The sequence below is a fragment of the Rhipicephalus microplus genome, chromosome 10 (genome assembly GCF_043290135.1).
Source record: "Rhipicephalus microplus isolate Deutch F79 chromosome 10, USDA_Rmic, whole genome shotgun sequence".
NCBI lineage: Eukaryota > Metazoa > Arthropoda > Arachnida > Ixodida > Ixodidae > Rhipicephalus > Rhipicephalus microplus.
In genome coordinates, this window is record NC_134709.1 from 95,769,333 (window position 1) to 95,841,421 (window position 72,089).

At 48.4% G+C, this 72,089-nt stretch overlaps 1 protein-coding gene across 1 annotated transcript; it reads left to right on the top strand.

The window, feature by feature from the left end:
- The first annotated feature begins 1,564 nt into the window (after positions 1-1,564).
- LOC142774334 (uncharacterized) lies at positions 1,565-48,003 on the top strand. The gene is made up of 5 exons (XM_075874728.1): positions 1,565-1,583; positions 1,632-1,775; positions 19,536-19,699; positions 46,281-46,399; positions 47,710-48,003. Exons 1-4 carry the CDS (start codon positions 1,565-1,567, stop codon positions 46,293-46,295), a joined length of 342 nt encoding a protein of 113 aa, XP_075730843.1. The 3' UTR covers positions 46,296-46,399; positions 47,710-48,003.
- The last annotated feature ends 24,086 nt before the right edge of the window (positions 48,004-72,089 follow it).

A 72,089-nucleotide genomic window follows, 5' to 3' on the forward strand; every position in this document is an offset into this window, starting at 1 on the left:
TCTCCCGTCGGATTCATGCCTGATCTCAGCCCAATGTTATCGCACCGTACAATCGCAGACAATAAAGACGAATTCACGCCGCTATCAAAGTCTCAAAAACACGTAGACGTATACTGCTTTAGAAAAGGTACCGTTGTAAATAACTAGTACACGTGTTTCTTTGAAGCAGTAAGTGATGTGTGGCCATCCTAAAGCTGGGGTGAAGCTACGTAGCTCTACCACTTTTGGCCTGAGTGGTAACTCTTTTAATTTTCATGTTACTCTATGACTCAACTACCCACCGTCCTCGACAAATGCGCTATAAGTAAGCGAGGAAGGCGCTATTGGCGAACGTGATGGGCACTGAAATAACTACATTTCTCAGCAAAGTGCAAATGAGCTCACCAAATAGTATATAACGCGACTGGAAAATCCTAGAAACGACTCAGCGAAAAATGAAGCCCGAATTTGCTGATTACAAGTGCAACTTGAATCTCTAGTCTGAAGCCTCGTTGCTGACCACGTTATAAGCAAGTGCTTCCAAGAAGGCGGAATCCTTACTTGCCTCATCAATAGTGAGGAGTGACCGTAGGCGGCGTCAACATGGCCGAAGCAAGAAGTATTTTACCGTGTGATGACGGGGCAACATCTTGACGTCACGATATCCTTTTAGAAGCGTGACATCGCAAGCCACCAGAATGTGAGACGACACAAGATGGCTTTCTGGCTTGGTCAGGGGTAGGGCGGTCCCAAAGACGCTTTAGAGCCTCATCAATTGCAGAAAGGTTATCATGAGTCTGATGCCGGAGGCAGTGCTGAATGAGTAGTCGCCTTGAGGAGGCGGATGAAGAGGGTACACACAAATCAACCCGGCAGAAGAAAATAGTTTTCAAAGAGTATGGATTTCGAAGAATTTCGAAAGGAATATGGATTTCGCTTTCAAGCGTTGGACTGAACAGCAAGCGTGCGATGCGGCTGAGACCTGGCGGTCCCGATGCGGGTGTCACCCATTTACTGCGTGCTAAGGCGTGTTTCGCACGACCTCATAAAGGTTTCTTCAAACAATCAAAACAGTCACCTGCTTGCATGCAAAAGTGGCCGCATGGTTTTAGATCGTAAAATGAAATTCGACCAGATTCATTGCTAATTTGCCGGAAAGTTGTTTTTTTCATATTTCACGTTTTCTACACTTTTCACGTCGGCTGTACGCCCGGGAACGGCACCGGATTATTCGTTTGAAGGGATGCATAATGCGTCGTTTCGACGAAGTGCCGCATTTTCCCTCTACTTCGCTTCGGTGTTCTAAGATGCGGCGCTCATCGTAACAAGTATGGCCGTGCGCCTCCGGTGTTCTGAAACATGACTGCACAAGTATGCAGTTTTATTGAGCTGCTAACCAACTCGAAGAACGTCGCAGAAAGTGGGCGTGATTTCGCGGGTGATAGTTTTGCAACCGACGAACTCGTGATATCGTCGAGATCGTGACCGTTATCGAAACGCTGATGTCACTCGAATCCAGAAACGCAAGCCACCGGAGACAAAGGACCGGCATTTCCGCGTTGCTGGCAGTAGCGTCACAGTCGAGATGGATCACTGTGGCGCAGGTGCGTGATACTGGAGAACTTGCCGTTTTTGTTCGTTTGTTTTTTAAGAACACCGCGAAGTAACGCCGAAAGGGAAACGTCTGCTTACCGTTCTTCTGCTGCTCTGCCCGACGCGAAGCCGCTTTATTTCGACCATCGGCATCGACGTGCATACAGGACTGAACCTATCATCCAACGTCGAGAAATCCACAGGTGAGCGGGGCGCAGATTGCCTTTTCTACCTCTATAAGTATGATGGAAACATTGAATGATTTGTGCATTGAACGTGACGGCGGGAGGGCTGCTTGCAGAACAGTGGGCCCGAAGGGTACTGTGATGAAGGGTTAATACGATTGACTGAAAAGAAATATTCAAGTAACTGTGCTTGGTGGACACTGATGAAACTGGTAAGCTAGTGGCTTAGTCTTCGCCAACTATATCAGCTGGTTCAATACTATGGGATTCCGATGAAGTGAGATGAATGACGTGGGAAGAGTGCCTGGGGCAGTTGCGGGCGTACTGGTGAATTGGCAGAGTAGCGAATAGTGGGCGTAGTGGCACGTTTCTGATGTGGGATATACCTAAGTTTGGTGGCACATATCCGCCCATGAACTGTGACGGCCCCCGGACATGAAAGGCTCGACTAAGAACGCCTTCGCCGTTGAAAGGCAGAGCCTACCTTTCCCCTTCGAGTCGCGTTAGGTGAATGCGTAATGGCGCTTTCCGAAGTTCGTAGCGCCATCGCTCGGGCTCCTTGCGAAGCAGGACATTATCGGGAAGTGGATAATACCGGTGTTCGCTCACCTAAAGTATTCTTGCACCATGAGCCAGGCTATATCAGACGCCCGACGTTGTTCGCGGCGGTGGAGAGACGCGCCATAGACGCCACCGGGAGCGGCCGCATTTCGCAAGCACTCCGACAAAACACCTGTTTCTGATTATTTAGGTCATTCAATGGCAACTTGAACAAATGTGAAGCTTTCTACGGAATCTACCGCATCATCTGAAGTGATTTCAAGTGAGTGCTTTGCAGTTCGCATCCACAAAATTGACTTTTTGGCAGCGTTCGACTACCTCGGTGGGCCTACCGGCTAGGCCTACCGGCTAGGCCTACCAACATGATCATCTACGAAACAGAGGGAGAGGAGCTTCCCTCCGCCGAAGCTCCCAACGATGATGAAGGCAGCTGGCGTCAAGTCTATGCCAGGGCCAGGAATCACGCTTCATTTCTGAAGAAATCGACGCCTGCCATCAACACTTCGCAAGAAGAGTCACAGAAAGTTCTCCCATCGACTCGTCGCAGTGCCCTAGACCTCCTGTACTTCCAGCCGACGACTACAAAATAGTCCTGCGAATACGTGGAGGCCTCAGCTGTGCTGACACTCCACTTCCGAAGCTCATACATTCCGTCCTAAAAGCGGCAGCACTCACAAGCTCCCTACATTACCGATACCACATCAACTCTGTAAGCAACATTCTGCTCATAAGCACACCGGGCTTGGCACGCACCGAAGCATACCACCGTATCAAATCCATCAAGATGGACGAGCGCAGCTTTGAAGTGGTCCCCCACATTGATTGATTGATTGATTTGTGGGGTTTAACGTCCCAAAACCACTATATGATTATGAGAGACGCCATAGTGGAGGGCTCCGGAAATTTTGACCACCTGGGGTTCTTTAACGTGCGCCCAAATCTGAGCACACGGGCCTACAACATTTCCGCCTCCATCGGAAATGCAGCCGCCACAGCCGGGAATCGAACCCGCGACCTGCGGGTCAGCAGCCGAGTACCCCCACATTACCAATCCATCGAATACCTGCCGAGGGGTCATTCGTAATATTCCTTTGGAACACACATCTGAAATCATCTTGTCAAGTCTATCAGAATATGACAGACTAGGCCTCATCCTGATCGGACGTCGCATGGGTTCCACAACGTCCATCTTGCTCACCTTCAGAGGTACGCGCGTGCCTTTCTACATAAGTTATCAGGGTGGCATCACCAGATGCGTACCCTATCGTCATAAGACGGAAGCCTGTAATCTCTGCCGCAAGCTTGGCCACAGACCAGACGTATGCCTAGGCGCCCCTCAGCCTTTATGTCCAATGTGTGGCATTTCGAACCTACTCCTTGATCACGAATGTGAACCTAGTGTGTGGTGTGCAACAGTGACCACCCCACCGGCTCGCCCCAGTGCCCACAGCTCTACAAGCCCAAACCAAAGCACGCACCCTCAACTTTCCAGGAAGATGCAGCTCCATTCCTCTACCCATGCCCATTTTTCAAGAACGCCCCTAGAGGACGCTCACCCAGTATTACAAGACAGCAAAGCCTAAAAAGTCGCAGCCGCAGCCGAAGCCGCAACAAATGCATTCATCAAGACCCCAGCCCTCGGACTGGCCCTGGACACGAGGTGAGCTGGGCTCATGTAGCCTCCCCTGAAAGCTCCATTCAAAAGCAGCTCAATCTATTGCAGAATGAGATGGCTAAATTGAGGGCAGAAAATGCGAAACTACACCTAGAGCTTCATTCCTTCAAACAACCATCTACCTCCACACACCTCCCCACCTCATCTTTCACCCCTACACCTATCTCACCAGCTCCTCTCTCAACCATCCCTATATCTATGCATCCCGCTCAACCACCTGCGCAGAAACAAAAAGTCTCGACTCCCACATTGTCATTCGATGAGCGAGTAGAACAAGTCGAAGCGAAACTAGAGAAGGTTGACAAAGAGAAAGAAAAAGTAACCAACCTTGAGGAAAAACTAGACAATTTTATTACCTTCTCCACAGCTTCCTTGCAGAAGCTACATGAGTTTGTGGCCTCGATACAAGCCATGTTACCGATGCAACAAATCCTAGATAGAGTCACGCAGTGGATCGACACGGTCCACGCTAACCATCCAGAGCTTGCCCAATCTAAGCCAAATCAACCTAGCGAAAATGGCTGCTCGTAACCGCACTGAACTTTGCGTATGGCAATGGAACTGCAGGGGGTTTCGCTGAAAAAAGGCAAACCTCCTGCAGTACATCAAATCACAAACTACCCCTCCCCCAACCATTGCGTTACAAGAAACAAATGGTGTAGTGCAGCTGCCAAGTTATAGAACGCATCAAAACCCGGCTGATACTAAACCAAACACTGTTGTCTTAACTCAGAAGCACCTTGCAGTTACCTATTCAAAATTTGCTGACAACATTGAGCACGACTTTCTCCAAATACTACCTGATAAACTTAACTTACCATTCTTATACATTCTCAACGTATATAGTAGACCGCAAGAGCAAAGGCACCGCTTCGATTCCCCATTTTCCCGAGCTACATCCTCGGCAGGCAAACACACCCTCCTTATAGTGGGGTATTTCAACGCCTCCCACCCAGCGTGGGGTTACACCGCATCTACACCGAAAGGTAGAGCCCTCTGGTCCCTTATTCAGGCACATCGTTTTACACTGCACAACGACCCGGAGGAGCCTACTCATTTGGGGAACAGTGCGAACAAAGATACATCGCCCGATCTTACCCTCACTCACAATGCCCCCAGAATGGTTTGGAAAAACACCCAAACTAATCTTGGCAGTGATCATTACACTATTAGCATTACTTTACAACTAAAACACAGACCCATTGCACCTAAACCACTGATGCTCACAGAATGGAGCAAAGTTAGAGAGGCCCGCAACAGCACCGCTCCTTCACGTATTGCAGACCTTACCGAGTGGACTCAACAGCTTCAAAAAGATGTTGAAATTGACACGAAAACTCTACTCCCCGACACCCCTATAACTACTCTAGACTTCAAGCTTCTCTATATGTGGGAAGCAAAACAGTCACTTCTGCGACGATGGAAACACCAGCGCCACAACAGGAAACTCCGCTTTAGGATAGCGAAGCTAGATCAACAAATCGAGCAATACACGACTCAATTGGCGGCACAACAATGGGGTCAGCTTTGTGAAGGAATGCATGGCCACCTCAGTAATAAACGAACGTAGCAACTTCTTAGACGTCTGCTAGACCCCTGCACTTCTCGCGCACGACACTCTCACGCTATCACTAAACTGTTACACAAGCACAGTGACCATGCATTTAGGACAGCTCTTCGATAACCTCCGCACGTTGCATTTACCTCAATTACGTAAGGATTCTATACCATCTTACACAGGGAAACCTAATGAGTCTTTAGATGCGCCGATAACGGAAGCGGAAGTTAGGCACGCCCTCGCAACACTCCGTACCACATCGGCTTCAGGTCCCGACCGCGTTAACAACACATTACTTAGAAATCTTGACCCTATATCTAATAAAGCTTTGACTGAGTGTTTTAACGACTGTTTTGACACGGGCATCCTTCCACCTTCACGGAAAGATGCCAGAGTCATATTTATTCCTAAACCGAACAAAGCTCCCTTAGTAGAAAATCTGAGGCCCATTTCCTTAAGATCGTATGTCGGAAAGACTATGCAGCATGTTGTGCTTGCACGTCTACAGAGACTCGTGGAGGATAATGGACTACTCCCTCCAGAAATGATTGGTTTTAGGCCCTCACTTTCCGCGCAAGATGTGATGCTTCGCCTTCAACACGACATCATAACTCCTAACCAGAGCGAGGATACTCAGGCAATTCTTGGTGTGGACATACATGGAGCATTCAATAATTTAGCCCACTCAGCTATATATGCTGGCCTCAACTGCATTTATGGCGCTAAAATCTACTTTTACATCAAAAGCTTCCTCACAGACCGCACAGCTACATTAACATTAGGACCAGAACATTCCTCACCCTATACACTAGGCAGCTTCGGAACACCTCAAGGGTCATTGCTCGCTCCAATTCTTTTTAACCTGGTGTGATGGTTAAGGACGTTCGTCACTATATTTGTAGATAGTGGACGAGAAAGGATTAACATGGACTTTTTATTTCATGGCATGGGTGGAACGGCTGACGGCGCACGGATACGCTACCGTGTGCAGCGCCGTTGAGTCGGACGTCGTGGCCACCCCAGCAGTCAGGGTCGCAACTCCGGAGGTCCAGGATGAGGCCACGGCTCGCGAGGACCACACCCGGTAGGCCTCGCCCACGAACCTGCTCCCGGTCACTGCACCCAGGCAGGAGCCGTTCGGCAGGTCTCGGCCTTGGACCTTGAACAGACACACCGGAGCTCGACCTGGCCGACACGTACGGGTCTCACGTCTGGCTCAGGATTGCTGCCACGAACTCGTCCTCTCGAGCGGCGCACCGCTTCCTCTGCCTTCGTGGCCTCACCCCTCGAACTCTCTTTTCCGCACGTTCCTTCTTCTTGGCCAGGGCACCGTCAGGTACCCACCCTCGGGTGCACACTGCAGCTCATGAGCTTGCGGCCCACGTCCGAGTCTGGTGCGTCGCTCGGTACGTCGGCACCGCTCGGAGATCCTCGATTCAGCCAGAACTCCCCTGGCACCTGGATCCTCGGCCACCCTGAACCTCGCCCGGCTCCGTGGTCCTCCGTACACACGCCCGCGTCTCGCCCGGCAGAACGTCTCGCTCGTCCCTTGCCGATGTGCGACGCTCTGGTGACACCGGCGCTTGATGGCATGGGTGCGACTACTGAGCAGTGAACCCGCATCGGAGACGCGATGCTCCATTCGGGGAATGGCCAGCCCGTCCAGCGAAGAGCGTGCGCCGAGACGCGATGCTCGACGCAACCGTGACCATTAGCCAGGCCACGTTCATCGCTGTGTCGAACGGCTGACCGTGGAGACGCCTCGCCGAGATCCGCGATGCCCTCGGCAAGGAAGAAAACAGCAGGCCAGGCCGCGCCCCGAGATGCAGTACTCGTGCCGGCAATTCCGCCCCAGCTGGTGGTTGGACGGCAGCAGCGTGGACGGCCGCGTTCTCTGGCCGGAACCTAGATCGCCTGCGTCCGACGCTTCGGCCCGCTGTCTTCCGTCTGCCGCTGCTCCGGCTCGTCCCCAGCCACAAAGCCCACTGCCACGTGGTGGTCGCCCGTGGCCCAATCGTGGCATGCCACCTCTATGGGCCACCACAGGTCATCAGCTGATTCGCTGATACTCACGCGCACATTACACGCGCCTTGCCCCGCACTTCCGTCGTTGTCGTTTTCTTCACTCATCACAATAACCTCCCGCACAAGAAAGTTGTTTCAGTCAAACAAGTTTTCTCACAATACACAGTGATGAGGAAGAACACTCCCGTAGCCTCACGACTCTCAAGCAGTGGTGGCGGAGATACCTGGACCCGCGCGACCTCGGACCTCGTTTCCAAGCTCTTGATCACCGCCCGGGCGTAGCGGTTCCACGTGCGGGTTCTGGCCAGCACAGCACCGTCTGTGCCGTGCTGAAATGCAGCTCGCTACAGCTGCGGAGCGGCAGCTCACTCACCGGCGTTCCTCGCCTTGGCCAAGGCACAGCCAGGTACCCTCGGGTGCACAGCTCGTGAGCTGGCGGCCCACTTCCGAGGCTGGCGCGTCGCTCGGTACGGCTCGGTACGGCTCGGCACCGCTCGGCGATCCTCGATTCAGCCAGCAACTCCCCTGGCATTTCAATCCTCGGCCACCCTGAATCCTTGCCCGGCTCCATGGTCATCCGTACACACGCCCGCGTCTCGCCCGGCAGAACATCTCGCTTGTCCCTTGCCGAAGTGCGACGCTCTGGTGGCACCGGAGCTTGATGGCGGGGGTGCGGCCACGGAGCAGTCAACCCGCATCGGAGACGCGATGCTCCATGCGGGGCATGGCCAGCCCGTCCAGCGAAGAGCGTGCGCCGAGACGCGATGCTCGACGCAACCGTGACCATTAGCCAGGCCACGTTCATCGCTGTGTCGAACGGCTGACCGTGGAGACGCGTCTCCGAGATCCGCGATGCCCTCGGCAAGGAAGAGAACAGCAGGCCAGGCCGTGCCCCGAGATGCAGTACTCGTGCCGGCAATGCCACCCCAGCTGGTGGTTGGACGGCAGCAGCGTGGACGGCCGCGTTCCCTGGCCGGAACCTGGATCGCCAGCGTCCGACGCTTCGGCCCGCTGTTTCCCGTCTGCCTCTGCTCCGGCTCGTCCCCAGCCACAAAGCCCACAGCCACGTGATGGTCGCCCGTGGCCCAATCGTGGCACGCCACCTCTACGAGCCACCACATGTCATCAGCTGATTCGCTGATACTCACGCGCACATTACACGCGCCTCGCCCCGCACTTCCGTGGTTGTCGTTTTCTTCACTCATCACACCTGGCTATGCTACCTACACCCAACGCTCTTCAACGTATCCCTGACTTGAACTTCTCCATCTATGCCGATGATATCACCTTATGGGTGAAAGGAGGCTCAGATAGACACATTCAAGACACCCTACAAACAGCTGTAGATACAATAGTAGCACTAACATCTCAGATGAATCTCTATTGTACCCCAACTAAATCAGAGTTACTTCTTCTACCAACTCATCGTCGGAACAAACACGTTCCAATGATCGAAGTTCACATAAATGGGTGCCTCATTCCTAGAGTATCACGCATTCGTGTGCTAGGTTTATTTATCCAAAACAACCGACTTAATACGTACACACTCTAAGCTTCGCGCAATACCATTGAAAACACTCTAAGAATGATAGAAAGAATATCAGGGAAAAATAGAGGGCTCCGAGAGTCAGAGTTACTTCGTGTAATACAAGCTTTTGTGATTAGTAAAATCACATATACCCTTCCTTACCTTCACCTAAATTAGCAGAGGAGGAATTGGTCAACACCCTCCTCCGCAGAGTTTACAAATACGCGCTAGGCATTTCAATCAATACCTTTAATGCACTACTCCACCAGACAGGAGTCATAAATACCCTTAGTGAAATCCGTGAAGCCCATTTATAAGCTCAATACGCAAGGCTCGCGACCACTAGCGCAGGTCGCCACATTTTATCGTCTTCCCGAATTAACTTCACCTCACTCACCAATGCTAAATACAACATTCCCCAAAACATACAATAACAATTACTCATACCGCCCCTTCCTAAAAACATGCATCCATCATATCATACTAAGCGCTGAATCCAAAGAGCAAAAGATCTTCAGAAAAATTGCATGGGGCCAATGACGTGCTCTATGTCGATGCGGCAGAATACCCATCCCCCTTAACCTATGTCCTCTCTGCTGTCGACTATAACGGCAAGGCGCTCACAACGGCATCCGTCACTGCCAACTCTTCGGAGAAGGCAGAGGAGGCTGTTATCGCTTTAGGTCTACCCATCCCCAATATCACTATGATTGTCACTTCAAAACTGCCATACGCAACTTCAGCGCAGGTGGCATCTCATCAACTGCCCTTTCAATTCTTAAGAAATATCCTCCCACGCAAGACGTTGCTCTCATATGGCTGCCCGCGCATGCGGGGTTGAGTGGCAATGAGGTGGCTCATACCTTTGCTCGAGGAATGACGGGCCGAGCGCAGGCCTCTGATGGCGCCTTAGACCACGCGGCCTTTTTAAGCGCGAGAGATCGTCTTTTGACCTTCCACGATATAACAAATCACTACCGCCTACAGCAAACTATATACCCCCCCCCCTTACATCATGGAGCTTCGCGCTACCATGAAATACTATGGCGCCAGTTACAGACCCTGTACGTTTCCTACCCTATCTTTTCGCCGTCTTATAGACCCTGCGATATACCCGTCCCATTTGTGCATTTTCTGTCAAGAAAGAGCTAACCTAGACCGTCAAACGAAGGTCGAGGACGGAATGAATCACTTCGATGCCAGCAATGACGGGCAATATGTCCTGCACCTCCGCAGTGAAAGCATAGTGGACGTCTGTTCACTGTGTGCCATGCATCTGATTTTCGGGTCGGTAGACGCGTCGATGCCCATGGGGTGGCTGTGGACGGCTGGTTGTATGGCTGTAGCGTGAGTGGTTGATGCAGTGTCTGCTGTTGCGGCGGATATGAAGGGGCCATCGGCACCTGGTGGTACAGCGTCGGCATAGCGGGCGGTGGACGTCGGAGAGTGGCAGCGTAGCTCATAGAACGCTGCTGAGCATCAGGACTAGCCGTAGACAACGCTTGGTAGATTTCGTCGCGTACGACTTCAGCGATCGACGCGATGGGATTTTCAGCAACCGGATTCCGCAACTTCTGCAGTTTCTTGTGAACTATCCCCCTAATCAAGTCTCGCCAGCAGCTCTGACTCTCAGACGTCATGGCGATAGCATTGATTGGGACATTGCAGGACATGCGGTCATATTGCCTGCAGCGTTGATGAAGGGCCTGCTCGATAGTCGTAGCCTCCTTAATGAAGTCAACCGCGGTACTTGGAGGGTTGCGCAGTAGCCCGGCAAAAAGCTGTTCTTTGACACCGCGCATGAGGTAACTCAACTTTTTATGTTCCGTCATGTGCGGGTTAGCTCGTTGAAAGAGATGAGTCATGTCCTCGGCAAACATTGCAACGTTTCGTTAGGTTTTTGAACCCGTAGCTATAATAACTGCTGCGCACGGTCTCTTCTGTCGATATTGGCGAAGGTATCGACGAGCTTCTGTCGAAAGTCGGGCCAACCTGACAGATTGCCTTCTCTATGCTCATACCAAGTACGAGCACCGTCGTCAAGGTAGAAATAGGCGCGTGAAAGCTTCTCCTGTTCCGACCACTGATTTACCTTGGCAACACGCTCGTAGTGGTCAAGCCAGTCGTAACGTCTTCGTGGGCACCGCCACTAAAGCGATCGGGAACGAGGGGTTGAAAGAAGGTTACCTGAGATGGTTGCGTCGGAAAGCTGCCTTGGGGCACCTGTTGCGGGCTTGCGTTGGCCATTGGTTGAGGTGTGCGGTGCCTAGCAGGTTCCGACGAGTGAGTCAGCTCTGGCGCGAGGCCTCGCAACCATCGACTGGAGCGATGCACCGGTGTTTCTACAGGTGACAATGCGTCTGGACTCGATGAGTGGCTCCCAGTGGGCGTCTAGAGCATCAGACAGGGTAGCGGCCCAGCACTTCCACCAGTGTCGCGGTACAACGCGAATAAAACATAGATACACCTTGGGACGACGAAATCAGCGTTTCCTCAAAAGCTGAGCCACAAGATTGTCTCTTTCGGCCTCGAGAGAAGCGAGTTGCCCACTACCGCGTGCCCACTAAATGCCCCATTATTGTATCGTCCACATGTATACACGCGTCAATATCATGTGGGGGTGTACTCGAAACCCACCACCCAATTCTCTACACATTAATAGTAAGGAGCAGTGGGAGGCTGCTATGTGCAGCTCGGCACCCGAGGTCCAGGATGAGATCTTGGATTGGGCCAAGAGGGTAGCGGAGACCTACGCTGGGTAGGCTCCTCTGACACTCCACCACCGCACCTTTCCCTCTTGGGATGAATAAAGTTTTTCTCCTCCTCTCCTCCTCGCGGCGGTGTCCGCGCGCCAGCAGGTGTTATCTCTACGCTCTCGCTTCTCGAATAGCAACAGCTGCGAACGCGCACGCTTGACCTCGCCGCTAGCAAATGGAGCACGTGGTGTGAGAGAGCGTAGGAGAGGTTAAGTGCAAATGTTAGCCGCTCCTTCTCTCAATGTTCACTCTCTTCTTCCTGCGCCCCACTCTCGACCATTCGCTGGCTGGACGCCTCTCAAGAACATCGGGAAATGTGTGTTCGACACGCCGCTGTGAAACGACAACGCTAACGCCGAACCGAGAAAGCTCGCTCTTCACTCTGGAGTGGGAGGATATACGGGATAGGCAAAACAGCTCCTTGCAGCCCATTCCAAGTGTCTTAAAACTATTAAGACAACAGAAGACACCCCCACCGTCGATAAGTACCTGCTCCACCTTTGGGACTCCCGCAGAAGCTTAACTAAACGATGGCCGGGAAAAACAAATTCAACAGCAAGCTTAAACTTAAAATAGCCAAGTAAGCAAGCGGAGGAATGTGCTGCACAACTGAACGAATCCAGTTGGATAGAACGGTGAATTGTTGTAGCTAAAGAAGTGAATACAAGGAAAGCATAGCGACTTTTTCGAACTCTCATGGACCCCGCCCAAACCAGAGGAGACGCGCAAAAGCACCTGCGTCGAGCCCCGCACAGTTTTCAGGGAACCAACTCCCAGCTGGCTGATGATTTGTGTGCTAGATACCTATGTCGCACCACGGATCCTGACAGGAACGCATGTGAATACGCAGGTAGAGAAAACAGTCAGCTCGATGCCCCTTTTGAAATGTGCGATCTGAAAGTAGCACTGAAAAAAATTCGCAGGGGCACTGCCCCGGGCCGAGACCTGATCACGGTAAAACTGTTAGCAAATCTATCAGACGATTCTTATCGGCATCTATTGCAGTACATTAACGCGATCTGGGATGGCCACCACTGCCAACTGAATGGAAAACAGCAGTTGTCACATTCATCCCCAAACCAGGCAAACAAATCAGCACAGACAACCTCAGACCTATATCATTACCTTCATGTGCCGGCAAATTAATAGAAACAATGGTTAGAGACCGTCTCGCCACGTACCTCGAGAGTAAGGGGCATTTCGCAGATTTCATGTTTGGCTTTAAGACACACCTGTCTGCGCAAGATATCCTCTTGCAACTAAAACGAGACATAATCCAACCCATTCCCTCGATGCACAACGACAGAGCAATCCTTGCACTCGACCTTAAAGGCGCATTCGACAACGTTAAACATGAAAGCATCCTGAAGAACTTGAGTAGTGTGCATTGCAGTAAGAAAATATTTGCCTACATCAGAGACTTACTCTCTGAGAGACTGGCGTTCATTCGCATAGATAACGAGGAACATGGACCATTCAAAGTGGAGATGCAAGGAACCCCGCAAGGAGCTGTCCTGTCTCCGCTGCTATTCAACATTGCCATGAAGAAGCTGCCGCAAGCATTGGCAGTAGTGGAAGGAATATATCATGCAGTTTACGCCGATGATATAACAATCTGGACGAATCGGGGCAGTTTAGAAGAAATTGAAGACCGCCTGCAGCAGGCCGCCTCCATTGTGGAGGACTATGTGGCCCATTGTCGGTTGCAGTGCGCTCGAACCAAATCTGAATTCCTGCATATCCGAGAAATTATTAAAGATAGGACGACCCTAAACTTGATGGTATCAGAATCAACCATACGAGAGGTTTCAGAACTACGAATCATTGGCCTTCTGATTCACAACAGAACAAAAAACAGCACCACGCTAGACAAGCTACGCAAAATTAGAGAACAGGTAGGGCACATGATCCGCCGAGTGTCAAACAAGCACGGGGGGCTACGAGGAAGGGATGCGATTCGGCTCACCAATGCTTTTGTAACTAGCAGGATTCTATAGTCAATACCGTACTTACGAATGACTAAACACGACGAGAACAGAGTCGATGCTATTCTTAGGAAAATAATTAAGCGTGCACTTGATTTCCCCAGCAGCACTTCAAATCAGAAACTCTCTGCATTGGGAGTCTTTAGCTGTATACAAGAGCTCCAAGAAGCCCACCTCACAAATCAATATACGCGTCTTACGCAGACGCCGCCCGGGCGGCGCCTACTGGACCGTCTCTTGATCCGGTACGAATGCGAAATCGAAAACGCGGAGCGTATTACTGAACTTCGGAGAATAAAACTCTGGGTGTTCCCGCTTCCCCGCAGTATGACATGGGAGGCGCACCAGAGTAGAAGGCAAGCGCGCGCTGAGGCACTTGAACAACGGCTTGGATCCCGTAATGGGGTTTATTACGTCGATTTGGCCGGGCCGTCACCTAGGGGATACTACATGGTGGCGGTAATACATCAAGGTACGCAGGTGGACGGCCTCACTTTCAAAGCCACAAGCTCAAGTAAGACGGAGGAGGTGGCTATTGCACTGGCAGTATTCCATCCAAACTCAAAACAAATAGTTACAGACTCTCGAAGAGCCTGCGAGAGCTATCTCGAAGGAGAAATCTCTCCATTGGCTAATAGACTCTTAAAATTCAGCATCAGGGACCGCGATCCTACCCCAAAACGTCTTATATGGACTCCGGGACATCAGGGTCTACAGGGTAACAAGGCTGCACATGGAGCGGCCCGCGTGCTTACTTCCCGGGAAACTCCCCGTTCCCCTGATAGACCTGAACGTCCCACACCTTTAACACGGTTTCGAGGAATCAAAGAATACTACATTGAGCAACGCCGCTTGTATCCCGCACCAGCGAAGGGACTCCGAAAACGGAGGAGCGCGTCCTGCGGCGCCTACAGACAAATACGCTGCTTTGTTCAGCCATACTCAAATATTACGACCCGAAAATAAGTGGGCAGTGTCAGTACTGTGGGGAAGTGGCCAACACTTACCATATGGTCTTGGCCTGCCAAATGAACCCAAAATGAACCCCCTTTCCCAACCCCACCAAAGAGGACAGGGAGACGACCCTACTCAATAGCTCCACACTAGAGGATTAGCGAACTCTAGTCCAGTGACCTCGTGTGGCGGCCTCGAATAATGACGTCCCGGACTAAGGATGTCAACCAGTCCGGTGGGGATAAGGGCTATCTGGCACAGCCAGCATCAATAAAGGTTTTTTCCTCCTCCTTCACTCAGGACCGCTCGCTGGCTGGGCGCCTCTCAAGGGGATGGCTGAACTCGGTGAAGGCGAATGTCTGACGGCAACGGTACCCTCTTTCGGCGCAAGAAATGCCTTTGCATTTCCTCACGATTCCCTTCGGGGAGATGGGGGCATTTTGCTTAACCTCCTTGAGCCCATCCACCCCTTGTTATAGACGGCTGGAGAACGCTTGTTGTGGTAAAGTCCCGGCCTTTAAGATGCACTTAAATGAAATAACAAAGACTTTACAATAAGGACTCGTGCTTCTTGCAAAAAAAAAAACAGCGTAGTCATTTGTCAAGGTCGACAGCAATCCGAGACTGGATGCATACTCTGAGAAAAACGTTTATTTAGGAAAATTGCGCCACATTTATTGCCGGGATAGATGATGTGTGCCTTGGCACTCCCCACACTTTGGGTTCATCTACAGTTGTTCTTACAGTGGCGTGGTTTCGTTTGGACGTGTTGAAGCCCACTCTAGGGATTTATCCCGAGTAAAACTAGTATTGCACTGGTGAACGTGTGAATGTTCTTGTCGGGAACTTGTTCACTGCGTTATTTTTCATAACAGCGCCGCATCGAGTGTAATACTCCTGTCACACGTGGCAACTTAAGTGCACTTTGAACGAGTGTATTTACGCTCACGAAGTGTCATTTTGGTGGTTCGCTGCTACACGAGAAATTGAAGTGTACTTTGGAAGGAATGACTGTGGCAATCGTTGGGTTTGTAGCGCAATATATATTTGTTACTTTTGCGCCCGTGTCTAATCGTCGGAGCACGTTGTCTTCGTGGAAGTAGCACCAGTGGCACACGCCATCGTAAACGACTAGAGAACGACTCGCCTACACATGTGAAAGTGTGCCTGCGAGTAAACAACGCGACGGACGTGGCCATTGCACAGCATGTGCGCCGCATCCCCGTTGCGGACGTGGTTGCAAACTGCCCGACGATGAGAGCAGCGAGAATATTTGTTCAATTATGGCTTGTTTTAGTACATAGCAAAATCCCTTGTAACAAAAACAGTAGTTTAACAATACCAAGAGCGCCACTTTAGGTAACAGCATATTTCTGTGCAAGCCACTGGTACCCAGGTTACACACTTGGTCGCAACGAAGTGAGGTTGGAGAACGCACTTTCCGGCAAGTGTACTTTGCAGCGAGTGGCACGAAAGTTGCTCGTGTGACAGCGCGCAAATGACGCTCTCGGCTAAGTGTACTCACTCGAAGTGCACTTAAGTTCACGCGTGACAGGGGTATAAGGCCCTTTATGCTCCCCCATAAAAGTGTATAGTACTCTAAATGGTTACCCAAAACATACTCGTAGCTCCCCGGCTGAGATTGCTGAGTCGCCGTGTGATGAATGTTGCCATGTCTTCTGTTAGGCACGATGAACAGAGTCCGCCCACGCCTTTTGCATTGTGCGCCACGCGAGTTAGCATTTAACTCCGATTAAGTCCTAGTATGCTAGCTGTGTTTTCAAGGGCCATGAACAAAAAAAATAGGTATTTGCGGGCCACAACCACGCAGCGGTGGCCTAGTGGCTAAGGTACTGGGCTGCTGACCCGCAGGCCGCGGATTCGAATCATGACTACAATTCCGATGGAGGCGGAAATGCTTTAGGCCCGTGTGCTCAGTCTTGAACGCACGTTAAAGAATCCCAGGTGGTCGAAATTTACGGAGCCCTCCACTATGGCGTCGCTAATACTCATATGGTGGTTTTGGGACGTTAAACCCCACATATCTATAAATCAATCAGCGGGATCGAATGACGGCTGCATTTTCGATGGAGGGGAAAATGCTGTAGACCAGTGTGCTCAGATTTGGGCGCATGTTAAAGAACCCCAGGTTGTCGAAATTTCCAGACCCCTCCACTACGACGTCCCTCATGATCATATGGTGGTATTAGGACGTTAAACCCCACATATCAATTTATTAATGAATTGCGGGTCACCATCACAACGTTTGGATGCTCGTGTTATCAGTCGAAAAATGTTTGCTGGCGTAGGCGTGAGCACAGTGGTTTATAAGGGGTGGAAGGCGGGGTCGCTCTAGTTTTATAAGGTAGCAACAAATAAAGTCCCTGGATGTTCTTAGGGAAGTACCACCATTATTTTAACCAAGCCGCCGGGCACCGTTCTCTCGGGCCGCCATGGGCATCACGTGCGTTATCTGCGTGGCATAGCATTCTTGATAGTAGAGTGACGCGAGCCGGGTGATAGGGCCAGCGCCCACACGGTGGCCGATCGGGAGAGGATATAAAGAAGGTATGGGCACTTGGTAGAGGAGAGTTGGGCACTTTAAAGAGGATATGGAGGAGAGTATCGGTACTTTCTTTATATTAGGAGACTTTAGCAACAACTACACGAACGCACCCAGACTCTCGAGGGGTGCAAGGAGCAGCGCTAGCATAGGATACGCTCCGTTCACTCCCGTGCACCTAGCGAGCACTTGCAAACAGAGCTCACTGTTTCCTAGAACCAGTTTTAGTAACATTTGAGGCGTGAGATGCCCAGGTGATATTACACTACAGGAACACTAACATAAACGAGGCTGGAGCATGTTACCCGTTGCAATCAAACGAGTGCACTTCTGAAGCAGTTTTCCTTAACAGCTGTCTAGCCGAGTGTTTATTTTTTCGTTCTCTTCATCTTTTGGAATTCATCATAACATGAAGTAGGTGCGATGTTTGGTTGAGCCAACCGAATGTATTCTAGTTCGAAAAAGAATGTTATTAAGTGGGGTTTAAACTCCCAGAACCATGGTCCAATTGAGAGATGTCGCAGTGGAGGGCGCCAGGCATTTCGACCGTTTGGTGTTCTTTAACGTGCACTGAATTCGCACAGTATACGGGCCTCTGGCATTTCGCGACCATCTAAATGGGACCACCGTGGCCATAATTGAACCCGCGACCAAAACTGAACTGTTACGCTTTCGGCATTACCAAACCATCGAAAAATGCATGATGGAACTCTGAGATTAGTGAGAATAGTACCCTGGTTTAATCAATTCAGCGTGGTTACCACTTTTGAAGTAATACTTAAAAATCAAAAAGACAACCATCAGTGGCGTCAGCATCAACGCCAACTAAGAAAGAATTGAGTTGGTGATAACGTCGCCTCACGATGTCATCGTGACTATAAAGGTCCCCACAAATTGTGACGTTATCATGAGGCCACACGAGGAGGTCATCACGCGACATGTTCGCTGGGTCAAAGGGGGCATATCTCGGAGGCAATGCAAAACTGCGTAGATTGCCTAAAGCTTTTAGGTGATGGCGGCGGTTTTTGATCAATGCACTAGACTACAAAGTTCGGCTTTCGTATTCGAGTCAATTTGGGCAAATTCAAGTTTAACGACAATTTCAGTGAGAACAACGTGCAACACTCACAGTCTACAGCACACCTTTTGCCAAAATGAAGGCATTCAGAGTTTTTCTTTATTCTTCGATTCGGAACAGTGTACCTGAGTTCGTTTACGAACCAGACAGTTCTGACGAATTCCTTGAGTAGCATTCATCGTATTTAACATTGAATAATTGACCGTGGTGTAATACTAGTTTCGCGAGTGTTGTTGTAAACTGTTAGAGCTGTTTTCATTGCTTTGTTAAAAGTCGTACTCGCGACACTGTCGTATTGCTTGTGGTGCCGGTGTTATCAGTTATTTCTGCACTGTTCTTCTTTTTCTGTAACTCTCCTTTCGCTGCAACTCTACAACACTGCTGAGTATTCAGGCCTGCAGTGTTTTGAAATAAGTAAATGCATCAGGGATCATAGTAATACTTAGAGCTGATCTTTAAGGCACCCGTTCCTGTGCTGAGTGGCGTAGAGGTGTGCCGGCGTAATCGATAGAGCGAACACAGACTAAAGAAAGTGAACGCAGTCTGTCGACATCACAAGCCACTGGCCTCCAACCTTGCCTTCTTCCTCTGACAGGCGTGCTGGCCCTTCCGATGGAGCTCGGGTGCACATAAAGCCGGGCTGCCGCGTGCCCTAAGGCTGGCCTTGCTTGTCGTAACAGCGATGTCGGCGTTTCGTTCGATTCGCGACGCCTTCAATGCACCGAGTGCTGTGCCAATCATTTCAGCGCTGGCGGTTTTTGTGACAATAGGTAACGAATTTTAAAATGCTATAATGGTGCCTATAGCCAAAATTTTATATACGGTTTGCGTTGCCCCAGTACGAGGCCGCAATCCCAGTTGGCAGCAAGAAGTGTCATGATCGTCGGCGGTTTCAATTTTGTTTCATGATAAAAATATGAATCACCGTTTAGACACAAGACCCAGAAAATATAAGACACAGCACTGTGTGTACAACTTCCCGCCATCGTGCTTTGTCTCAACGCTCTTTTATATTTTTATCATGAAACGTCACCAACTCACCCAATCTTCTTGCCTGTTCCTGTTGAAGTAATGATACTATGTTGTTTCTCGCAGACATTGCCGACATGATCGCGTCTAGAGAGGAAAATGCCAATGAAGAAATACCGTCGTCGGCCACTGGGGGTGCGGAAGGCGTTTCTGGCGTAAAGGCATCGGTCACAACCAGGACTGAGTCTCGCATGAAGAAGTCCACGGTTGTCACGGTGGTGCATTCCAACGTGAGTTATCCTCCACCCGTTGTCGAATGCCTGTGAGTGACTGTGGTGTTTAAACGTACTTTAGCTGAGCTCGCATCAACACTTCCAGGACATGCACTTCGTTGAGTGACTGGTGGTCACGGTGATGACACCGCCGTACGCCGCAACCACCGTTCACTCAACCAAGTGGTAGCTGCTGTGTAGCATTTTTATACTTTCATATAAGTGAGAGCCATTCATCTGTGTCTGAAATCAGCATTAAAACTGTGCAAAACATAAAAAATGAACCAAATCTCCGTAGAGAACCCAGGTGGAATGGGAAGCAGCGGCGATGTGCAGAGCGTTGACCCGGTTAAAACTGGCGTCGACGCGGGTGCTTGAAGAACGGTTTGAAGCGAAACTTGTAGCGTTTACTCGAGTAAACGTTTGTTTGAAACGAAAATACACGGGAGGAAGGTTTGGTTTCCTGCAAGCTTCACCGCACAGATCAACGAGCCGAAGGAGCAGACAGATTTAGGCACGCGTCCGCAGCAGCCGCACGCAGCCTGCTAGCCATTTGCAATGGCAGGCTGCGTCCGTACGGGTGGGGGTGGGGGGGGGGGAAGTGGTTATGTTGTAAGAAGGAAAAGAAAAGAAAAGTGAGCCCCGTAACTATCTGCTTCATGGAGCGACACCTCAGCAGTAGCTCACAAGGGATGAGGTCAGGGGGGATTAAAAGGATAGGAATTAAGGTGTAGAGAGAGAGAGAGAAAGAGAGATGAGGTAAGCGTGGGAGCGACGACATATCGAGGGGATAGGAGAGATAGGAAAGATGGAAACATGGTCACAGAAGTCCGAGGACGGGGCACCACTTGCAAGAGCTCTTATCGGCGTCAGGAGATGGCCTAGAGCAAGTCCAGTCAGTCAGAGCTACACTGTTGTCGGAGATCGCGAGGGCACAACCGGTCGGCACGGAATCCAGCGAGCGAGTCGTGGTGCGTACGGCTGCTGTGGACGCGCAACTAAATATCTGTCTAGTGTTTTCACTCGACGTGTGGTCGAGCATTTCGGGCGGAGGAGAGGGTAAAGTGAGAGAGAAGTCTGTTGCAAGCGGGTGGAGAAGACAGCAGCTGCTGCGGGTGAGAGAGAGAGTGACGTCAACACGCAGCTGTGACTTGACCTACTTCGCCCTGATCCAACACCGGCGGAGAGGGGGTTGGTGTGGACACAAGGGACATATATATTCGACCTAGTCAAAGAGCTGCTTCGCATCTCAAACAAAAGATTTCGCTCAAGTGCGGGGCAATCAGTTAGAGAGCCACAAATTGTAAAGTACACAGTAAGGCTAAGAGCCAACCTTTTTGGATGAGAACTCGCTTAACAAAACAAAACGCTTGATGAAAAAATTAAGGTCACTTTAGGGACGAAAGCAGTTTCCGTGCTCTGGTTTCTCTGAATGCAAAATGAGCTTTGAAAGCACAACAAGGTTTACAAGCCGTCTTCTGATGCCTGTAGAAAATGGGCCCTCCGATCAACGAAGCGTCTCATTGATGTCATGATGTATCATCCTTCGTGTTAGGACACCTTTTGGGCCAAAAAGGTCACTTTTCAAAAGTCACTTTTTAAGGTAAAAAAAAAGCCAGGCTAGCCCGGAACACGCTGCATACTCGCAGCAAAAGCTGGAAGAGCGGCCTTTCACAGCATTTTCTATATACTATTTGGGTAACTGCTACAAGCACACTTGCGGGGTACACACTACGTCATGAATCACAAGTCTTGTGCAGGTATTCACTATGGCATTCTTCGTTATACTTCGGTGAAGTACACGCCTGCTACACGCTTGCCAGGAATTTCGTGCAATTTTTTATGGTGTGGCTGATGACGACGAAGAATTATGCATCGCGCTATTGTAATGGGCTGTACCATTCGACGACCTACTCATTACCTAATTCGTATTGTGTGACGCCTGGTTGTACCTTCACTGCTGTAAATCTTCCATTGCACCCATTAATGTGATTTCTTTCCCGATATGAAGGCTGTCCAGCGTCAGTGTGCCATGAAGTTCTAAGGACAGGTGTAGCTCAGTTGGAGATTACGGGGCTGGCGCGCAGAGGACTCGGGTTTGAATCCCGTTGTGCCTTTGCGTTGCTTAGTTATTTCTTCTCCCTCGCTTTGTGCGACAGTGGTTACTGACACTGGCGGCGGCGGACAACTACGGCCCACGCAACACGCGTTCTGATGTTATAATTGATTTCGCTCTAAAAGTCACTGAGAAGACACATTTTACGCTTGATGAGTCACGTAAGCTTTATACCATAATTTTAAAAATTCGGGGCACTGACTCGAACATGGCCGTTTAGATAGTCTTGGATACTCTCTAGAAATGCCTTATCTTTATTATAGCATTGTTTTATCTTTTGTCTACAGTGCCTCTGTTACAAATGCTCTGAAGTTCTCCCATCCTTTTCTCGCGGTTGAAAATACCATTTTACCGACTTTGCGCACGAGTGGGCGCTTTTGCATGCACACCACACTTCGGCTAAACTTTCCGCCTCCTGCATACGCAGTAACCCTGCCTCGAAGTTGTGGTTACAGCCAGATATTAGCACATTAGCATTTAGCAGCTGGTTACACCGAAATTTCTGTGTTGATGTAAGCTTAGTTGTGAACGAATGGTCAGCGATGTCCGTGATGTAAAAATCCGATTGCTTCTTGCTTCAAAAAAAAAAAAAATGGCAGGCCTGTGCGGAAGACGCTGCACAGTCAAAGCGAAAGCTAGACGAGCGGCTTTTCAGAGCCTTTTCTAAACACTCATTGGGTAACTACTGCAAGCACACTTGCTTGATACCCACTACGGCATTAATATTAAAAATTTTTGAGCAGTAGGCCGGCATCAGCTATGCTATTTTTGTAATTCTTTTTGAGAAGCGTGGTATCTGCTAAAGATTTGCAAGCAATTTTGTGCCAATTGTTTATGCAGTGGCTGATAACGATGAGGAATTCTGGCTTAAGTGGGTATGCGCCCCAGTTATTAGGGGAACAAGAACAATTTTTCGTTATGGGGGTGACAATTGAACGGCCGACTCATTCCGCTATTCGCATTGTGCGATGACTGGCTGTTCTGTCACTGTTTTAAAAACGCTTTTAAGTTGCTTTAGAAGACATTGCACCTGCCTAAGGCAAGTTTGCCAACAAGTCACAAGCACCAGCGTAGCTCAGTTGCAGAATACTGGGCTGGAACCCAGTGTACCCGGGTTTCGAGCCCTATCGTGTCTTAGGCGCTACGTTAATTTTTTTTTCTATTTCGGGCAATGTTGTTACAGACACAGCAAACTGCATTTGCTATGGGTACAGGACACCACAGATGATATTTGAACGAATTTTTTGTTAATGCCTTGTCATTGTATTATTGTGTTTGCCCCTCTTGCATGGGCCAGCATATTGGCTTGCAGTATCGATAAATCAATGAATAATAAAAATAAATAGCGGGATCTTTAGCCGCAGTATCCCTGAGTGGGCCACCATCCCAGATTTGCCAGATACGGCTCACGTGAAAGCGCTAAGGCTCCGAAATGCTTTTGCATTGGGGAATAGGTCATTTGAATAAATGCAAAATTTCGATCATTTTAGGTATTGCTGGAATAAACTGTTGTGTGTATCTCACCAGTTAGAAGTTACTTGTACCAGACTGCGCTCTACAGTTCCACAACTAAATAATTACCATAACAAAGCTCGACCCAGGGCATCCCCGCTGTGCATTTTCGCAACGAAATCGAAACAATTCAGCTTTTTTTTTATTCTGTCGTCGTTACTCTTATCAGAAAAAAATTATTTTTAGAAGCCCCATTACAGAAGCTAGGAATTCAAGTAAATGTACCAGTACTTTTATCACTTGGCGGCACTTCATTTGGTTACTGCCACAGAGATATATGCTGCACTGTGTCTGATTACATCAACGCAACTAAAATATTACCGTGCTAGTGAACCCTTACCTTTTCACATGTTTAGTTTATAATTCGTAGCGATGTCTGCCAAAAACAAGAGATGGTTTCACCACTTGCTCAGCAAACATTTTTGTTTATTGGTGGTATTATCTCTAAACTAATTTTTACGATTGGCTTTAATTTCATTTTAGCTTCATTTAGGTATCCTGCCGCCCGGTTCTTGGCCCATCCCCCTCAGTGGGTGAGCGTCATCCATCTGAGGTCATCAGCATCATCAGCAGTATCCGACCCTGGTAATAGGGGGACAAGAACAATTGCTTTGTTATGGGTTGGAGCATTAGACAGCTGACTCGTTCCGCTATTCGCATTGTGCGATGACTGGTTGTTCTGTCACTGTTTTAAAACGCTTTATATAAGTTGCTTTAGAAGACATTGCGCCTGCCTAAGGCAAAATTGTCAACAAGTCACAAGCACCAGCAGTGGTCGAATACTGGGCTGGCCTCCAGCGGACCCGGGTTTCGAGCCCCATTGCGTCTTAGGTGCTAGGTTTTTTTCTCTATTTCGGGCAATGTGGTTACGGACATCGGCGGGGGCAGACAACTGCGTGTTACCCGAGTTGTGATCTCATAACAGCTTTGCTGTAAAAACCGTCTGACCGTGTGAGAATCGAAGTCAGGCCGTCTGCATGGCAAGCAGGTGTTATGCCACGCGGACGCGATGTTGCTTGAAACTTTTTCAGAGTAGCGAAACAACTATATGAATGTCATGTAGTGGAAGGAAGAAGTGTCCTTAACTCATTACATGCGTGGCAGGCGCGTATATTCATGCCACACGCTGAATCATGAGACTCAGCGACGAGTACTTGTTCTAAAGCATCTCCCGTTAGAAAGCACTCAGGCATATTTTAATCATCAGCTGCGAAAGCATCATGAAAATGAACAGCAGTACAGCTTCGAATATTGCCATAAGAATGCATCGTGAGCCCTTCGCTGATTTACAAAAAAATATGGCGTGATAACATTTCAATTGTATTTTATAGGGTAGGGCCAAACGGCCGATGTTTGGAGCACAGTCACTCATTTCCTTGCGGCATGTTTGAAGCAGGAACTGAAATATTTGACGAGACTATTCACTGCTGCGCACGAGGCCATCTACATTCTAATCTTGAAGGCGAAGCTTTGAAATCCTCCACGTAATTTTCTTTCTTTTTTGAGACGCCTACGAAGCGATCGTAACATTTCGCACTTACGATTAAAGGTGCTTTACACAGCTGGTAGGTGGTGTGTTAACTCTTAACCGGATGCCAATATCTGGTTAACCTCCCGGCCTTCCTTTTTTTTCTCTTTCTTTTTCAGGCATAAGTTATCATGCACAGTCTACTAACGCACAAACTTTGAGCGCCATTCTAAGCCATCCTGCATTCTGCTGAAATTTAAAGAATGTCGCGATACGGTAATTGTTTTTTCTGAATATTTATTCTTAATAGTAATCAAAGATAAATTTATCCTAAAATTTATCCTGCGATGTTGTTCTTGCGTAATTTGAATGAAATCTCGCACCAGAAAATATGTAGAAAATTGCACCAGAAAATTGTTTTCAGCTGCAATGATTCAAGGATATATATTTTAGTTCTTGTCGTGGTTCACGGAAAGCCGCAAACCGTACGACACGTCGAACTTGATAGTGACTGCAGCAAAGTAATCACGTACATCCATGTAAAAAAGATTTGGCACACATTCATTGTGTCGCACCTTGAAATAAACGAGATCCTAATGTATATTGCCATTATTGACAAAAATAGAACAACCAAGTTGTGTGCAAAACTGTATGAAGAGAAAACGAGAAAGTAGCATGCAAATGTTCCAGCTGAGTCAGAATGTTCCACCTCGATCGTACAAACGAATGCATCGCTTTCCGCTAGGGCACCAAACGTGGTGGCAGGTGGCCTCGCGCAAAACCTTTGCCACGTCAATCATCGCGCGAAACAAAGGCGTGGATTGTTCCCCGACTGCGTAATGTAATGCCGCGAAAGCAACGCCCAGGCGTATTGTAATGTATACATTTCGGTTGTATTCATTGAAGACACAGCCCCTGAGGTAGAAAGCAGATTGCGCACCCAATTCGTAGATTGTGACGAACCTATTGACATAAATGTCTATGCCCTTCAGGTATTTGTATCCAAATGTACGAGGTAAGAAATGCAGCGAACAGGAATGATGCGCTTTAGCAGCTTCGCTATACAATATCGGTGAGTCATGTATGAGCAAGACGTATATTCCTCGCGAATCTCGGTAAAGCTAAGAAAACGATCTGACTCCTTCACGATACCATGGCATGTGCGCTCGGCTCCTAGCGGAAAAGCCGAAGGATTTCATTCTGGCGTTACCGGTTGCCCCGGTCTCCCCCAAAACTATACCAGAAGGGGAGAGGTCAGCACTGGAAAGTTAAAAAAGCTGATTACGTTTTGAGTGGCGTTGCTGACCCCTATGAAAGAGACATTATCCTCTATGCGGTGAGGACTCTTACAATTGCGGTTTATACAATAATGTAATCAACTAGGTTTCTTCGTTGGCTTTGGTTGTAGATTTCCCGGGATTAATAATATTTTTTTTCCTTAAGGGAGTAGACAGGAATTCTAAATATTTTCAGGTTGTTGTTTTGAATGTGAACGCAGGTGTAAGGATTACCAAAAAGAGTGTCGTGGCGCTTAGGAATGCAGCGAATGAATTTCAGGGGCGAAGCTCCTTACGCCATGGGTCGTACATTCCGTGTTTGTAGTATAGTATCCACCTCTCGTTTAGTCCTTGGAATCTCTGCTGGATGGCGGTACTTCTTTGTGATGAATACGTGATGAAAAGACACGAGATGGTGGTAGTTGAAGTGTTCACCAGACGGACGGAAGGACGGACGAACGGACAGACGGACAGACGCACGCACGCAAGCATGCTTCGCCCCACTCATCATTCGCTGCGTAGGTATGCTGGGTTTGTTTTTATACCGCGGCTTTAAAAGAGAAATTTTGGTTTAGGAATCGGGAGGGTGACTTCGCAGTGATATTGCGATAGAGGTCTGACGTTATGCGGATACTGCAACTCGCAATATACAGGTGTACGCAGTCTGTTTGCTGTCAGGGACACGTGGTTCACGTAAACAATGATGAGTGAATTGTCGTCCAGAGGCTCTCGCATTGACTTCTGCTACTTAGGCGGCAGGCAGGACGCGAATTTCATAGACCCAGTGGACGACGAAGTGTTTCTCTGCTGAACGCTGCTTATTTCATTTAGGTTTTTTTCAATGAATTTACGCATTATCCGAGGATCATTGCTCTCCTGTGGGCAGTGATGGATCCAGACCCCACAGTACGCAATCCGGACTTGGCGTCTCCTTCGAAGTCAACCTGAAGGAAGCGACACAGCTAGGAGGACGACAGCACCAGTGACAGCATTGAACTGTACACGGCGAGTAGTGAAGACAGTGGCGACGATTTCATCCCTGCAGTGAAGCGTAAAGCTAAAAGGAGAATGGTCGGTGCGTCTTCGCCAGCTGGCGTCTCCACCGTGAAGGCAGCGTGGAGTCCTAAATGCCATATCATACTTTTTGTTCCTGTCGACTCTTCGATCAACCCGAAGAACATGAACAGGCAAGAGATATCAGCGCGTCTCGAGGCTATCATGCCTAATGAGATAAAAGATAATAGACTCAACCCACGGAAGAATATCTTGGCCTTAGACGTTGAGCACCCGGCTGCACTACATACCTTGCGAAATGTCTCGAAGCATGGAGGCATCAATCTCAGTGCCTACATTCCACAGGATAGTGACACGACGATGGGCGTCCTTTATGACGTTGATATTTCCATACCGAACGCAGACCTTCCTGTGCTGATAAAACCAGCTACTGAGGCAACGGACGTATAGCAAGTATGCCAGCTTGGCAAATCCTGCTGCATCAAGGTGACCTTCAGAGGTGATTGCATTCCATCACATGTAAAAGTTGGTCATTTTCGTCACGTTGTCCAACCTTACATCTCAAAGCCACTACAATGCCACAACTGTCTAAAATTGGGTCATGTTAGTGCTGTGTGTTGCAACAAGCAAGCATGCCCACATTCGACCGGACCCCACAAAGCAGAGGCTTGCCAAGCAACTCTCCTAAAATGCAGCACCTGCAACGGGAACCATGAGACCTCATCCAAAAACTGCCCAGTACTCAAGAAGGAGAGGAGCATTCTGGGGCAAATGGGGAAAGACAGATCCTCACGAAATGAAGCGGTAACGGTTGTTCAACGACGGCGTTCCCGTCGACGGCAGTGCTCGAAGAAAAGAAAAAGCAGCCCTGTGCCGAAAGTGCCTTCACTTACGCCGCCACCACCACCGCCGCCAAGACCACAGCGACCTTTCCCGCGCCCGCCACCAGGTAGGGTACGTCCAGGGGTGCTGGAAGACACTGTGGCGCAACAGAGAACATCTTGCTCTGACTGGCCCGTTTTACCGCGGGTACACGTGTCTACAGAACCACGACATCGACAGTCAACAACAGATATGCCCTCAGCAGGCAGTCTATCTGCCCAAGAGGTACAAGTTTTCTCTGTATTGAGGTCATTCATAAGTGTTATTTGCACTCTCCTGGCTAGTCTACAAATCCCTGCCACTAAATGCGCGCTGCAAGTCTTGGGCACACTAGAACAAATTCTTGCCGGACTTCAGTAACAAGATGGCGCATCATAGACCACATCAGTCTTTCCGAGAAAAAGTCTAGCGTACTTCCATAGTTCAGTGGAACGCCAGAAGTCTACTATGGAAAATGCCTGAGTTTAGACAGTTCATTTTCGAGAATAAGTTTCCCATCATCATCACTTGTCAAACACATTTTTCTAAAATACCTCGACTGTTGGGGTATGAATCGTTCGTTTCTTCATCGTGCATTGAGCGAAGTCAAGTTGCTGTGTACATCCGTAAAGAACTCACTTATGTTCGCCAAAGAGTAGAATCTCACAATGGAAATCACTATGTGTGGCTATATGTTGAAAAGAAGGAATTGTCGTTTACACTGGTAGGCGCTATATAGCGCCGTCACGTCGACTGGATCAACAGATATTAAGTGATATATTTGCAACGTCTTCAGAAACTTGGATATGTATGGGTGATTTCAAGAGAGAGAGAAACGAGAAATAAGGAAGGCAGGGAGGTTAACCAGATGCTAGTATCCGGCATGCTACCCTACACTGAGGTTGGGGAATAGGGGGTTGAAAGAGAAAGAAGAGTAAAAAGTAAATAAGAGAAAAACACCGACACACACGCACACAAAATCAGTCCACTCAGAGGCGTTCCGACAGGCCAGTAGTTCGTAAGAAGCCCAGTAGCGCTTGCACGGCTTTTTTCTGGGACGATGAGTCATGACGATGGCGCAGTATACTTTCTTCTGACAGCGGCTGGTCATCTAACCTGTTTAGTTTATTAGAAAGGTGTTGACTTTACAGGTTGTATTTCGGGCAGTCACACAGGATATGTTGAATTGTTTCTTCATCTCCGCAGTGTGCACAGTCGGCAGTGTCGTCCATACCTATGCGGAACGCGTACGCACGGGTAAACGCGACTCCCAACCATAGTCTGCACAGAGCAGTAGCGTCACCTCGTCGAATTTTTGTTGGAAGCTGCATGCTTAACGTTGGATCAAGGGATCGTAATCTTGCATGCGTAAAGAGAGGCTCATTCCAAAGAGCCAGGGAACGTTGGCGAGCATGCATGCGGAGCCTCCTAGCAGCGTCCGTCCTTGAGAGAGGTATTGACTGGTCGTTGTCTTCTGTATGGGCTGAACGGGCAGCTTGATCAGCTCGTTCGTTACCGACAATTCCACAGTGGCTTGGCAACCACTGAAATATAACGTGGTGCCCTTTCTCTGTTATATGGTGTAGCATTTCTGCTGTTTCAAATATCAACTGCTCGTGTGGACCACGGCGTAGATTTGACAGAAGTGACTGCAGTGCCGGCTTGCAGTCGCAGAAAATCGTCCACCGTTGCGTGCTCTGGCCGTTAATGAAACGCAGTGCAGCGCGAAGTGCTGCAAGCTCTGGTGCCGTTGTTGTGGTTGCATGAGCTGTCCTGAATTTGATGGTTGTGGCGTGCGTTGGAATAACGACCGCCGCTGTTGAGCCGTTTGGCAGGGCGGAGCCGTCGGTGTAGACGTGGGTGCAGTCTTGGTACTTCTCGTACAGCAGAAGTAAGGCGAGCTGCTTGAGGGCTGGTATTGAGAAATCTCGTTTTTTCTGGATGCCTGGTATTGTCAGGTTGATAACTGGCTGTTTGAGGCACCATGGAGGAATTGAAGGTCTCGCCGCGGGCGTAAAACCAGTTGGTAGGGAGTCACCATGTGTAGTTATTGTTCGACAAAATGACGTATGAGGTCTATCCACTGGCAGAGAGGCTAGGTGGTGATGGGGAGTCCGGCCCACATGCCTTATGTGTGTTCTCAAAGCTTCAATTTCAATATGGGTCTGCACGAGGTGGTCTTTGGCTATAGCTATAGTCGCCATTGTTGAGGCACCCTGAGGAAGACCTAGACATATTCGAAGCGCCTGTGCTTGAACGCTTTGTATCATGCGTCGACGTGTTTTGCTGGCGTTTGATAATGCAGGCAGACTGTATCGTAAAAAGCCAAGGAAAAGCACCCTATACAGTCGTAACATAGCATTAGGCTGCATTCCCCAAGTCTTTCCAGTGAGAAACTTGAAAAGATGCCATATGCCTGTCAATCGCTTTTTCAAATACGACACATGAGGGCTCCATGATATGTCTCTGTCGACTATGACACCCAGAAATTTGTGAGATCGACGATACGGTATATTTTGACCGTTAATTGACATTCTGTAATTCAACATGGGTTTGCGCGTAAATGCCAGAAGAGCGCACTTTCCGGAGGAAATTTCCAGGCCTCGATTGCGTAGATACAATATAGTTGCACTAGCAGCTCTGTATTCTCGCTCGTAACTGCAGGCGAGTTACCGCAGATGTCCAGATGCAGATGTCATCAGCGTATGTTGATAGATAAATATTGTTTGGTAGGTGCGTATGGAGAGCGATTAGTGTTATATTGAATAGCACAGGGCTCAGTACACCACCCTGAGGGACGCCATGACATTTGAAATGTGTAGACGTGTTCCCGGTCTCTGTACTCACAAAATATGATCGCATTTGGAGATAACTGCGTATCCACTTAAACATTCGGCCACCCACTCCAATCTCTACTAGTGCGGTAAGGACGGCTTCATGTGTAACGTTATCATAGGCTCCTTTGACGTCAAGGAACAGACAGGCGCAAAGACGCTTATGGCCTTTCTCGTGTTCAACGTACGTGATTAGGTCGATGACGCTATCGATCGATGATCGACCACGTCGAAAGCCAGCCATGGCATTTGGGTAGATCTCATGATACTCCAAGTACCACTCGAGTCGGCCGAGAATCATTCTCTCCATCACTTTACCCACGCAACTAGCCAATGCGATCGGGCGATAGGAGGAGAGTTCCAATGATGATTTGCCAGGTTTTAGTAATGGTACTAGACGACTAGTTTTCCAACTTAACGGGACAGTGCCCTCTAGCCAACAATCATTATATAGCTGAAGTAGAGCTATTTTCGCGCGCTCACCCAGATGACACAGGGCTCTGTAGGAGATTCCGTGAGGTCCTGGTGCAGAGGTCTGTTTGAATGAAGCGAGTGCTGCTTTGAGCTCCTCAATGGTGAACGGGTAGTCCATACAGGAGTCACGTGGTGGCGGACAACTGCTCGAAAGTGGTGAGATGCTGATGGCTGTAGTTTGCCCTGATATTCCGGCACAGAACTCTTCAGCAACGTCCACATCTGGTCGATTTTGGTGAAGGGCTAAGGCCTTGAATGGTGACTTCTGAATGGGCGATGATCGCAAACCTCTAACCGTCCTCCATATCTGCGGTAAAGGCTTACGAGGGTCGAGTGACTCGCAGAAAATAATCCAGCGTTGGAATTCTAACTTGTCCAACTGACGTTTGATCTTCTTCTGCATACGTCTAGCAGTCCGTAAATCTTCTATGTCCTTCGTGCGCCGGTACCTTCTTTCAGCTCGTCGTCGCAAGGCTCGAAGCCGCTCCAGCTCTATGTCGATGTCCATGATTCTTACAGGGCATGGGATCGTACACACAGTCTCTTTTACATTGCTCTTGATGGCCTCTTGTAAGTCGGATATGTGTTCTTGGCATTGGTCTTCCATACGGGACTGAAATTTTTTCCAGTCCACTCTTTTAATGATGTCGCCCACTTTAGGAGGCGACAATCCTCTGATCTTGACTTATGTTGGAATGTGATCACTCCCGTGCGTTTCTATATCCGTGAACCATTCAGTATGTTTCACTAGGCTTCGCGAAACAAAAGCCAAGTCGAGACAGCTACTGTATGTGGAGCCACGTAAAAATGTAGGACTGCCATCATTCAGTAACCAAAGTTGGTTGTCGGAGGCAAAAGACACCAAGCTTCTGCCCTTCATGTTGGTATTCTGACTTCCCCATACTGTGTGATGAGCGTTAAAATCCCCAATGATAACACACGGGTCAGGAGTTAACGTTATGATGTCTCGTAATCTTTTTTGATCGAAACGGCTTGATGGTGATAGGTATGCGCCAACCACAGTGATGTTGAGCCTCCTCTTTTTCACTCTTAAGCATACGTATTGGTTTCCGTCATGAGGTCGTACAGGTTGAAGGATGTAAGTGAGGTCTCGGCGAATGTACACCAGAACCTTGCTGCTTTCAGTAACAGTAGACGACATAAAAGGTTCGTATCCCGAGAGTCGTATTGCACTCGATAAGTTCGGCTCACAAATGACAATTACGGGAAACATATTGACGTACAAAAATCGATGAAAGTCACCAAAGCGCGATCTCAGTCCCGTGGCATTCCACTGCAGTATTGCTGCTTTACGAACCTCATCCCGGAAAGACAGTGGTGGGTTAGCCATGGTCTACTCTAGGGCTGCTAGCACTGGACTAAGCTCGTCCAGTACTTTAAGGGCACTATTGGCTGACGGTGTATTCATGTCGCTTAACAACTTGCGAATGGTGTCCACTAATGATCTTAGCATCACCATCACGCGATGATCTGGCTTCCCGGCCGTCGCAGCATTTTGTGCTTCTTCTTGAGGCGGCTTCTGTTGAGGCTCGACAGGTCGTGTAGGCGGCTTCTGTTGAGGCTCAACAGATCGTCTAGGCTGAAGGGGTGGCCATTCCTTTGGAGAGAGAGATCTTCCAGCATCTTCTCTTTCAGCGCAGATGTTTGCCGTGCTAGGAGCCGCACCTGTCGATTTCACTTGAGTTTCTGACTTTCTCGTCAGATTTTGCACTGTCTTTCGTGAGGACCTTCGACGATGACGGCGCCTTCGCCTTACTTTTTGCGCAGATTCTCTATGAGTCGAGTTGTCTCGCACCATTTGCCTCAGAATATAAATCTCTTTCTTAATCTGAGGACAGTCCTTGGAGGAAGCACTATGAGCTCCTTGGCAGTTGGGGCATTTCAACGTAGTTGCATTACAGTCGTCTTCGGAGTGGTGTTCAGCGCATCGGAGGCACACTGTGGAATTTCTGCAAACGCCCTTCACGTGGCCAATCTTCTGGCACTTGAAACACTGCATAGGCTTCGGAATAAATGGGTGAACTTGGTGACGGAAATGGCCCACCTTCACGTAAGAGGGAAGACAGTCGCCCTTGAATGTTAGTCGCATACAACGAGAGTTGCCTAGGCGACCAGCATGCACAATGACGTTGTTTTCACTCACTGGTTTTATCAGTACAGGAAGATCTTCATTGGCGATTCCAGTGTCTATGTCATAGATAACTCGTGTTACGGTGTCACCATTCGCTGGTATGATGGATCGGACTTTGATGTTTCCCAGCTCTGACACATGCTGTAGCGTGTTCAGTGCACTTGGGTTCCTCACGTCGATTGCCAAAATATTCTTCCTCGTGTTTATCCCGATGTCCTTAATCTCGTTAGGCACAATGTTTTCAAGGTACAAGGACAGTGCTTGCCTGTTAAGGAAGCATAGATTGGCAGTAGTAGTCAGCGGCACAAACAGAATGGAGTGAGGCCATCGCTGAGGCACTGTCCTCACAGTGGCTGTACTTGATGCCGATGATGCGTTCATGATTCTTCGTTTGGCCTTGCGGTGGAGCACAGGTTCGAAGTCGTCTTCCGAGGACTCGTAGTCTGATGCAGAGTACAGCTTGGTGTCCTCGCTCTCACTAGATGGATTACCACGCTTTCTTGAAGCAATGTCCGTGGATGAACTGGTACTGGGCGGGATCTCCGGGGATTGTACATCCATGACCACGATGTAGGGGGCTGGAGACCCCGCTGTTGCGCTGTGGAACGCAGAAAAAACAGCACAGACCGCAAGATGTGTTCCACAAGAAAATCACTTCATCTTCCTCGGGTGACTTCAACGCCCATCATCCACTGTGGAGAAGCATTAGGACAAACCGAAAAGGCTCGAACCTAGTTGATCTCGCATCAGAGCACAGGCTTCAGGTGCTGAACGACGGCAGCACTACTTAACTCCAAGGAATAACTTATAGCAGTTGGCTGGACTTGTCATTAGTGTCACATAGCATTGTCACGAAAGTCCAATGGTTCACAGATATTGAAACCTACGGCAGCTACCATATCCCCACGTACGTGACAGTCGGAGGTCTGCACAATTCCTCTTCCTCTGGACACTCAAGACATATTGACTGGAAAGAGTATCAGATATCAGTGTAGAGCAAGTGCATGCACGAACCGCTGGAATCCATTGAAGAAGGGATTTTGTGTGCGATGGAGACTTCCACAAAGATATGTTCGAAAGAATCGAGACGTACCGCGCTTGACCAAGAGTGGGAACAACTTCGAGCGGTCCGCCGACATGCCGAGAGACGATACAGACGCACAAAATCTATCTCTGACTTCAGAGAATCCAGACGCATTCAGAAGAAAATCCAGCGTCGAATGCAAAAACTCCAAGAGCAACGATGGAAGAGTTTTAGTGACTAACTAGACCATCGAAAGCCTTTGTCTCCCGTGTGGAGGACTCTTCGAGGTATTCACTCACATCCGCAACAGCGTCATCAATTCGCCGTTCTGGCGGTACATCAACGTCGCTCACAGCTGGATATTTCTGGTGAATTTTGTGCAAAGATCGCCGGCGACATCTCTATACCGATTGATCTATTGCCACAGGACTTTCCAGTCACACGAGATCAGCAAATGGAGGTTGCTGATCAGAAGAAAATCCAGCGTCGAATGCAAAAACTCCAAGAGCAACGATGGAAGAGTTTTAGTGACTAACTAGACCATCGAAAGCCTTTGTCTCCCGTGTGGAGGACTCTTCGAGGTATTCACTCACATCCGAAACAGCGTCATCAATTCGCCGTTCTGGCGGTACATCAACGTCGCTCACAGCTGGATATTTCTGGTGAATTTTGTGCAAAGATCGCCGGCGACATCTCTATACCGATTGATCTATTGCCACAGGACTTTCCAGTCACACGAGATCAGCAAATGGAGGTTGCATTCACTATGGAAGAACTTCATGCAGCATTGAACACATGCAGACGCTCATCGTCCCCAGGTCTGGATGGAGTGACCTATACTGCCCTACGTCACCTAGGCCCGCAGGCCCAGCGCTGTCTCCTGGACATTTTCAATAAGTCTTGAAATGATGGAATGGGGCCTGATGAGTGGAAGTTGTGGGAATCTGAGGCGCGCCCGCGACCATTTCGCGGGCATTCCGCCACACGGCCACACCCTTTTGCTTTTCTGCTCTGTTAACACCACGTGGCGATAGATGGCGCCAATAGGTGGCCTTGGGCACCCCGGCAGGCGTATTTACTTGAGTGATGGCTTTGGTAGCGTACGCAAAGCCCAGAGCGGTGCCTAGTGCTTGAAATGGTTGTACCACAACGAGCCGCACTTGCCGTAGGCCTACGCGTACGAGGTTTGCCCTAACACTCGCGACCAGGCCTATTGGCCATCGTGAGAGTGCGCAGCATAGCCGCGAGGGACCTTTTCCTGACCGGCGTGTCAAAGCTCACCATTGCCAGCTGCGACGTGCTCGCGGTTTTCCCCTTATTGTGAACGTCCATGTGCGGGTGCCTTTGCTACCCGCGTCCCGGGAGCGGACGTTGTACTGTTGTTCGGGGTGCCGCCAGAGGCAAAAAAGTGTTGTGTACTTTTGCATTAGAACACTGTCTATTTGGCGCGCCGCGCTAAACGCCTTATTAGTTGAGCGCGCGCGGAGCGGTGCGCTACACGCGAGTGAGCGGAGTAGCGGCCCTGTGGCTCGCTAAGCGTGAACCCGCGGGGATCGTCTGCTGCTGTTAGTAGCGGGGTCTCCATACTGGCGCCCGACGTGGTATCAAAGGCTCATTAAGCCTTTGGTTAGTCTCAGCGAGCCAGTTCGCCTGCGCGATCCGGGCTCGTCGCAACATGTCTGCTCCGTGGCATGCCGCGTTGCACAAAGAGCCCACCGCCTCTATCAACGGGCGCCCGCCTGTGTCGTCACCCCTTTTTGTGGTGAATACACTCCTACGTGGTAGCTGACGCACTATCTCATGCCCCTGTTGTCTGCCGAGAACCTGGATTTCGGTGCGACGGCCGCTCGCGGTGCCTTAGCACTGGCAAGCACCGGGGGCGAAACAACGGCGAAAAGGGGGAGTCCCCATGAGGACGACCTTGGCTGCTATGCAGGTAAGCGGCGCACTGCGTAGCGGCCGAGCGGGGGGAACTTTCCGAAGGCCACCGTGCCGAGAGCGAACCCGTGACGCCGTGCACGTGGCGGTTGCTGCGGTCCTGAGTGGGTGCGATACCAAACTCCTCTGGGAGAATGGGAGTTGCTTTCGGCAGCGAAGAGCTACTGAAGGCTCAGCAGAGTGATCCGTTTCGAGTCTCGGAGGGGCGGAGCGCCTTATACGCTGCTTGCTTTGCGGCGGGCGCCGTTAAACCGTCTTGAGAGGCGCGGAGCGCCGTTACGCTGCTTGTTCTGCGGCGGGCGTGATTAGGGGGCTGAAACAGCGTGTGTCGCTGAGTCCCCGGCGGATTGATTTTGCTGGACCATGACGGGCTCCTGCTGAACTATATAGCCACTGACGACGAGTACATCGACCGTTAAGGTGGTTATGCCCAAAAGTCTGAGAGCCGCACTGTTGCGAGCCTCTCATGATGAACCCATTGCCGGTCACCTGAGTGGCTCTAAAGTTTTTGCGAAACTGAGCAAGGTTGTGACTTGGCTTGGCATGAAGCGTGACATTTTTCGCTATTGCCGTTCCTGCCACGTCTGTCAAACGGTGAAATCAAGGGGTGGCAAGCCGCCCGGCTTGATGAAACCGATTGTCAGTGAGCGTCCGTGGCAAGAACCCACCTGCGATCTAATGGGGCCGTTCCCCAGGAGTAAGCAGGGGTTCATACATCTGATGGTAGTTGTTGATCATTTTTCTAAATGGGTGGAGCTGTTTCCGCTGCGGAAAGTGACAGCGCGAGCGGTGCTAGAGAGGCTACAGGAAGTGTTTTGCCGGTTCGCCTTTCCGAAAAGATTGATCACGGATAATGCGTCGTATTTCACCGCTCGGGTGTTTGGTGATACGTGCCGTTCCCTAGGAATAGATCACTGCACCACTTCGCCCCACCATCCCCAGTCCATTTTGACGATGCGAACCAATCGTACACTCAAACCGATGTTGGTGGCCTTTGCCGAAAATCAAAGGGACTGGGCAGACCATTTGAGTGAACTCGCGTTTGCAATCCGAGCCTCCGAGAGTGGCTCTACTGGTTTCTCTCACGCCTTCCTTAATTTCGGAAGGAAGTTGGCAATTCCGGTGACCAGTGTCATGCAATGCCAGCTCGGAGACGAGGAAGAACCGGCAGACTGTTCTCCTTACGCTTCCACACTTCGGGACAGGATTTGTCGAGCTCTCAGTAGAGCGAGGCAAAGTTTGGCATCGGCCAGGGCTGAGCAAAAGGCCCAGTACGACCTAAAACGTCGCCAACTTTCATTTAAGGTGGGTGACCTCGTCCTGAAGCGCAACCACGCTCTTAGCGACGCGAGCAAGGGTTTCTCAACTTCGCTCGCTCCAAAGTGGCTTGGTCCGTACCGAGTGGAAAAAGCTTGGTTTCCACTCGCGTACTTGCTGAAAGACCCGCTTTTGGAAAAAATCAGCCATGCCCATATCGCAGACCTGAAAGCTTTTGCGTCGGGGTCTGACGAGCCTGTGCTTAGTGGCTCTTGAGTGCTGGCTTGGAGGTACGCTAAGCCCAGAGCGGTGCCTAGTGCTAGAAGTGGTCGTACCACAACGAGCCGCACTTGCCGTAGGCCTACGCGTACGATGTTTGCCCTAACACTCGCGACCAGGCCCATTGGCCATCGTGAGAGTGCGCAGCATAGCCGCGAGGGACCTTTTCCTGACCGGCGTGTCAAAGCTCACCATTGCCAGCTGCAACGTGCTCGCGGTTTTGCCATTATTGTGAACGTCCGCGTGCGGGTGCCTTTGCTACCCGTGTCCCGGGAGCGGACGTTGTACTGTTGTTCTGGGTGCCGCCAGAGGCAATAAAGTGTTGTGTACTTTTGCATTAGAGCACTGTCTATTTTCCGCGCCGCGCTAAACGCCTTATTAGTTGAGCGCGCGCGGAGCGGTGCGCTACACGCGAGTGAATGAAGTAGCGGCTCTGCGGCACGCTAAGCGTGAACCCGCGGTGATCATCCGCTGCAGTTAGTAGCAGGGTCCCCATAAAGTGCAGTCGTCTAGTGGCTTTGTTGAAGCCCGGAAAGTCTCCATTGGATTTCGCATCATACCGGCCCATAGCACTTGCAAGCTGCGTCGGCAAGGTCGTAGAGAGGATGCTGCTTACACGCATGGAATCGTACCTGGAACATTACAACATCTATCCTGATGCTATGGCTGGCTTTCGACGAGGTCGGTCCTCAATTGATAGCATCATTGACTTAGTGACCTCTGTTCAGCAACAGAAAGCTAAGAAGCGGCTGCCTGTTGCTCTGTTCTTAGACTCGAAAGGTGCCTATGACAACGTGACCCATGAGGCTGTTCTCAATGCTCTTGAAGCAGCTGAACTTGGAGGTCATGTCTTTCGATGGGTAACAAGCTACCTCACAGAAAGATTCATGTTCGTTCTAACTGAAGATGAGCCTACGAATAAGCATTTCACAAGTCGTGGGGGGCCACAAGGCGGCGTTTTGAGTCCGACTCTTTTCAACCTGGTTCTGGTGGGTCTCACTGAAGCGCTGCCACAGACGGCTTATATATCTCTCTACGCTGATGATATCTGCATTTGTGAGTCCGGCGTGACACGGCCTCAAGTGCGCGCAAGGATACAGAAAGCGGCAACAATGACATCGACATACCTTCGCCAGCAAGGTTTGACTATCGCCCAGAAAAATGCGCAGCGGCGGCATTTACATGTAAACCGATGTCTTTTTACCCATTGTGCATCGATGGCAGAGGAATCGCATATAAGAAAAGTCCTGAATTCCTAGGTGTCATCGTAGATCATGACCTAACCTGGAGCCCGCATGTCGCTTACCTTAAGAGAAAGCTTATTGGCATTAAGAATGTATGCAAGTTTGTCGCCGGAAAATCATGGGGCCCATCCGTGCACTCCATGTTGCAGCGTTATACAGCCCTCTTTCTCGGAATTCTCGGGTACAGCGTTCCTGTTGTGTCCAAAACGTGCAAGACTAACGTCCGTGCACTACAGAGCGTACAAGCCCAAGCACTTCGGACATGTCTTGGCCTTCCAAGATGCTCATCGACAGTGGCAGCTATGGTTATCGCACAAGACAGCCGGTTTCAACAAATATTATTGTCGAGACACTGAGAGTACACATTCGGCATTTATCACGGCTACCGTCCCATCATTTAGCGTGTTTGACAGCGCGGAGGCCCCATTATTCATTCTGTGGTATTGTGACAAAACATCAGGACATATTACCATCTGGCTTCAAACTTGCGATGCATCCAGCAGCTGCGTTATGGAGTCTACGTCAACTTGACGTGCGCTTATCAGTTCCTGGAATCGTTAAGAAGGCACGCATATCACCGAGAGCCCCGAGCAATTGACATTGCGTTTGTTAGATGAAAAGTACTTCGACTGCATACATATTTACACCGATGGCTCCACTAATTTCAACAACACTACAGGAGCAGTGGTTGTTCCATCTGATAATGTGTTGCTTCGATACAAGATCTCTCACACCATGACGTCGACAGCAGCAGAGCTGGCAGCGCTTCGCGGTGCAGTAAAGAACATTCTTCGACCGCAACCTAACCAATGGGCCATCTTTTGCGACTCGAGGTCAGCCTTACAGACACTGCGAATTGTTATGCAGCACGGGTTGCACGAACAATTAGTATATCAGATAAGACACGACTACCACGAAGCGCTCAAGGAAGGTCATGATATTGTATTTCAATGGTTGCTGAGTCATTCCGGAATTGTCGGCAATGATCATGCGAATGAAGCTGCTGGATCGGCTCATGACCAAGACCTGCGTACGGCCATAGCACTCTTGAAAATGGACGCTGCAAGGCGACTACAATCACTTTCTCGCCGTATAACTCTCCTACAATGAAATACACCGGGTTTCTCCAACACGCACCTGTATTCTATCGACCCAAACTTGCAACTTCATTTGCCATCCGGGCTCCCACAATGCACTGAAACTTTATGTGTCGCATGAGGTTGGTCGTGGCATTTACGAATGCGTACTCTCATCACCTTGGCATGCCGAGCACTTCGGCATGCAGCATCTGCGCCAGCGAGGAAACGCTTGAGTACATTCTATGCCATTGCCCAGCACACCAGTTTGAACGACGTATTGTGGAAGCCAAGCTCTATCAGCTGGATTCACGACCGCTTAAAGAAGAAGATCCTGGGACCTTGGCCGACGGTCTCCCATACACGCGAAGCCACGAAAGCCCTCTTGCAATTCGTAAGGACCACCAGACTTCACGACCGCTTGTGAAAGAACAGTATAACCCCATGCTGTGTAGTCTCGAGCTTACTATTCATCCTTCTCTTTCTTACTCCTCTTCTTTTCTATCTCTTTCCTTTCTAATATTTTCTCTTTCTTCCACCCATAGTGTAGGGTAGCCAACCGAGCCAAGCTTAGTTAACCTGCCTACCTTTCCTCTCTATTTATCTCTCTCTCTCTCAGACCCAGTGAACGGCGTTGACTTGTCGTGATAATGCCCATTGTAATGGTGTCGGCTCGCAGATGCTAGGCGACTAGCCTTGGAATCAAAGTAAAATGTTTTGTGAGCGTTGTCTGGCTTGGGTGTGTGGAGAACGTTGATGGTGGTGCACACCATGGAAATGAAAGATATCCTTTTTGGAGTGCTTTTATATTTTTGGGGTGCTTTTTTTCTTTTGTAGGGCACAATACAAAATGATGAAACTAAGACTTCTTTTATCTCTCTCTCTCTCAGAGTGTGTGTGGGGAAAGGGGTAGAAAAAGTAGAAATTTGAGATTGTTTTTCATTGACAGATAATAATGAAAATTAACGCAATGATGCCAAGCAAAGTATGAGGGATCTTATTATTAGTAATTGTAATGTAAGCGTAAAAAAATTGCCCGCAGCTTCCCTCGGGGGAACACTGAGGAGGATGCGGACCATATAATTGGTTAACAGGGTGTTAAAGTGCGACTTACTTGGGTCGATGGCTAAATTGGTTAACGTGGTTGTGAAATGGGGTGTTAAATTGCGACTTACTTGGGTCGATGGCTAAATTGGTTAACGTGGTTGTAGGAGGGGGTGTTAAATGAGTGAACACGTACACACGTATGCGAAAGGGCGGCGCTGGTCGAAGGGACGTCGATCATTGTGTTTGTGGATTCGTTGGAATTCATTTCACCGCAACCTTGGACGTCGACGCGCCGTACAAACCAACCGACGAGCGGCAACTGAGCGAGCGAGCGCCGACCTTGAGTATATATACAGCACGACGGCGCATGCACTCTCAGCTGTTGAATGTTCTCGAAGCGCGACGCCACATGCGCGTCCACTGGAGAATCAGGAGAATTGTAGATGTCGAACGCGGTGTGTAGAGGAGGAAGGGTGCACAGATGGTGGAGGAGTGAAGCGCGCGCGGTGTGTAGAGGAGGAAGGGATGCACAGATGGTGGAAGAGTGGGCGACGGCGCGACGGCGCATGCGTGCGCGTCAGCTGTCGAATGTTCGAGAAGCGGTGCGGACGGCGCGGACGGCGCACTACAAGGCGCGAGTATAAGATGCTCCGCATCTAAAATAGATGGACCAAAAGATAACTTTGCGCTGGCAGGGACCGCATTTCTGACCTTCGAATAACACCCGATGGACGCTTGGAAGTACGCCTCTGAAAGGCGTTTATGGAACGCAAGCGTAATAGTTCATCAACGCCTGAATTCATGGACACCAAGAGCGCAGTATATTGACAAGCAATGCTAAGCAGAGACTGACACATTAATGTCTGTCTGTCTGTGTAAAAAAACTGCCGGTCCCATGTATCATGGCAATGGACGTTATGGGAAGCGTGCATAGAGATGGTGACTTGGTGTAATGTTTTATTTGAGCGAAACGTTTCAAAATGTCGCTTAAGATTTATACAAATAGACACACAGACGTATGTTAAACAGTGCGTATGTTTTATTTAACGAATTGTTCCGTGTTTCGTAACGATGCCAACAGAAACATGGGCAGCCCTGGCTAGTGCTACATAGACAGCCTTCACGGGAAAGTAGTTAAGCATACAGGTGACATAAACATGACGTGATGCCTGTATCATAGGAGTAGTACATATGTCATCATCATCATCATAATCAGCCTAACTATGCGCAAAGCATGGCAAACGCCTGTTTCAAGATCCGACAATCAATCCAGTCTGTCTCGTGCTTTGTGCGGCCACGTACATTATAGCTGCGAACTTTTCTAATCTCATTCGCCCACCTAGCTTTGTCTCTCTGTCGTTCGTTTGCCTTCTCTGAGAATCCAGCCAGTGGCTGTTCCCCTTAATGAACAGGGATTATTCTGCCCACGTGCTACGGGCCCGGCCCATGTTAATTTCTTCTTGATTTCAACTACGATATCCTTAACCCTTGTTTATTCCCTCATCCACTCTGCTCTGTCCTAGTCTCTTAAGGTTACATCTATCGCCCCGCCGTGGTGGTCTAGTGGCTAAGGTACTCGGCTGCTAACCCGCAGGTCGTGGGATCAAATCCCGGCATTTCCGATGGAGGTGGAAATGTTGTAGGCCCGTGTGCTCAGATTTGGGTGCACGTTAAAGAACCCCAGGTGGTCTAAATTTCCGGAGCCCTCCACTACGGCGTCTCTCATAATCATATGGTGGCTTTGGGACGTTAAACCCCAGATATCAATCATTAAGGTTACATCTGTCATGTTCCTTTCCCTCGCTCGCTGCGTCGTCCTCAATTTAAGCTGAACCCTCTTTTAGATGCGGAGCATCTAATACTCGAGGCTTGTAGTGCGGCGCCGTCCGCAAGCTTCCTCCTCCTTCTTCCACCATCTGTGCATCCCTTCCTCCTCTACAAACCGCGCGCGCTTCACTCCTCCACCATCTGTGCACCCTTCCTCCTCTACACACCGCGTGCGCTTCTCCTCTTCACGAACATTCGCTAGCTGTATAATGTAGCGCGCATGCGCCGTCACGCTTCGAGAACATCGACAGCTGACGCGCGCGCATGCGCCGTCGCGCTTCGAGAACATCGGCAGCTGACGCGCGCGCATGCGCCGTTGCGCTTCTCCCCCTTCTCGAACATTCGACAGCTGACAGTGCATGCGCCGTCGCGCTGTATATATACTCAAGGTCGGTGCTCGCTCGCTCAGTTGCCGCTCGTCGGTTGGTTTGTACGGCGCGTCGACGTCCGAGGTCGCAATGATCGACGTCCCTTCGACCAGCGCCGGCCAAAGTGTTGGCGGAACCGCAACCAAGTCGTCGTCCGAAGACAAGGCAGCGCGGAGAAGAGCTCGCGACGCCGAACGTAAATGTCGGCGTCGAGCGGAAGATGCTCAACTTAGACAACGTGAAGCCGCTGAGAGACGTCAGCGTCGAGCAGCAGCACCGGATTCGGCCGCTTTGAAACGTAAGCGTCGACAAGAGGACCCGGACTTTCGAAAACGGGAAGCCGAGTGCAAGCGTCGGCGACGAGAGGCCGATCCCGATGCTGCCCGCGAGCGGAAGCGCGCCGAGGTAGCGGCGTGGCGCGCCAAGCAGTATGCCACGCCCAACGCTCGTTTCAAGCGCGACTTCCTCGACCGAAGCTTCGGCCACACCTGCAAGGTGTGTGATCGTCTTTGGTTCGATAACAACTTAACTCGGACCGGCAACATTCAGAACAACTCCAAAGCGTTGTCGGTTCTTTGCGATACGTTTGGAAAGGGCACCGACTATGCCGACTACGTCGTGTGTGGTACGTGCAAGCAGTCGTTGATTGCCGGTCGAGTTCCCTCGCACTTTAACACACCGTTAACCAATTATATGCTCCGCATCCTCCTCAGTGTTCCCCCGAGGGAAGCTGCGGGCAATTTTTGTATGCCTACAGATTTGTGCTTCGTAGGTAAGTACTCGCAAAATGCAGCTGTTATATACCTTCCTATTGAGGGTTAGTGACAAATCACCATTAATGATTTACGAATAATTAATGAATCTGATCCACTCCATCTATAATCTTCTAGTCGATGTTTCACTCTAATAGTTCGGCTCTGTGATTACTACTTGTCCTAAGTAAACATATTGCTTTACAACTTCCAGCGCCTCTCCACCAATCGCGAAGTGCTGTTTCCTGCCGAGACTTTTGCACATTATTTTGTGCATATTGATTTTCAGGCCTGCTTATCTGCTTTCCGTGCCCAGTTTTGTAATAATGAGCTGTAATCGATCCCCTGAAGTCATTAAAGCAAAGTCATGGGCAAATCACAGGTTACTAAGAAATTCTTCTTTAACTCTTATCCCTAATACCCCTGTCAACTTACCTGCACTTCAAACAAGTACACTTCGACGTGAATGTCGTTTGCGCGCTGTCACGCGAGCAAGTTTAGTGTCACTCCCTGCAAAGTACACTTGCTGGCAAGTGCGCTCCCCAACCTCACTTCACTGCGATGGCTGCGATGAAGATTGTAGCCTCGGTACCAAAGACTTGTACAGAAAGACGCTGTTGCCTAAAGTGGCGTTCATAATCTGTTTAAATCATTGTTTTTGTTGTGATGTATATTGTTATGTATAAAACATGTCATGAAATACAACAGTAACCTCGCTACTTTCACCGTCGGGCTGTTTGCGGCCACGTCCGCTAGGGGGATGCGGCAGCACATGCGCAGCAATGGCTGCGTCCGTCGCGTTGTTTACTTCCAGGTACACTTGCTCATGTGTAGGTGAGTTGTTCTCTATTATTTCTAGATGGCATGTGCCACAGATGCTACTTCCACGAAGACAACGTGGTCGAAAGATGAGACACAAGTGCAAAAATAACAAATATACGTTGTGCTACAAATCCGTCAATCGCCATTGCCATCATTTACAAAGTGCACTTCGCTTTCTTGTGTAGCAGCGAGCCACCAAAATGACACTTCGTGAGCGTAAGTACACTCGCACAAAGTGCACATAAGTTGCCGTGTGTGACTAGGGTGTAACTTTTTTCCAACCTAAAGCCCAAAAAACCTTCTGTAAACACGTGGTGAATGGTGTTGAAGAGACCATGTTTCCATGACTTACACCGTTCTTTATTGGAATTCTGCCATTGTTTTATGGAAAACAATGGTGGCTGCGGATTCACTGTCGATTTTTTTCAGTATTACAGGACCAGGCTTCCTTATCAATCCGCTTGAGTTGACTTGAAGGCGCGATCCATCTCTTTCTCTGTCTTCTAATTCGATGCAATGAACCTCATAGTCCTCCTCTTCCTCCGCCAAAACATTTCTGCAACTAACGCGGTGTTTTACTGCCTCCAGCGTAGACCCACCTATCAACGTGTGAACCATGTCATGTCACTTGATGTGAATTCACAGTTGAGTCATAATAACGTCAACAAGTCGTCATTGGTCAGCGAAATTTACGATCAAGACTAATTTGTGAATTCACATGAAGTAATACAAAAATTTTGGCTATCAGTGACATCATAATGACGTCGTATGGTGACGTCCTTTCAAGATTTTATCGCATCACTCGTGATGACATTACTAAATTCTCGCCTTTTATTAGGTGCATGCAGCTTTTAGCCCAATAATTCAGAACATTTACTGTTTCCGTAAGTACAATATATTAAATGAAGATTTATATTGAACCCAAAATTTCGGTGTAAAATATAACCTCTCTGTTGTGATAGCTACAATAACTTTAACTTTTTCCTGAGTAGTAAGAAAATTCTCGTGCATTAATAAGTGCCGCGCCACTAGGCACTTGTGTGAAATGGTGTTACCATTCAAAGACGTCCTATGAACAAATAATTCACCTTGTAACATATTCTGCATTGTGTAGCAGAGCTATAAACACGAGAGTTATCGAATGCATTCCGTGATTACCCATTCTTAAGTTTAGTATGAATTCGCCTCACCAATGCACTTGAACACTAAATTTCGACACGTTTGTCACAACGTGACCCGTTCGCCGTTTTCCTTCAGATCCTGACTTGCTGACGCCAGTGGAAGTAGATCAACTTGTGCGCGTTGTCTTCTGGGAAGCCATCCATGACGACGACAGTGCCGAGCCGGAGGCGAGGTTCTGCACCCGCGTCATCACGGTGAGTCATTAGTATTTGACGATGCGCCTTGCTGTTCAAGGCGAAAATGCTTCGTCAGATGCGCACATCGGCTGGGGTACCGTGAATAGAAGGCCCAGTGTCGGCGGCGTTAATACAGTAAGGTTACAACACCATCATCATGCGATGATGTCACGATATGTCATCACGACGCCACTCAACATCAAAGCATGTGACCTCATAACAACTTGTGTCATAACAACTGAGTACTTCGCGTGCAAGGACGTATCCGTAATCAGTTGTCCGGCGTGTACAGCCGCCACCACCGTTACTAATACCATTCCAATTCGTATCTATCAACAGACTGGTGATCTGCTTCACAACCCTATTCCTTATTTTGAACCCAGTGTCATAACTTTTTGGATGGGCTTATGCTTACAATTAACTTTACACCTAGCAGAAAAACCACTGTCCTCAGCATGCCTGTAACTGGAAATTTTCCTGTGTTGAATGAAAAAATATTCGACTCAGCTAGAACCCACATGGCAGAACTGTCAGTGTCCCATATGCATTAAGCCGAGACGACACGAAAGCAGCAGCAGTCTGTGTATTCTTTTCTGTAGATGTAATGGCACTGCCCCGCCACTCTACAAAAGCTTCCGGTAAATAACGCGGTTTCCAGTGCCTCCAGGACTGGCTAATTTTTGACAGAACGACAAAAACGTGTGATGATGTGACCATGTGGCGTAATCATGACTTCAAAACGACGTCCCGAATTTCCGCATTCTGTGAGTTCATTTTGCTAAAGAGACACCGAAAAGAAGCAATAATTTGGTTTAGGTTGACAAAGTGCACTCTAAGAACTCGTACACTTCAAGTTTTGCTATCACAAGTTCATTATTAGTGGAAGAAATATACTGAAGTTTGGTCGTTATATTTCGCGCCAAAATCGCCACGCGTGATGTCAAAAATTTTGAAATGTAATGTTTACGGCATTGGCTGCATGAAAATTTTCGAGATCTCCTGTGCTAGGTCAAGGTCACCGAACGAAGACAAAGTACTGCATCTTTAATGAGTAGATGCTATGTAATACCGAGTACAAGTTTTCAAAATTTACTTCGTCGGGGAGTTCGAATCGCGGCCGCGCCGACCGCATTTTCAATGGAGGTGAAAATGGTTAAAATTAGATGCACTTCAAAGAACCGCAGGTGGTCGTAATTTCCGGAGGCCTTCACGATGGCGTCTCTCATTGATATCGCGGTTCTGAGACGTTAAACTTCCACATATATTCTTATATGAGACATTAAACTCCCACATATATTCCTATATTTATTTGCAATGCATTACCACAGGCTGAGCAGGACGGGGTGTTCATCGATCGGCTGTTGTGGACCTGCCGGAACTGGTCCAAGCAACACGACGTCCTGCTGCGGAGATGCGCTGTGAGGGTGCTATGGGATCCGCAGCCGCAGCACGATGCTTGTAACGAACTGACCGCTTTTGTTAGCTTCATGGCAACGCTTCTGTTATCCATCCCTGGAAAAGAAACGGCTGTATCGGTGGGCTCGTGCCACTCCGGACACATCTGCATCGCGGTGCTCCTGTGCGATTCCTGCAAGCTTGTCATGAGGCCGCCGGAGCTGGACCACCACACCAAGGTAAGTTATTATCATTATCGCTCCCAACGCCACCCCGGCTCGCCATAGGACCCGTCATAAACTTTGCTAGCGTACCTACACAAGTATAATTGCTAAGTACAAGCCGTTCCTCAATCACCATCTTACGTATTCAAGGAACAGTTACATTAATATTCAAGCATAATATGCGGAGTTTGTTTGCTTCTTTGGTAAGCACGAGTTTTTTTTTTTCGTGAAATAGGAATCACATCCGTTGGGTGAAAAGTTATCCTATTTCGAGCGGAAAGAGCTTCCAAGCCATCACCAACGAGAAAACTAGGTGGTGGTGACAAAGCTCATCGACGCATTCCCGGCCATGAGTCACCCGGCTGTCTGACCGGGGTTCCTTCAGGAGGAAAAGATTCCTTCTATTTCACTTGCGCATCGGCTGCTCCTGCCCTGCGGCCCGGCGTCATCGGCTTGGCAGAACCTTGTCCCCTGCGTGCACTGCGTTTGCCCAGCGCTTCGCGCGCAACGCGGGGTCTTGCTCACCGTACTTCGTCACCACGGTCTGCCCGCGTCTACACAGATGCCCCTTCTCTTTCCTGCACGGCACCACACCCAGTTCCTCAAGGCGGTTCTTCGCTTCCTTGAGAACACTGGACTAGACAACCAGCTATAGAAGCCGCCCGCCACGTCCTTGGTCATGGTCGCCATTTCTCTTCTTCTTCTCTCTTCTTCACATCTGCAATGTCCTCTTCCCCTCCCCCTCCCCTACAGGCGCTGAGCCGTGCTCCCAATTAGGGCTGCAGAAGTTGCGTCTTTTCCACTCCTGAACCTATCTCTCTCTCTCTATCTTTCTCATCGACAGTATTTTTGCGTGTTCAGCAAGCTCCTAAGTGGCATCGCCAAGTGACGATGAGTGAGCCGCAACGATGTCGACAATTTTTGTGTTGTCACCACGGAGTCTACATGTGGTACCGCCTGGTAGCAACGCTCGACTGCCTGGCAACGGCTTCACTTGCTTGGTTTTGCTTGGTTTGTGCAGCGCGTTCGTGTTAATTCTGCGTTTTCGTTTCGCCGCTTCGGGTGATTTGTCTGGAATTAGTGTGCGCGAATGTGAATATTTGAAGCTATGGGCTCATCGCGAATAAGTAACACGCACGAAGCGTTCATATGTCTTACCAGCCAGCGTGGCGCAAACGTGCGTCTCCAGCTGTCTCGTCACTGCTCGGTCCGGCGTCGATTTCAGAATAAATCCCCAGAAGCAGATAAAACCAACATTGATTCGCCACGGCGCGATTCATCGCGATTCCATATTTCCCACTGTTTTGATCATCGCTCGTGGACGCCGATGACGACGGCGACGACAACGGCTGTGGCGGAGGCATGCCTATACACGTCTCACCGAGCAGAAGAAACGTCAACTGAAAATTGAGTCACTATTTCGTGTGGCCGCGTGATCAGATGGGGGTTGGGGGGGCTGTGGGAGGGGACCGTTTGGCAGTGCTGGCAGCACTGAAAATTGGCGGGTTTGGCACCTGTTTTGAATTGGGTTATACACTATTCATACTTATCGAGATTACATATAGCAATTCGTCCCTGTGGTACGTGATTAGTACCGAACCGTCACCAGGGGATTAACAACTACACGCTGAGGCCGTGAACGTGACATGCAAAAAGTTGATGTCATTGCTCCTTTAAAAAAATTAACCACTACGCATCTTTATAATGTACTCTGTGCACCTATATATACGTGTGCGCAAATGCAGTAAAAGCTTTAGAGGCCGTACCTCAAGAATCCGGAAAATAGCATCATTCGCACTGGTCCTTTGGCTCCAGCCAGCCTACGCGTTGCTCAACGGCAGGAAACCCTCTATTTCGGTCACAATAGGCCAAAACCTGGTTAATTTGGACAATCCTCGGAGCACGCTGAGCACGAAACAGCGCTATTGTTTGTCACGAAAGAGCAAAAACAGCATTCGAAGCCACCAGAAACAAGGTGGTGGGTCCTGATCGCTATTTTCATCAGTTATCAACTGCAATCTTGTAGTGGTTGCCCCGTAATGGCGGCAGCACGCAAAAGGGAGGCCTGTCTAGAACTTCTGGTTTTAATTAAACACGGTATTCTGGTACCGGGGTCAAAAACACTGGTCTTATGCGGAATAAGTGCAGCATTTACGTATCCATAAAGCAAATGTAGGTATACATATATCACACATTTATTTTATTGTTTTCTTGATACATTCGATTGCTCGCCTTTCGATGAGTTGTGATACATTTACCGGTTTCGTGAAATCCAAATAAACGAATCTTTACTCTATTGTTTACTATGCGTACGGCGATTAGTTATCCTCATCACCATCAGCCTGACTACGCCCTCTGCAGAGCACAGGCCTCTTACGTGTTCCGCCTACCAATCTGGTCTTGTGCTTTTAGTTTAACGGTGTGCCTCAACTTCTTTCTATATCTCACCTACCCACACAACTTTCTGTCTTCCTCTCACACGACTACTTTCTCTTAAAATCCAGTCAGTTACTTTTAATGACCAGCGCTTATCCTGCCTACGCACCACGTGCTTCGCCCATGACCATTTACTCTTGATTTTTACTATGATAGTCCTAACCCCGGTTTGTTCCCTGACCCACTCTGCTCTCTTATTGTCTCTTGAGGTTACACATATTGTTTTCCTTTCCGTCGTGCACTGCATCATCCTTAATTTTTATTTAATTCAAGCTCTCTGTAAGTTTCCAGGATCCTGTTCCGTAGGTGAGTGTCTGTAAGATGAAGCTGTTATATACATTCTTTATGAGGGATAGTGGTAGCCTTCCCATCAATGATTTTAGAATGTGTGTCGAATATGCTCCACCCTATCCTTATTCTTCTAGCTAATTGACTCTCGTGGTTCGGTTCCGTGGTTACTAGCTACCTTTCATAAGTAGACATAACGCTTTAAAACATTAGTTATGGCTGTGCCCATTGTAACATCAGTGAAGCTCCCCAAACCCCCGCTTGTTACTGGTTGACATAGTGCTAGTGACATTTCAATCTTGTGCTTAGGCCACGAGTTCCCACCTCTTCCCTGATTTCACACATCTCACCTTACATTACGCATGTATAGGGTGTTTTCACCAAGGACTTTCGCGCACTGGTGTGGCTTTGTTGTAGAATAGTTGACTCGTGTCGGTTATATACGTGTTCTATGGAGCCCTCCTAACAAAAGAACTGTTTAAAAGCGAGGATCGGCCGTGCGCACTTTTTAGCCCACGCGTGAGAGCGAAGCCTGAGAAGAGGGAGAACAGGGTTAAGGCTATGAGGGGCACAGGGGAAGCCTATAGAGCACCTACTTGAGCCAGGTAGAGAGAGCGTAGCAATATTGATAAGGCCACGCAAGGTAGAAAAAAGCAGAATGAAGGCGAGGCTGCGGCGGGATTAGATCAAGTGGTGTGGGGAGGAGAGATGGCAGTAGCGTGATTGCCTGTGCCGGGAAAAGATGTCGACCAATGCTAGCGCATTTTCAACCATCGGTGATGCAAGGGAAAGAGCAGGAACAGTGTGCCGAGTGTTCTTACACTCTTAAAAAAAGGCAGTGATAATTACTAACATTGAATTCGTAAATATTTGTCACAACATTCACTACCTAAGTAGTGACTGCAGGTAGTAGACCACAAACGCTTACTACCAGAATAAACCAGAAGTAGTAAATGTCTGTGATCTACTACCTGCAGTTAAAGCTTAGGTTGTGAATGTTGCGACAACAATTTACTACCTCCGAGCTAGTAAGTAAAACTGCCTTTTTTCTAAGAGTGTAGGTCAAGGCAGTTGAAGCCTTGTAGAGCTGCGCATTTTTTCTTTAGTCGGACAACACATTTTAACGCACTGCTAAGCATATAATAATATATTGTTGTTTTACGACTGCCACTGCAGATCAAGTGCCTCCGCAGAGCCCTAACTACAGCCGGCAAAGCTGCGGAACGAGGTGCCCCTGCCCGCATGGGGGCGCTGGTGGCCTGCTTGCGGGACGCTTTCTTGTCGTCGGATGTTCCGGAGGATGATCGCCTGACCCTACTCGAACTTATAGAGCTGCGCGCTTCAGGATGGAAACTATCTCTGGAGCAGCAACTCTCATACGATAGCCTCGGCGACGCTGTCGGAGACGAATGCGACGATGTTCAGAACTTGTCACCTCTCTCATGGCGCGTCGCCGAATGAGGCTTCCTTACATTTGCACCCGGAGACGAAAGCCGACCGTCGAAACGTTTCCCGCGGTGCTGAAGAGCTTCCATTTTTTATTTTGTGTGAAATAAACTAATTCTTCTTTGATAGATCCACCTATGGCTTTTACACGCTGTCTTCAATTTCTCTTCTTTTTGAACAAGTACAGTGATCTTTTTTAAGCATAGTGATGCAAGGCCTCAGCGGAAACGCGGTAACAGCATGGCCTAGAACGGAAAGCTGCGACAAGATAACTTGTTTCGAGAGGACGATAAGTAGGTTGCCCATCCTTACCCCCTTAATTATTTTTTTTCGAGGTTGTACTTTTATGTATACGCGCACGAACATTCAAGGAAAATATCAGAACCACATTCACAAGACCATTTTGGTTACGCCATTTCAAGAGCGCCCTTTGCTGCTGCACTTCGAATAGGCCACAAAGAACGCGCGTTTTGTCCCTTCGTAGCTTTCCGTTCACGCAGGTGGGCTGTGCCGCCAGCATCAGCCGCCATTTTGTTTCGGCTTAGGCTGTCAATTGCTCTGCACTGTGGAGTGTCTTGCTCAATGCGACAGAAGGGAGAAGACTGAAAGGAACAAATGACCGATAAGCATGGCGTTGTCTCAACAAATACCTGAAGAAAGTCGTGGTGGAAATTACCGAAAAAAATTCACTTAGTGTAATGAATAACTTCTCCCGAAAAAATTCAGATGAGAAGTGAATATCGAAATTCCTGAAGTAGAAACATTGAAACGATACCAATTAGGGCAAGTATTTCATGATATGAGTACAGTGAATATTTATGTCTTTATTTATTTACTTATCTACATAATTACAAATACTGCAGAGCACTTTCGGGCTGCAACAGGAGTGGGTAAATGAATTTCAATGGTAATTTCGCAAACACTAAAAACAATACAGAACAAATGACAAAAAAAAACAACCTCCAGGCCTGAGCGGAACGCGCAGCACAGACACTGCGAAAGCTGGAAGAGCAGCCTTTCGGAGCCTTTTTAAACAATTTGGGTGAAGGCTACGAGGCACATTTGTGGGGTAGCCACTACGCCATAATTTCGGTGCGGGCATTTGTTTGTAGCCTGGAATCCATGACACATATCCATTCTCGGGTAAAGAAAACATAATATCCAGTATGCGATCCTTCGTCAATATTCGGTGCAGCGTCATCCGCTTCACGCTTGCAGGAAATTTCGTGCAATGTTTTGTTGCCGTGGTTGACGACGAGGAAGGATTATGTCTAACGCTATTAATAATATGGTAGTACCATTCGACGACCCACTCAATATGAAATTCGCATGGTGTGGTTCCTGCCTGCTCTGTTGCTGTTCTTAACGCTTTATTTACACACATTAATGGCAGTTTCTTTCCTGGCATGAAGCCTGCCTAGGGTCAGTCTGCCACGGAGTTCCAAGTACCGGCGCAGCTCAGTGTAGAATGCTTGGTGGGCACGCAGCGGACTCGGGTTCGAATCCAATTGTGGTCTTACTCTTTTTCTTTAGTTTTTTTCTCGCTTTGCGCGATTGCAGACACCGTTGGCAGCAGAGAACTACGGTGCACGTAACCCGTGTTGTTATCCCATAACAGCTTTCACTGCAAAAAACAAAAAAACAAAATACGGCACTTGATTAAGTAACATAAGTACAGAGCAGAATTTCAAAAGTCAGCAGGAAGGCTATTGATGAAATAGGTGAATGATTATGTCGAGTCCGCATTAACCATTTCTCCTGATAACTCGCTCAACGCGGTGAAAATACATGAGAAAATTATGAATATATATATGTACATTGAGGTGGCCGAATAGTTTACCTGTGTAGTAATGAATACAATGAAACTGCATGTGAGGGTTCATTATGCAACGTTCACTGTGTATAAGCTAGTATGGCCGCTATTGTTTGCACCAAGCGGAAACACACTCAGAAGTGTGCGAATGCGCTTAGCGTCAAGAAAGGAAAGCTATGCCCTGCTGGGAAAAATTCTTGATAGCAGAGATGTTGACTTGAGCATAACGTTGAGTTGTCCTATAATTGTAATAGATTCATCGTTGACAAGCACGTGCCGAAAACAAAAGGGAAGAAGAAGAGCAACAAACGGGCGAGGGCTTTATAAGAACTGCTTTTTTTGAACGTTCGCTATGAACCAGAGGAACTGCAATGAGTGCGACGCCGCTTCTGCGCAAAGCCGGAAAATTGGGGACCAAGCTAGCCTTCGTGCACCCGTGAATAATGCGCGAAGAACCCAAAATCACAAGAGAAACAGTGAACGACACCCAACAAAGCACATTGTGCCACTTTTTATAGCTTGCCTTAACTATACAATAGAAGTTGTGATACTCATTCATCAAGCGATGCGACAGATGTTTTTTTTTTTTTGAAGCCTGCTGAAGCGCTTAATGAGGAGAAACAATGAGGCATCAATAAATTTGTCGGAATTTGTCAGAGGTGTTACTTTCAACACATCTGAATGCACGTAAGATATTGCAGCTTTGAGCGGAATAATGGCGTCATATTTTTCACGACATTAAACTAGGACACGGTCGTCAATGGTTTTGTTATTGTGCTTGTTTTAATAGGATGCATGATCCTTGCTCTGGTGGCTACCACTTTGGTTTTTGTGAGAATGTAAAGGTATCGCGAATGTAATATTGTGCTGGCCATCAACAAAATTTAACCAAAGCATTCCTTTGCTTGCGGGAGATTAGTTTGTTTTGTTACCAACGTCTGGTCTTCAATCCACACCTCGGAAGTCGCATTTCTTCGAGGCGAAATGCTAGGCGCCCGTGTACTGCGTAATTATTAGCACACGTTAAGGAACACCAGATAACAGAAATTTCCGGAGTCCTGCACTGCAGTGTGTCCCATAGCTTTGTCAAGGTTTTGGTACATAAAGCACCAAATATTTTTATTAATGTGTGTTTGTTATACTTCGCTGTAACACCTATTTCAGTCTCGATATGTACATGAAGACGTTAGTATATTTTTGTAAATGTGCGGCAGTTCGTGAAAATGGTAGTGTAAAGGACAATAAAATTATGCTCACATGTGCCAGTTATCTCCTTTCTCCAATAAAAATAGAGTAGATGTGTTCATGCATTCTTAATTCTTTAAGAAGCATAACATGAGCTTCTTCACGATAATATGCAGAAATGAACCTGATTTTTTTTAGTATGCTGGTCCTGCTGGTGATCACTGGAGCTTGTTGGTCATAGCAGGTCCAGGCTTCTCAGAGGTGCTTTACGTCACTTTTCACGAGATTTTTACGCATAAGCTGTTGATAACTGTGGCGACACTTCTCGAATGCGCACGCCTATTTCTCATTTTGGGTGAATTAAGCTCGTGTTAGTAATAGTGTTTTTCCGCTTAATAATCAAGCCGCGGTTTTCCCACGAGTCTATATCCTAAACCCACCGTTTTGTTACATATGTAGGGACAGTATTGAAAATTGAGTTGTTGTTAGCTAGGTGTTTTTCACTACGACGTTATCAAACATTCGTGTAATATTCTTGAAGACCATGCATATAACGGAATACAGAAAAACGTAAACTATATAGTAAAATGATGGCTTTGAAAGGTTGATCGTAATACGCGCCTGTGAAGTGCAAGCATTGAATGACTCCCTACACATACATTAAAAGAACATACTGCCCTATTCGCTTCGTTTTTCTTCATCTAACTTAACCAGTCCGTTACACGTGTGGCCATAGAGTTTCTTATATATACACGAGAGGGAAATCCGGCGCTAGTGTCTATGGGAGCTGCAATGCATGGCGCGTCAGCGAACATGAGAATTATGGTAGCAACACGGATTGGCCCATATAGCCTGCGTACTTTACGTTCCTTTAGGCTTCACGTGTCTTGGAGCTGCTTTGTCACGAAACGACAATCGGCAATTGTTCAGCAGTTGCGCTTCACGACCTTTACCTTGTAGGCTTACCAATGCAAATCGGGTAACGAAGCTTAAAAATGTTCGCTTTTTCTTTCGAAAGAAAACCGAAAGACAGCAATATACGAAGCCACAAGATCGATCCACCACCCGCAAGTGCGACGACTATAGGCAAATCCATGTACATACCCATCACTCCCAATGTCGCTGAACGATCGCAGCGCGAAGGTCCACTAAAATTAATTTTTAGCAAACTTTGTACTTTTGGCCACTGCATTTTGTATGTTGATGCGGAATATCTCGTAAATTTTCTGGTTATCTGATTATGTTCCAGTACGATTTCGCACTCAACGTGAACAGCCAAGTTTACTCTGTAACTAACGCGGCCAGCATAGTAGCGATTTAAGCTCCCGAGCTCTCGTGTTTCATTACAGTTTATGATTACGCTGATAGTAATTTGTCGTCTCGATCCACATGCCTCTCAAAGCTGCCGGAAACATATAGCCGTTTCTATCACCTTTTCTGAAAGTGCCTTGGACAAAACAACTGAAGCACTCACCGCTGACGTATTCAGAAGGGGCAATTCGGCAGCATGAGCATTGTCATCATGCCAATAAGCACTCAATACCTGGACACGGAATGTTCAATCAGAAGAAGTTCATAAGTATACTGCTGTGCAAAGATGTTAATGGTGAGACTGTGGCTTTAAAAACACTGGTGGAAGACTCAGTCCGTGCGGGAAAGGTATAGAAGGTCGAAGCAGTGCCTACGTCAGCTGGTGATGTGAAAGAAGTTGGCTTTGAGTGCCGATTTCGTATCTATAACAATAAAACTACAACTAGAAGTTAATGCGTTGACACAGGTTATCAAAACATGAGATGCACGAAGCCAAAATAAAGGAGGTTTCTAAGCTTGGGGTGAGTAACGACTTGGTCCGATTGAACAAATCCAGGCATGTGAACAGCAATGTAAACACTACGTAAGAGAGCAATAAAGGAACTCTCTGAGCTTTTTATACATACGCCAAGAACGACCTGGACGTGAAATCCACCTTCCTTTTTTTTTTGGCTTCAGTCAATTTATTGGTCTTTCCCACTCCCCTCGCATAGTTTTTTACACTTAACGTGGTTTCGCCCTGGTTCTATGACTGGAGCCACTCTGGATTATCAGCCCGCCAGCTGGTTTTGCTCGGCCTTCATGAGCAGTGAGCCGATTACAGAGGCAGTGCAAAGTGACGATGTCGTGTGGTGACGTCAACATAACGCTGCGAAATCGCGTATATGTGATGTCATGACCATGTCATAAAGGAACACCATCACGCGATGATGTTTGCATCAGTCTTACCGGCGCAGCCGCCACGAGACGCCAAAGCCTACGATGGTCAATTTCTGTTTTTAGGCAAAAACCTTGAATGCCTCATCAAACGTGTAATTGGACCGTTGATGCGTCAGCGGCGTCGAGTGATTCGAAAATACATTACTTGATGAAACCATATAAGACATCAATTGTCGCCAACAATTGCGAGATTGTTATGAAGCCACGTGATTTTTAAATGATCATGTCATCAAATCACATCCTAGCTTCGTCAAAGGTGATCTGATCACGGAGGCAATGCAAAATAAGGTTCTCTTAAGGCGTTTATTAACCGGCCACCAGCGAGCGTACACAATGGCGACAATCTCATCGCGAGCGGCGTCCTTGTTGGGTAGCCCCACTAGAAGGTACTCAAGAGTTTGACCCATTTCAGAGTTCGGAGGCTTCGCTACAGTTCCCACATCCACCGAACCTGGAGGCTTCGCGAAACCTCATCCGGTGCATCAAGCTTTCGAAGGGTGGTGTGGATGGTGGCCAGCATGGGCGTCAGCAGGGGGGTGCAAAAGGGGCACTATATCTCCCTCACTCCGTACCAGGGCGTGTCCACACCCAAGCTACACTGGTGCTCTCCCCCTCCCTTAGCCGTGATACAAGACGGATATGCACCGTTTCACCCATGCCAAGATCCCGCTGACACTCATGGACCGGCTGTGCAGTATCAGTCCATGGACTGAGAGGAAGATGGCCTTCGTCTTCGAGTTGCCTAGTGTAGGTGATCCTGTGAGTTCTTGATGAGATGCATAAGGTTCTTACCTTATTAATTTGCGTATTGATTGCACGGTACGCTTCAAGTGTAAAACCACATCACCTCAATCACTCTCAATGAGAACACAGGCATCCTAACAACGGTCACTGATATTAAATGCAGCATTACAATAATTCAAGCCCTGAAGTAGCACCGAGCATTGAGACGACACATTCGGTGTCTTTGGCGTGCTAACTTATCATCAACTCCAAGAACAGAGCAGGTTTGTCCACCGCTTTTCTTCTTGTTAGGCGTGTACATTGATAATTCTAGCTATGCGGGACGAACAACACGATCTAGTTTATGAGCATGAAAATCGAAATGCTCAGAAGAAGCCGTTTCTTAACAACAGCAGACCTTACGCCAGCCAAAATCACTCACGGAACGCGATGAAAACAGGAGAAAGCAAGAAGCGTTGTCAGCTACTTCCTCGCGGTGCTCCGTTCCACGAGGGGAAAGCGCGGTGCTTCGATTTCTGGAATGTTCCACTCTGTTCTTGTAGAGACTGTATTGATGCGAAATTGGTCTCTCTCTATTCTTCGTACAACCACGGTATTATGCCTTTAGTATCTGTCGTGCTGAACGACACTGACATACCCGCATTACCTCCTGGTATTTTTTTTTTTCTGGTCGGCGGCGCCCAACTCTATGCGGTCCCCCCCCCCCCCCCCCCCCCCCTTAACTTCACTTCATTAGCTTCTGTCGCCATCGGCGACGGACGCATACTCGAAAAAGCGCTTCTCTAATGCGCGCAGCTTTCGTATGCCAGCTTGGCCATCGTCACACCTCAACGTCCCCGTCGGCCCCTCACAGTCTACACACATGTAGCCTTTGCCGAAACAAAGTCAGCGAAGGTCTCCAGGCAAGGGCAGCACAACACGTGCACGCCAACTCCGTAGAGAGTGAGAGAGAGAGAGGAGAACAAACTTTTGAAATCATTGGTTCGGGAAGCCGGCCGAATCAGGCGATAGATCACGTGAGCGCGCTCGTGCCGGCTCCTCCCCGAGCCCGGACACAACGGTTCGTGCCGAAACGACTGAACCCGGCGTTCGCTTTGTTCTAGAGTGGAGGAAGGCCCGAGCGACGCCGGCGTCTCTTGGCGGTTCGACACCACTACAGCCCACTACCCGACTGGCTCCTGCACCCAGCAACTCACGCACATAGTAAGTCCATCAACATGGCAAATTAGACAGATTCTTCTTGGCTTTAGGTTTTTTAAACTGCTCGCGAAGAAAACGAACAAGCTGCACGCTGCAAGCTTGGCTCCGTAACTGGGGCGGAAGCTTATTTTGTTGGTACACGCAAGAGAGCGGCAGCAGCTTAGCGAATGCAGACTCTGAAGCAGGACGAAGCAGAAATATCTGGCAAAATAATCTCCACCAATACAGTACGCCCGAATCCATTGCAAGGGAAATTTTTGTGTACCTTTCGGAGGTAACTTGGGGAGACGTGGTTAAACCGCTGACCTATTGGAAAGCGAATGAGAGCCGATTTCCCACCTCGCAAGCGCTGTTTTCACTGTGAATGCGAAGTTAGCTGAGATGTATAACGCCTATTTTCTACGGCACAACAGCGAAGTGAAATCTGCTGTCATACACCTCTTTCGAGTAGCTCATGCTTGCGAAGCGTGACACATCTCGGTTTTTATTCAGAACCAACTGTTGAAGCAACCATAATTTACATTTCGGTTTTTCAAACTAATGGTGAAGCGCACATTTACCGTAACAATTCGTTACGAAATTTCGGCGAATAAAGCCAAAATGAAGCCGTTGTGTTTTGTTTGTTTCACCTTGCACTGCCTTTAACGGTTATAGCAGCATTTGAAAATTACGAGGATACCGGGGCACTCTTTATAACCTGGTGATTGCCAATAAGCTACTGATCAATTGCCGGACTTTTTTGTTGTTGTAGAAGCATGTGTTTGAGCCGATGAAAATGAAGTAAACCTGCGTGACCTCTTCTAAGTTCACAAAGCTGTGAGCGACCGCGGCTGCTCAAGCCTGGCGTTTCTGAATCTCGAAGTGCGAGCTGGTTATGCCGCACTCCCAGCGCTGTGGAATGGAATCATTTTATTATTATCGTTATCTTTTAGGCGCGAAGCTCCTTAGGCTGTGGGTTGTTCTCTCCTCTGTAGTGATAGTAGTAGTAATATGTAGCCACATCTAGTTTATGACTTGCTCAATAGATGGTGCTGTGTGTGTATGTCCTTGGGAATAATATAACTAGGTGGCGTTAGTGATTTTCACGGCATATTCACGGAGTGAATGATAAGGAGGTGGGCGAAGCGTCCGTCCGTCCGTCGGATGGATGGACTCATAGATGGACTCATGGATAGATGGATGGACTTTTCGCCGCACTTATCTTCATTCACTCCGTGCATATGCTGTGATTTTTTATTTGTACACTTTCTTCGCTCGGTTGCTACACCCTCAGTTACTACTACTGTAATATCATGTTCAGATTAGGTATTGAGGCCTGAGTACATGTTTTTTTTTTTGAAGTCAAAGGCCACAACGCATTGTCTAAGTTCACCTTTAATAAGCCTGGGCCAAGGGTAAGCGTGATGTAAAAGTGAACGATCTGCCAATTCATAAAACAGAAATCGAGGCATAACAGTGTAAAAACAAATGCAATATCACAGCGTACACTGGAAGGAGAAAGCAATTATCCTTGTGCGTTGGTTCACACTGCTACTGCTTCGCGAAGGTGGCGAATACTTTATGCACAGCCTCATCTTTATTTCACGAGCAGTTTAGTATCTCACACATGAAAATAACCTTTGCGACGAGGAAGACGTTGCATACCTTTGTTTTTCTCGCGCCATCCTGCTAAGAGCGCTTGACAATTGCGAGTACTGACGAGCACTGCAGCCAAGTGTTACTTATTCGATGCAAAGGCAGAGGGTGCCCGAATGGTGCACTGTTACAACTAGTACCAGTAGATCTAGATGGCTTCGTTCACCGTTAACTAAATCTTTGTTCACCCCATTTCGACCGCTCCAGGTGCGTGGCAAAACTGCTTAGTTTTTTCGAACGCTAGTTATGTGTGTTATTTGTGTTTAAGCAATAGTAAAATATCAGATCGTAGATCGCATACACAAAAGAAGGACATACTGGGCCAGGTCGAAACTGTGCGCAAATTTGTTTTTTGTGAAAACTAGTCAATGGAACAGTCTTCTGTCTGAGCAAGTGTGCAGTGACAATGAAGATGTTTTTTTTTTCATGTTTGTAAACTCCTGCTGTATTGCCTCTGTGTAAAGCGGGGTTATGTATGAATAAAAAATGAAGCATCGTCATTCGTTCAAGAACGCTGACCATGCAAGAATTGTAGGTAGCGGGAAAACTGTTCCTATCGGAATTAGTAGGGTGTTTTTAGTGCCACTGAACTACTATCCCTCTACCTTGGTAACGTATTTTTCGTACTTTCCCAGTTCTTGAAGCGTCTTCTGACATTACCCTAATGGGGACTTCATTCTTATCTTGATAGTACTATCAATATGACTTTCCTAACCCGCAGGGCGTGGGTTCGAATCCCGGCTGTGGCGGCTGCATTTCCGATGGAGGCGGAAATGTGGTAGGCCCGTGTGCTCAGATTTGAGTGCACGTTAAAGAACCCCAGGTGGTCTAAATTTCCGGAGCCCTCCACTACGGCGTGTCTCATAATCATATAGTGGTTTTGGGACGTTAAACCCCACATATCAATGAAATCAATATGACTTTCCAACGTTGAAAAATTAGAGGACAGGAATTAAATTGCGTGGCCCTTCCCAGAATAGAATGCGGAAAAGTTTTTCATTTCTAGGAATTGAAAATAATAGAATTGAGGTGAGTTGTGACTCTCCGGGACGGAATCGGAATATAATGGAGGCGCCCATTTCGCTACACTGCCAGTGTCGAGATAGCTTGCGGGATTCAGCCCTTCGAGCGACGAAGGGACACAGTGACGTCATTATGACATCATCATGTCATTTGTGATTACGTGATTTTATGCAATGAGACGTCCTTATGGAAAATCACTTTTCTGGGCCGGAAAATCACCGAAAAAGGAACATTTCACGTTTGGTGAAGCATCTAAGGCTTTCGCAGTAAGAAAAAAAAAAAACGTTGGGCCATAGCGTCGAGCGCGCAGCAGTAACAGTGAAACATGAAGTCGTGGCCTTTCTAGAGCCTTTTACAGCGAAAGTTGTTATGAGATCAGAACACGGGTCACGCGTGGTGCCGTTGTTGTCCGCCGCCGCCGGTGTCCGTAACCAGTATCGATTGAAAAAAACTCAGTAAATGAAAACAATAACGACATAATAGGTTTGAACCCGGGCCAGCTGCTTGCCAGCTCAGTGTTCTCTCACTCAGTCAAGCCAGTGCTTGAAACACGTTTCAAAACTTAGGCAGGCTTGATGTTGGAAAAAAGTTTCGTTAATTTGAGGAACAAAGTGTTTCAGAAAATCAAAGAAACAGCCTGGGGTCACACAATGTGAATTGCGTAACGAATAGGTCGTCCAATGCTACATTCATTGTAAAAGCTTGTTCTTGATCACCTATTAGCTGTGACGCATACAGACTACTGGCATACTTCTTCACCGTCGTTAGCCACTGCATGAAAAAAAAAAAAACAAACAGAGGGGCCATTAGGCTTCACCATTAAGAGTTGAATGCGAGAGCGAAATCCGGCCCCTGGTGCGCCCTTTAACCGCTAAGTGCATACTTATTAATATGTTTTGTTGCATACACACACTTACGCAACCCCGCCGCGGTGGTCTAGTGGCTAAGGTACTCGGCTGCTGACCCGCAGGTCGTGGGATCGAATGCCGGCTGCGGCGGGTGCATTTTCGATGGAGGCGAAAAATTGCTGAGGCCCGTGTGCTCAGATTTCGGTGCACGTTAAAGAACCACAGGTAGTCGAACTTTCTGGAGCCCTCCACTTCTGCGTATCTCATAATCATATGGTAGTTTTAGGAAGTTAAACACCACATATCAATCAATCAAAACACACACACACACACACACACACACACACACACACACACACACACACACACACGTACACTGTAGTTTGTACCAGCGCACGCGCGCCAATGGCACATGCAGCTTTTTGATCTAGGGCAAGAGTTGTATGGCCTCCAAGATGCATGCTGCGCACTTGCCATCTCGGAGGCTATAAAGAGTCTGACAATGCCTCACAGATGGCAGCACATTATATAGCGCTTGTAATTTGCTTGATCAACACCTCTCGAAAGGCATTATATGTTTTCCGATAGATGAACATAGCTGTCTATTTTTAGAGCTGTTTGAAAGTTCCTTTGTGTTTTAGCGGCGATGGCTGCATTATCCCAGCCTTTTTCGACGTAGTTTGAGTTCTCCCAAATGCGCCTACAAATCGCCAAATGGTCTCGTGTTTGTTGTCACACCTATCGAACAAAATGCGTTAAAGAGGCTCTGAAACACTTTTTCAAGTGACCATGGAATGAATTCACTAGGAGAGCTTATTGACTCATGAATTCAACGAAGCAAAAATTTTAAGAATCCGTCAAGTGCGAGTGGAGTTATGAAGGTTTGTCGCATGATGCAATTGCATTCTCTCTTCTCTCGTCTTGATGAAAGCGCTGGAAGCTAAGCAGGGGGGTGTCAGGGGCAAAGAAACTTCATCATCCGTGCCTCGTCACCTTGAGCACTTTTTCTTCTTTTTTTCTTTGAAAGCGCGGCTTTTTCAGTGTGATCGCGCGCACACGCGTGGACAAGTAGTGACCTCTCGCAGCGATCTCTGTAACGAGCTTTCTCGCTCACGGACAATTTTTCGCTCACAACCAACGGCACTGACGTAGACGGCGGAATTTCTTCAACACGAGCTCACTAACACTATCGCGTTGAAATTGCACTGAATTCTTAACTAGTGTGTAGCGGATACCACGCTTTTTCAAAGACTGACGAAGGGTAGCACAGTGAATGCTCGCCTACTACACAAAAATTATGATTATTTATGGCGTAAAGAGTACCGAGCCGTGTGTTTGTAACAGTTATTCAAAGAGTGTTTAGAAAAGGCTCTGAAAGGCCACTTTCTAGCTTTCGCGGTGACTGTGCAGCGCGTTCCACGTAAGCCTGACGTTTTTTAAAAACATTTTTGGGGCAACCAGTACAAGCAGAGTTACATGGTACCCACTACGCCATAAATTATTATTTTGGGGTGTCCCATATGCCACTATACGCCATTCTTATTAGAAACGTGGTACACACTTATAAGACCTTACGCGCACTTTCTCAATGCTGTGGCTTCTTTACACGACATGAAGCTTGCACAGGGTCAATATGGTACAATATTGCAAGTACGCGCGTAAATAGAGAGAGAGAGAGAAATGCAGGGAAAGGCACGGAAGTGAACTAGCCCCATGACTGATTTGTTCCCCTGCACTGGGGAAGACATACAAAAAAGGAGGGGGGGGGGAAGAAGAAAAGAAAGCCAGGTTCGAACCACGCACGTCACATCCTGGACTTTTTTGTGTGTTTTGTTTTTTATTTCGCGCGATAGCACTTACGAACACTGAGCGCTCTGGGTGAGTGTAAAAGGCATGTTCGGATTGGAGCGGTGGTCGAGTTTGAATGGGTGCTGTTATATTAATTCTTAACCACATGCAGCTACTAGTGGTTACTGATAAAATAAATGTTTTTGGTGGAGGCGAAAATGCTGTAGGTTCATTCTCACATTTGGGTACACGTTAAAGAAGCCCATGTGGGCGAAATTTCCGGAGCCCTCCAAAACGGCGTCTCTCATAACCATATGGTGGTTTTAGGACGTTAAACCACACATATGAATCAATAATACTATAAGTGAAGAAAAACGACATAAATATTGTTACGGAAGAAAAGAGACGCCGCATCGACGAGGCAGTGGATGAAATTATTTCAAACCAGCAGCTGCAGCAGCGTGAGTGGTAGACCAGACACCGAGCGGAGACAGCTCTTCGTCCTCTTCGTTAGGAACACACGCGCATCGTCTTACAAAATGTCAACAAGCATGTAGCATATTCCCCGGCGGGAGAAGCGCCGTCTCGGTGCATTTAAATGTCAACGTCAGCGGGAGAGTGGTAAGGCTTCAAGCGTGCCAATGCACGGTATCGGTGGTCCTGTGGGCCGTTGAAGGCGATGAGGCAGCAGGGGCAATTTAGTATGTCACAGGAGTAACCTCATGAGGGATTCGATATGGACCTTTGTAGCGGAAAAGAAGTTTTTCCGACAAGCCGACTTGATGGGTCGAGGACAACAGCAGCACCAATGAACCAGGAAAAAGTGTACGTCGCGGTGCCGTTGATCGTACAAACACCGCTGGTTCTCTTGAGAGGCCAGAAAGCGAGTGCGGGTGATTTCGCGTGCGTGGGTAGCCCGATTGATAGCCTCAAGTGCATATTTGCTGGTCGGTGTCGTGTTAGGTAATAGTGCACTTGAAGTTGTAAAAGACTATGTCTACTTAGGGCAGGTAATGACCGCAGAGCCTAACCAAGAGATTGAAGTAACTAGAAAAATAAGAATGGGGTGGAGTACATTCGGCAAGCACTCTCAAATTATGACAGGTAGATTGCCACTATCGCCCGAGAGGAAGGTATATAACAGCTGTATCTTGCCGGTACGTAGCTACGGAGCAGAAACCTGGAGACTTACAAAGAGGGTTCAGCTTAAATTGAGGACGACGCAGCGAGCAATGCAAAGAAAAATGGTAGGTGTAACCTTAAGAGACAAGAAGAGAGCAGAGTGGATTAGGGGACAAACGGGGGTTAAGGATATCATAGTTGAAATAAAGAAGAGAAAATGGACATGGGCCGGACATGTAGCGCGTAGACAGGATAACCGCTGGTCATTAAGAGTAACTAACTGGATTCCCAGAGAAGGGAAAAAGCGGGTTAGGGGGAGACAGAAGGTTAGGTGGGCAGACGAGATTAAGAAGTTTGCGGGTATAAATTGGCAGCAGCAAGCACAGGACCGGGTTAACTGGCGGAACATAGGAGAGGCCTTTGCCCTGCAGTGGACGTAGTCAGGATGAGGATGATGATGATGATGATGATGGTGATGATGATGATGATGATGTCGCGTTAGACGGAATGACTGTATTTAGGGGTAATGTAGGTTCCCCGTCGAACTACAGAAAGAATGGGGAGTAAGCGGCAGTGTCATGGCGAGAATAATTGTAGGCGAATGTGACGTCCGGCAACGCGAGAACCCAGTCGATGTGGTTGGTAGAAACATACTTAGCGAGCATGTCTGTTAGTTTTTATTTTTTATTTTTTTATTTACAGAATACTGTGGTCGAAAGACCAAGCAGGGGGGCATAATAAAAAGTGATTTACAATGTAATTTAAATAAAAGAAAGTTCCAGCAATAAAAACACCCTAAGGCAATTGAACACAGGATAACATTTGAACAAAGTTAAATGGTAGCAAGAAATTGCAAATTGCAACCGGAGAATGCAAATCAAATACAATTCGATTTTGACGCTCCTTGAGTCAATTGGTTTGTGGATGGTATGACGTAGTCAGCTTGTGTCTCGTTTGACAGGTATGCAAGATGTCAGCTATGACCTTCGACAAAAAGGTTCGGCCACGGTCTGTAAGCAGCTGCCGTGGGGCTCCCTGTTGCAAAATCACGTCCTTGAGGAGGAAGTCGGCGACATCTGTGGCGCAGCTTGTTGGAAGAGCTCGTGTGATTGCATAGCGCGTGGCGTAGTTGGTAGCCACGGCTATCCACTTGTTACCCGAGGAAGACAAGGAGAAATGGCCAAGTAGATCCGAGCCAATGTGGAAGAATGGTCTTGACGGATTGTCAAGCGGTTGAAGGCATCCGGCGGGAATTGTCGATGGTGTTTTGCGGCGCTGGCATTTCTCACAAGCCGCAACGTATCTGCTGACTGAGCGTGCAAGCAAGCCCTGGCTGAAAGAAGCGTCGGCGTATTCGGTCAAAAGTGCGTAACACACAAAGTCAAAGGTGACCAGCAGTCGGAATGTCATGAAGTTCATGTAGAACTCCCGAAAGAAGGTGTTTCAGAATGACAAGCAGCAGGGCCGGTTCATCCGGCTCAAAACTTTGGCGGTATAATACACCACCGTGGAGCATGGATGAGCGATGGGACTGATTGGAAGATGGTGATTCGAGGCGCTCAATGATAGCACGCAAGGAGGCATCATGGCGCTGCTCGTCACCAATGCATGTCATTTGCGAATAGGAAAAGACGCAAGACTCGGTGTCGGTGTCAGGCATTGTGCTCGACCCAGAAACCGGGTAGCGGGACAGGCAGTCTGCATCCTGATGTGGGCGCCCGGACTTGTACGTCACCGTGTAGTTACACACTTGCAGTCGCAGAGCCAAGCGCTCGAGCCGGCCAGTAGGATCCTTCAGTGACGAAAGCCAACATAGCGCATGGTGGTACGTTATTGCAGAGAAATTCTTGCCATATATATATGGGCGAAACTTCGTGACTGCCCAAACAAGAGCAAGACATTCACGCTCTGTTATTGAATAGTTGCGATCGGCAGCTGTGAGTAAGCGGCTAGCGTAGGCGATAACTCGGTCGTGCACCCGCTGGCGTTGTGCTAAGATGGCTCCAAACCCGTGACCACTCGCATCGGTGCGGACTTTTGTCGGAGCGGATGTGTCAAAGTGGGCCAATATAGTTGGGGTCGTGATGAGGATGATGAGGTGAGAAAAAGCGGCAGCTTGAGCCGAACCCCACGTAAAAGTCACGTCTTTCTTCGGAAGGTTGGTGAGAGGTCGAGCGATTGTTGCAAAATCTTTCACAAACCTTCTAAAATACGAACAAACTCCCGCAAACCTACGGACGTCTTTGACAGACTGGGGTACAGGAAAGCTCGGGACGGCAAGAATTTTCTCCGGGTCAGGCTGCACATCTGATGCGTCGACAAGGTGGCCCAACGCCGTAATTTGCTGGGGCTGAAGTGACATTTCGACGTGTTTAGTTGAAGGCCAGTAGTGCGGAAGATGTCGAGAACCACTGACAAACGCCGGAGGTGTGTCTCAAATGTAGGCGAATATACAAAGACGTCCTCCAGGTAGCACAGGCATGTTGACCACTTGAACCCTTGTAATAGCGAGTCCATCATGTATACGCTCAAACGTGGCTGGGGTGTTGTATAGCCCAATTGGCATCACCTTGAATTGGTATAGGCTGTCGGCAGTTACAAACGCAGTCTTTTCTTGATCTGTCTCGTCCACCGCAATTTTCCGATAGCCACAACGTAGGTCAATTGGAGAAAAGTATCGCGCGCCATGAAGACCATCGAGGGTGTCATCGATTCGGGGCAAAAGATAAACGTCACTTTTGTGATTCGATTAAGATTCCGGTAATCGACGCAGAAGGTCCACGTGTCATCTTTCTTCTTAACGAGCACAACAGGAGATGCCGAAGAGCTCGGGGAGGGTTCAATACTTCCTTTGGATAGCATCTTGTTGACTTCTTCTTGAATTAGCTTACGCTCTTGGGCAGACACCCGGTATGGTCGGCGGTGAATGGGAGGAGAATCACCAGTAATAATGCGGTGCTTCACGAGGGAAGTCTGACCGAGTGGAATGCTGTCGATGTCAAATATGTCGCGGTAGGAAGACAGAAGGCGGAATATGGCGTTGGATTTCTCAGGTTTGAGTTTCGGGTCGATCATGGGGCGCAAGGCCACATCGAGGGATGTGGTATCCTGCGGGTGCCATGGAAGCTCGGAGCGTGCGTCTCGCGCAAAAGCGGTGACATGGGCGTCTTTTAAGGGTCGAAGCGTGGTGACTGATATTCTGTGTGGTAGTACTTGCTGCGTGAAATCGAAATCGATAAAGGGCAGACATGTTCGGTTAGAGGCCATGGTTACGACTGATTGTGGCACAGCGATGTCGTGCGCCAGGAGAACATCTTGAATAGGCGTCATGACATAATCACCGTTAACAACGGGTGAGCTTGTTGCCAATTCGATGAACTTGAGGGCTTTTGGCGGTATCCGACTGAAGTCTGTGGTACAAAGGCTTTTCGGCAGCCCGGGGCGAGAATCTGGAAGAAGAGGAAGTTCTAAACAGAGAGTGGTGGCGGAACAGTCGATCAGGGCAGAATGCGTCGATAAGAAGTTCATCCCGAAGATGAGGTCAGAAGGCAATTTCGGAGCACGGTAAATAAAACACGAACATGACGGCTGGCAAGGCTAATACGAGCGGTACACGTTCCAATGACGGCGACAGTTCCACCATCGGTGACATGGACGGCTTGTGTTGCGGCAGGTGGGACTACTTTTTTGAGGTGGTGACAGAGACGAGCACTCATTATAGGCACCTTAGCCCCAGTGTCAACTAAAGCCAACGAAGAAAGACAATCCACATGCACGTCCAGCAAGTTCTTATTAGTAGGTAGCCTCAACAGAGGATTTGAATCAGTTGCACTTGATCTGCAACATTATGAAGAATAACTATGTTATTGATGTGTGTTCAGCAGCAGATGCTAGAAAAGGGCAAATGTCATAGCCTTACCAATTGTTAGGCAATTATATGTGGAATAATGTTTTTCTGCGCAACCGTGTGTCAAAGCAACGGGGTGATTACACCCCGTAGCTTAGACAATGTTGAGCCGTAGTGGTCATGCAGAGCATCGAAAAACTAGGTGGTGTGCAAAACTGTCTACAAAACATCCTAAAGGGTTAACAAACTCGTAGCATATGAATCTTCCAGCTGTCTCAGAATTGACCGATGATATTTTATAAACGAACGCATCGCTCCCCACTAAGTTACAAAAGGTGGCGACAGTTAGCTTTTCGCGAACCACCTGACACGTCAATCATGACGCGAAACTGAGGTGGAATGTTACCAGACTGCGACCAAAACCGCGGCAAATAAAATGTATACCTTCAGCTTTACATCCATTCATTCTATAGTGCTTATAACACAGGTACCCAGGAAGGAAACAATGCGCAGTCTCTCGGACTGTGTGTCTAACATTATCTATTCATTCAATGTAACGAGCATATCTTTATGCTGCTACCATAAGCCTGTGCAGTGTAACATAGCGCCACAAGATGGCGGTTTTGCGCTCGTACGATTAGTAAAATAATCTTGCTGCTGGCCACATACGTCAGTCAGCAATTGAGCCGAGCCTCGTCTGTGTGCTGCCTCGGGAGAAAATAAAAACCGGTGGCAAGACTGATATAAAATCTGCAAGGTGGGCGTGGCAGCAAACACTCGCGCCTGAGTTCAACGAGAATGTCGTTCATGTGCACACTAGAAGCGTTCGACGCAAGCCCAAGGGAGTGGCCGGAATATCACGAGCGTGTTTTGCTTTGCTTCGCTGCGAATATTGTGTTAGAGGGGGGTAAAAAAAAGGCGGTATTCCTGACAAGCTGAGGAGCAGCAACGCACTTTGTTGCTACGGACCGGCTGTCGCCTTCAAAATTGAGTGATGTGGTAAATGCAGCTATCTTCACGCTCCTCGGTGCCACTTCAAGCCCGAAATTTCCGAAGTGGTCGCAAGTTGTTTTTTTTTTTGTTTTCCTACAAAAAGACACGAAGGTGAGGCCGTTGTGATACTACGTAGCAGCACTTATCAAGATAGTAGGCGATTGAAACTTTGGCGCAGTGCGTGAGCGAATGATGCGGCACCAGATTGTCTTTGGAATAAACGATGCCGGAACGCAGACTCGCTTTTCGGAAAGTTTGACCTTCTCAGGCGAAAAGTTTCTCCAAGTGGAACCGCTTGAAGTGGATTATTGAACCTGGATTTGAAGTGGAACCGCTTTCAAGTGGAACTACTTGCCAAGTGGTTACAATCTAGGTTCAATAATCCACTTAAAGTGCTTCCACTTGCCAAGTGCTTTCACTTCACTAGTGACGCCTGCTCTTATGCCTGCGAGTCCGCAGCGAACGTCCATGCCTCGGAAAAAGGAAATCTGTGTCAAAGCCAGCACGCGAGCCAGCCTGACGCGATGAACAACCCAACGGCGACATCACGTGACGGCGCCTTTCTGCCGCGCACGTGCAGTGAGTCACGTCAGCCAGCGAGCCGGCGCTTCCTGTCTGGCGAGTCTGACACAATGTGTGGCGACGTCACTCGTTCTTGGGTGCAGCCATGTGCAACGCAGCGGCTCCAGATTCGATGAGAAAGAATGACGCGGCCCAGCGGCGACCCCATTGGAGGAGTCTGACCTCACGACCAGCGGCGCTTCTGGTTGGACATTCGGTTACTCAAAGAATCCACCCGGTGCATATAAAAGAAGCCCTGCGGCGGGTCGCGAGCAGTTGAGCTATGTGTTAGCAGGAGACCTATGTGTTAGAGAAGAGAGCTCGGCTCTTCGAGTCTCTAAGTTGTCGGCCCCAGTGCCGAATTCATAATGCCTCTGTATATATGCTGTACATAAACCTTGTTGAACTCACCGTCGTCTCGTCCGCTCGTCTATCAGCTCTGTGCAGAAGCAGCCGCGAGCTGAAAAACCTACGCTGCCAAACGGCTCGTGACCTTCCCGGTGGAGTTCGAAGCACTGGCGCCTTCGGGACCATGTTGGCGCCGCCGTCTTTCGTAAACAGTGGTTGCAGCGGTGAGATTCGTGGCGCCCTTCGTAACGTCGTCGGAGGTGCGCTTCGTAACACTGCCTAATGTATCCTCTTGTCAAGTGGTATGAGTAACCACTGGTGCACTTCAACGAATATTAGAAACAAAATCTTATTTTTGCAATAACTTATTCATAAGTGAATGGCACTTAAAAAAGAAAATTGATGTGAAGTCAAAACAAAACATTTTTGAAGCATTCAATCTTCTTTTCTCTTCGTTGTCCTGATATGTTGAATTTTTTTAGACAAAATATTGGACAAATTGTCCAGCGTTTTCTTAACTGGGACTCCGCCACTTGACCCCCGAATGTGTCAGCCTGTCTGC

Coding starts and splice junctions, on each gene's coding strand:
- LOC142774334 (XM_075874728.1), top strand. Junction 1,776..19,535: donor CAACGTCGAGAAATCCACAG/GTGAGCGGGGCG, acceptor TGTTTCTCGCAG/ACATTGCCGACATGATCGCG.